This window comes from Catharus ustulatus, chromosome 10 (assembly GCF_009819885.2).
Source record: "Catharus ustulatus isolate bCatUst1 chromosome 10, bCatUst1.pri.v2, whole genome shotgun sequence".
Lineage (NCBI taxonomy): Eukaryota > Metazoa > Chordata > Aves > Passeriformes > Turdidae > Catharus > Catharus ustulatus.
The window spans coordinates 18,945,220-19,016,160 of record NC_046230.1 but is presented as its reverse complement, the minus strand read 5'-3'; the positions used below and the strand labels follow the sequence as shown (position 1 = coordinate 19,016,160).

At 47.0% G+C, this 70,941-nt stretch overlaps 1 protein-coding gene and 1 long non-coding RNA gene across 3 annotated transcripts; one reads left to right on the top strand and one right to left on the bottom strand.

The window, feature by feature from the left end:
- Positions 1–1,890: 1,890 nt before the first annotated feature.
- Positions 1,891–3,439, top strand: SOX2 (SRY-box transcription factor 2). The gene has a single exon (XM_033069057.2). The coding sequence runs from the start codon at positions 2,345–2,347 to the stop codon at positions 3,290–3,292; it is 948 nt and encodes a 315-aa protein (XP_032924948.1). The 5' UTR covers positions 1,891–2,344; the 3' UTR covers positions 3,293–3,439.
- A 13,262-nt stretch (positions 3,440–16,701) lies between these two features.
- On the bottom strand, positions 16,702–23,449 carry LOC117000947. Of its 2 annotated transcripts, none has more exons than XR_004418875.1 (3): positions 23,266–23,449; positions 19,992–20,191; positions 16,702–18,569 (listed from the first exon to the last, which is right to left on the bottom strand). It is a non-coding gene; the product is annotated as an uncharacterized LOC117000947 (long non-coding RNA). The 2 variants fall into 2 exon arrangements; XR_004418876.1 differs by lacking the exon at positions 16,702–18,569 and adding an exon at positions 18,611–19,525.
- Positions 23,450–70,941: the final 47,492 nt, after the last annotated feature.

The window sequence follows — 70,941 nt, the reverse complement described above, 5'->3', positions numbered from 1 at the left end:
CCCATCCTTTCTTCGCACGATAAATGCAATTAGGAAAGGAGCAGGCCCCGAGGGGCTCTCAGTGAGCTCAGGGCAGCCCACGATGCGCTGGTCCTGCGTGGGGCTCTGGGCCGTGCACCCCACGCACCTCCCGCAGCCACAGCCAGAGCAAAAATAACCCCTGCCTGCGCACCGCCAGCCCTCGCTCATCGCTTTAGCACGATCAGCAAGCACCCACACCGCCCACCCATCCTCTTTAAAAAAAAAAAAAAAGAAAATAATTATCCGTAAAATTATTTTTTAATAACTTTGTCAACTGCAGACCAAAGGGAGAACAATAAGAGAGTAAACAGCCGCCGTGCCTTCAGGAGCGTCTGGACAATCTGAATCCGGTTATAGCCCCCATCTCATAATTTGCACCTATTTTTCGACGGTTTAACCTGTCACTTATCTAGGGGTTATATATACATTTTCGATTAAATTCATTGGACCCGATAGGATTTATTTGCATAATCCACGCACTGAAAAAAAAAAAAAAAAAAAAAAAGAAAGAAAGAAAAAGATGCGTCCCTGTTTACCGGCAGATTTTTATTATTATTCTTTATTATTATTATTATTATTATTGCTTTTATTATTATCATTATTCCGCCGGGGTGTCATTCCCGCTCCCTTCCCCCCGGCCCTCGCGCGGCTCCGGCGGCGCCTCCCGCGCGGGGCACGGCCGGGCCGGCAGGGGGCGCCGCAGCGCCGCGGCTGAGGCCGTCGGGGCGCCCCGCGCTGCCCCGGCCCCCGCCCCGCGCCCCGGCCGCGCTCCGGCCGCACCACGGCCCCTGCGGCTCCCCCGCCGCCCCGCACCCCCTCCGGCTCCACGCCGTGAGCGCCATCGCTCCGAAAGGCGGAGCAACCCCGCCGAGGCAGGGGAGGCGCGGAGAGGCGCGGGGGAGCGCGGCCAGGGCGGCGAGAGGCTCCCCCCGCTCCCCGCTCCGCGTCCTCTCTCCCCTCCTTCCTTTGTCGTCAAGTGCGGTTTAGCAACAAAGATCCCAACAAGAGAGTGGAAGTAAACTTAGCCGGGGCTTTGTGCAGCCCGTGTAGTGACAACAAGGGAAACAAAACTACGTATTTGTAGCGCCCGGCCGTGCCCCCACCGCCGCGCTGAGCCCACCCAGCTCCGCCCGCGCCCCGCAATGGGCGCGGGGTGACGGTGCCGCGGGCCCGGCGGACGGAGCGCGGCCCGGAGCCCTGCCCAGCATCTGCAGATGTTTGCGTTCGGCGGGGATGGCATGTGGGGAACCCGTGTTTGCACTGGACATCCCCCTCCTCCGAGAGGGGGGAAGGGCTTGGCGCGTTGTGGCATGGCCGCACGCAGCAGGGCCCGGAGGATGGCCGGGAGATGGCCCAGGGGATGGCCCGGAGGATGGCCGGGAGGATGGCCGGGAGATGGGCACGGCCTCTGCCCGGGCGGTCGCTGCGGACTCCGCTGCTCCCTTCACGGGGGCTGCGTGGCCTGGACGGGGCGAGCGAGGAGCGAGGCACACGCAGAGCCCCGCGCAGCCGGGCGGCCCCTCTGTCCCAAGGGGCGCGGGCACAGGGGTGGGGGAAGCCGCTCCCGCTCGGCTACCCCCATGGCTTCTCCTAGCCCCAGGCCAACACTAACTTAAAGACAAAAAAGAAAAAAAAAAAGGAAAAAAAAAAGAAAAAAACACCACGTAGCAACAATGCTGTTTACCCACTTCCTCCAAAAGGCGTGTGTGACCTGTTGCTGGAAGGGGAGATACAAAGGCTCCCAGTGGCCGCCCGGGCCGCCCCCGGGCCCGCCTCCCCGCCGAGCCGTCCCGGCGCGCCCAGCCCCCGCCCCGTTTCATGCAAAACCAGGGGAAGAGACTTGTCCTCAGTGGCGGAGCCGCCGCGCGCTGATTGGCCGGAGCGAACGCATTTATTGCCTGACAAGCCCCCATCACATGGATGGTTGTCTATTAACTTGTTCAAAAAAGTATCAGGAGTTGTCAAGGCAGAGAGAGAGAGTGTGTGTGTTTGCAAAAGGGGGTAAAGTAGTTTGCTGGCTCTTTAAGACCGAGGTGGAGAGAGAGAGAGAGAGAGAGAGAGAGCGGCAGGCAGAGAAAAGGGAAAAAGGAGGAAGAAGTTTTTTAAAATCAAGACTCCGGCGGTAATAATAGCAGTTATTAGCATTATTAATCCATCAGCGAAGAGGAAGATCCTGATCTTGATCCAAGTGTGGTTTTGGGGAGTCCCCCTCCCCCCTTTCCTACCCCTCCCTAGGAAAAAAAAAAAAAGTCCGGCTTGGGACTCCGCTGCGGCTGCTCCTCGTTTCTCTGCTCAAGGCTGGTTCCAGGCAAAAGTAGTTTGAATGTACAACATGATGGAAACCGAGCTGAAACCTCCCGCCCCCCAGCAAACTTCGGGGGGAGGCACAGGCAACTCCAACTCGGCCGCCAACAACCAGAAGAACAGCCCGGACCGGGTCAAGCGCCCGATGAACGCGTTCATGGTGTGGTCCCGCGGGCAGCGGCGGAAAATGGCCCAGGAGAACCCCAAGATGCACAACTCCGAGATCAGCAAGCGGCTCGGGGCGGAGTGGAAACTTTTATCCGAGGCGGAAAAGAGACCCTTCATTGACGAAGCCAAGCGGCTCAGAGCTCTGCACATGAAGGAGCACCCGGATTATAAATACCGACCCCGGAGGAAAACCAAGACCCTCATGAAGAAGGATAAGTACACGTTGCCGGGGGGCTTACTGGCACCGGGCACCAATACCATGACGACTGGGGTAGGGGTTGGGGCCACCTTGGGAGCTGGGGTGAACCAGAGGATGGACAGTTACGCGCACATGAACGGCTGGACCAACGGAGGCTATGGGATGATGCAAGAGCAGCTCGGCTACCCGCAGCACCCGGGCTTGAACGCGCACAACGCGGCGCAGATGCAGCCCATGCACCGCTACGACGTGAGCGCCCTGCAGTACAACTCCATGACCAGCTCGCAGACTTACATGAACGGATCGCCTACCTACAGCATGTCCTACTCCCAGCAAGGGACCCCGGGCATGGCCCTGGGCTCCATGGGCTCGGTGGTCAAGACGGAATCCAGCTCCAGTCCCCCCGTAGTCACTTCCTCGTCTCATTCAAGGGCTCCTTGCCAAGCTGGGGACCTTCGGGACATGATCAGCATGTATCTACCAGGTGCTGAAGTACCAGAACCAGCTGCCCCAAGCAGACTTCATATGTCCCAACACTACCAGAGTGCACCTGTTCCTGGCACAGCCATTAATGGCACACTCCCTCTATCACATATGTAAGACAAAGGGGCCGGGGGAGGGTGGGAGGGGAGGGAAAGGAAAACTAAACAAAACAAACAACAAAAAAACTTTTATTAGAAATTCTGGACTTTTTTTTTTTTTTTTGGACTATTTTTGTACAGAGAAAACTCCGGGCGGGGGGCGGGGGTGGGGTTTGGGGGGGGAGGGTGTCAGAAATTAAACCGACAAGGAACTTGTATAGATCTCGGAGGGGAAGCAACTACACAAAACTTTTAAAAAGTTCTAGTTAAAACGGTAGGAACTTTGCAGAAAGTTTGCAAAAGTCTTTACCAATAATATTTAGAGCTAGACTCAAAGAGCGAAAAGGAAGATGTTTTAATATTTGCAGGCAACTTTTGTACAGTATTTATCAAAAGACACATGGCAATCAGAATGTCCATTGATAATATAGAGAGAAGAAAAAAACCAAGCTCGCGAATTTGCCAATTATTTTTAAAAAACAGTGTCTTCTTGGACCATTGTGGTTTTGGCAGCTGAATTTATAGCAGCTGCGAGAGGAGAGGAAAATATTTTACGGCATTTGGACATTTAAATTGTTTTAGAAATTGTACAAAAGATAAAAAAATGTAGGATGAGTACTTGCGAACCATGGGCTTGGTTTGCTGGATAAGGGCAAACGTTTAGATTGTACTAAATTTTTTTTAATTTTTTTTTTTTTTTTACTTCTTGTTAAAAAGCAAAAATTGCCATGCAGGTTCACACGCCGTTTGTTAATTTATAATAACTTTTTGTTTCCAGACTTCATCCTGTTCAAAGAAAAGGGAAAAAAAAAAAAAAAAAAAAAAAAGGAAAATTACCAACCTGAAATTACTGTGTTTGAAATATTTTCTTATGGTTTGTAATATTTCTGTAAATTTATTGTGATGATATTTTAAGTTCTTTTTTTTTCTCCTCATTTTCCGTAGTTGTATTTTAAAGATTCGGCTCTGTATTATTTGAAATCAGTCTGCCGACAGTCCATGTATATATTTGAACTAATACCATCCTTATAACAGGTACATATTCAAGTTAAGTTTTTACTCCATTATGCACAGTTTGAGATAAATAAATTTTTGACATATGGACACTGAAGTTCCGCTTGAGTCTTGGATTTATTTTTGTAACGCAAGATGTTTTTTGAATAATTCATGCAGTAGAAGGTATCATCGTAGCCAACCGAATACGATAAATAATGCAGTAATATATAACTATATATATATAAGGCATTAATATTTTTATAGGTATGTGTGTAGAGAGAGAAAGTACGATAGCTTTGATGGAGTAACTGCCTGTGCCTCCTTCGGGGGGACGGGAATGCGGAGTGAGAGGCTGGTTCCAGTTTGCTCCCTTCCCTCCCGAGGACGCGGGGTGCGCCGTGGTCCGGGGGTCTCCGTCGCCGCTGCCTTTGGCCACTTGTTGCCCCCGGAGGGGCCGAGCCGGGGCTGGCGGGGCCGGCGGCAGCGGCGGGCGGGCCGCGGGCACTGCCGAGGCCTCCCGGCTTGCACAGGCGGATCGTGCACTTCTCCCTTCTCCCGCCCGTGCCTCCCTCCGCCGGGCAGGCGGGACGGGAGCCGGCTTCCCACGGCCGGGCTCAGCCCTGGCCGCTCCCTTTGTCCGCCACTTCCCAAACTTTCCTCCCCTGGCTCCTGGGCCGCGCAGGAGGAGGTGAGAGGTGGGGGCGGGGGTAGGATTGGCCGGGCAGAGGTAAGGAACAACAAAAAACCGAACAAACAAACAAAAACAACCAAATTCCAGAGACTTTCACGTTTTATCACAGCTCTTTCTTAAATTGCCAGCGCGGTGTAGCCCCGTTTCGGACACTCTCTGCAGCCGGTCACAGCCCCAAAGAGAAGCGGTGGCGCCCGCCATATAGAAGGAGAGACCCACCGTCCGTGCAGGTAGAGTTTTACTTTGTACAGTCGTGGCCGCAGTTGCCGAGGACGGGGCTCTGCTCCGCTCTGCTCCGCTCCGAGCTGGCGGCCCCAGGCCCCGCGGCCCCGGCCAGGGCTGGGGCGATGGCAGCAGAGCTGGGCAGTCCCTGCGGCAGCGCCAGAGGTTCTGTGGTGCTGCTAACGCGGCTGCGGTTCCCTTAGGAAACGCGCGAGAGGGAGATGTAAATAATAATAATGATTAAAAAGAAAAAGGTACGAAATTTGAAGTACTGTGATTGCAAGCTGGTCGTGTCTTCTGCTAATGGCATGTGGTACGTGGCAAGGACAGCATGTGATGTTTGGCTTAGACAGGGCACAAAGTGGGCACTCCAGCACGGGGCAAGCTTTGCTGAGTTTTTCTCTCCAGTGTTTCTTGTCAGCCACTGGATTTCGCTTTCGGTCGGGGAGGAAGAAGGCCGGGTAAAATGCACACACGCGCGCACACACATACACACACGATTACCTGGCTGGTTGTGGCTTTTATTTGGTATTGCTATTTCCTAGTCTCAGTTCTGGCCTCCATCCTTGAAGCCTGGTGTCCAGATGAAAACTAACATTGCCAGACTAGGAGACGTGGAGATTTGCTCACTGCCTGGTTTTGTAGTTTAGCTGCCTTTGTCCCTTTCATTTCTGCACCGTCGCGATACTTGGGCAGGACAGCAATTTTTACAGACTCTCAGCCTTTTCTGTGTCTTTTACTCTAATGCAACGAGTAAAACATTCTTTTTCAGAGCTGTGAGCGTTTGCAATGCATTTGGGGATTATTCACGTGGTAACGAGCCCACATCCCCGCTCTCGCTCGCCTCGCTGAGAAAAGAGAACCAGGAATAAAAGCCCAATCGATATCACGATTCCATTTTTAAAAGCGAATCTTAGCCAATTAACAGCAATAAAACCTGGCCTCTTTTTGAAGTGCTAACTAAAATATTCGAGGGGGGTATTTGGAAATGTTGGTCCTTTTACAATTCGCATAGAGAAGGCGAGCTAATACCCCTAAACAAAAGGCACTAAGCCACATATTCAGGCTTAGTGAATTCAGCAACTTTTTATATGGGCAATTTGTTTAAGCTTAGATTTCGGAGTACGATTTGGAATATATGTGGTTGAAACCTGATATCCCTTGGACAGATTCCTTACATCCATCCATCCATCCATCCATCCATCCATCCATCCATCCATCCATCCATTTATCCGTTTAGGGAGGATAACCCAAAGCATTTTACATGTACAGCTGAACAGTTTTATTTTTAAAGTGCTACTTGGAGGAACGCCATTGTCCACTGCTCATTTTAAATTCAACACATTCAATAACGCCATTTGCACCTAAGCCATTATCCTGGGCTTTCGTTTATGGCAGCTGAAATGTGTAGCAGAGCTCGTGGGTATGTTTTTATTTTGGTTATTGCAGACCTTTGGGGCTCTCCGTGGTTTCCCTCTCGTGAATTGTTGTGTATTTTATAGCCAGAGTGATACTCGGCCCAAGAGCGTCAGTGTAATATTTCCCTAACCTTCTACAGAGCCGAAGTGAACCCAAGGATAAGATTATACTTTCCCCTGTGATTTTTTATGGCTTTTTAAGTACTGGGGTGTTAAAATATTTTGCGGAACTGGAGAGGTAGATTAGCAGGGTTTCTTGCCAAAGCTGGGAAGCTGGTATTACAGACTGTCCCAGGGGGAAATCGCTCACATTAACCACTAAATGAATATTTGACAAGGGCTCATTCGGGGGTATTATTACTACAAACGGGTCCCTACTGGACTTTCCAAGGGTCAAAGAGCAATGGTTCAATTAATTATTTAGACTGTTAGTAGATTTGGTTGTAATAGCTGTACTTATTTCTGCAACCGACAGCTTCTTGCGGTGGGGGATCTGGGGAGAGGCTCTGCCTCGCAGCCCCTGCTCCAGCCCGCGGCTCTCGCTTGCCGACAGACATTTCTTGGCCGAAAACACGTTTTGATTCCTTGAGATGCCAACTGGTGCCGGGTGGGACATCAGGGATGACGGTGATCCCCACAGCAGAGTGTTTTCTCTCAATATTAATTCCTTCTCGTCCTCAACGGGCAACAGAGCTGGATATCTGCCTCCGAATAGGAGGTAGATAGCCCAGCAATTTAAGTAGTATATAATGTAGGTCCTGCTGAAAGAAAGAGGCCCATTACTGATAGGTGTGATTAGATACACTTCAGTCATTTAAATCCTGATCTAACTCAAATACTAAAATGTAAAACCTGCTTCGGTGGTTGTGCGATTTCCGAGTATATATGCAAAATGCTGGCATTCTGATGGCAGAAGAGCTTCGTCTTTGAGTTTTTCACGCCAGTCAGCCTCGCCTGACACTGTCGTTTCAACATTTTCGTGGTGAGGAGGGGAGAGAGAAGGGAGGATTATTTTGTTTAATTTCAACAACAAACATATCCGTAGTAGTAGATACCAAAAAAAAAAAAAAAAAAAAAGGCAAAACCCCCCAAAATAACATTGGGAGTGTGCGATTAGGTGACAATAATGTATGTTGAATGAATAAGAGATAAGCTGCAAGGGGGGAGAGGGAAGCAGTAATTACAAACCCAATTCATTCAGCTTTTCAGGACTTTTGTTGTGGGAGCTCCATTGACGGGCTTCGAGCTGCCAGTTTTCTCACATTAAAAAGAACTGATCAGCGCCTCAGGGGGACAAGCAACACCGCTTAACTGCATAGTGATGGGGTCCTCATTTAGAGCCATTACAACAAGAAAATTAAACAGAGCCTTTGTGTGCACCAGGTTTACTTTTCAATTGCTGACAGTTTATAGCTAACTGCTCAGAGATTTAAGTTTGATTGCGGTTTGATCGCCTGCTAGTTAGCACCGCCGCTATTTTAGTTTTGGTAATTAAAACCAGTTTTTCTGACGATGGCACGGGGAATTGCGAGAGTTTGGTACTATTTTGCTTTTGAGGAATCAATTCTCTTGGCGAGGACATACAGCGCTACAGTGAGTGTGGGGGCTGGTTCACTTGCGAACTGGGAAAAAAAAAAAGGGAGCCCAGGGTGGAAATTCCCGGAGCTGCGCGTTTGGCTGTGCAGAGCGGGAGGGTGAGCTCCGGCCGGGCCCGGCCAGCCCTGCCCGGGGACCGCGGCCGCTCCAGGGCTCGGCGGAGCCGCAGCCCCGGCAGGTGCGGGCGGGCGGAGCGGCGAGCAGGAACAAAGCGAAAGGCTGAACCTCGCGGGATGCTTTCGGAGCTTTGCTGTGCAGTTCGCAGAGGGTTTGCTGTGGTTGAGCCGTGTGTGAGTGTGACTGCGTGTGACCGTGTGTGGCTGTGTGTGCGTGTGTTTGTGTCCGTGTGCGCCTGTGCGTGCGGGGGGAGGGGGCGCGCCGAAACAAGCTGCAGTTTTTCATCACAATTTAGCAGCGTTTAAGGAGAGCACGGACGGCCCTCCCTGTGCAGTGTGGTGCGGGTTCGGGCCCGACTGTCCCGCAGGAGATGCCTGGGCCGCTGTAGCCCTGTCGGCAGGAGCGGGGGGCAGCCCGTGGGCGGGGGGTCCCCGCTGCGAGCGCCCGCGGGGAACGGAGCGGGGCCGGAGAAGTTTCTGCAGGAGTTTTTCTCTGGCTCATCCGCTGGCCCAGCGTGCTGCCTCGCAGGACTTCTGCCATGTGGGCGAGAGCTTGTACAGCGTGACTTTATGTTTTGGTTTTCTGGTTGATTTTTTTTTTTTTAATTTATCCCTTTTAAATTGAATTCTTTTAGGATTTCTCTGTGTTGTGTTTGTGTTTTGCTCCCGTTCTTACCCGTCCCCTCTACCCCCTGATAAAAGCGCCTCTCCCTCCCTCCCTGTTTCCCTCCGAACGTGTTTGTGACTCAAGTCACCGAGCGTTATTCCAAGGCTGTTGCCTTCTTCAGAGAAACGAGATGGCCGCAGCCCAGCAGAGTCCCCGAGGGGGTAGGGGGACTGTCAGGCCGCTTCTGCGGGGCCCGGCCGAGCTCGATGGGGCCACAGCGGCGATGCCGCCCGTTCCTACAGGCTCTGGGGACAGTGGGACGCCAGGGGAGAGCTGTCAGCCCTGGGGCACGGAGCTGGGCTGTATGCTGTCGCTTCCCCACAGCGTGTCCCTCTGCCCGGAGCCCAGCGGCCGGCACAGCGCTGTTCCTGCCCCCGGCCGGGCTGTGCCCCCGCTCCCGGACAGGCGGCCCCTGTGCCAGGGAACGGGAGGGGAGGCCCGGCCCCCCGCGGGCTCCCCCGCCCCGGGTCCTCGGTGACCCCATCATCTCCGCAGCACTTAGGGCTGATGACGTAATGTGGGCGCTTTTTTTTCTTTCTTTCTTTTTTTTTTCTTTTTTTTTTCTTTTTTTTTTCCCCCAGAAAATCCTGATTAACGGCAGGGGATGGGGATGGGGAGGGGTAGAGGGGGGAATCCCGCCGGGTGCTGAAAAGACACGGGCCTCTGCAGAGGCTTTCCCGCGGGAAGGCTCCGCAGGGGTGTCTTGGCACACCAGCTCACACCCACTCACGCACATTCACAACTCACACGCGTTCCAGGCTGAGGGCTTGATCCTGCAAACCCGCCTCCCATCCTGCGGGAAGCTCCCAGCGCTGGGCCGGCCGGTCCGAGCGAGCCGACCTTACTCGGGCGGGTAGGGACGCCCGGGGCCGGAGCAGGGGCCGGATCCGGCTTAATTAGAATCAAGTCCCGCAGAGCTGTGCTGGGCGGCCGGGCCGGGCTCCAGGAGCGGGGCTGGGGCTCATCCCCACGCTGCCCCCGGGGCTGGGGCTCATCCCCACGCTGCCCCCGGGGCTGGGGCTCATCCCCACGCTGCCCCCGGCTGCCGGGCTCCGGTGCCACGGGAGAAGCTCTCCAACGTGTCCTTCTGGCATCGCTGGGAATGATGGTTCCTTTAAGCTCTTACAAATTGCAGAAGTTGAGGAAGACAGAGAAATAATTAATGTATTAAAACAAGCAGCGAATTCCTCAGGAGGCACCTTATCAACTCCAGCCACACTGGCTTCATCCCTCCTCGTATGCTAATACCCCGTGACGTCATTGGCGCCAGATTGAATGTGAATCAGTTATGAAATTATTAGTTTTAGCTTAAAAAGCAATCTGGCTCTCCCGTGAGTGGGCTTTGCGTTGCTGCGGGTTCTCGCTCCGTGTCCTCCCCATGTTATGCACACACAGTAGTTGCGACTTTCCTGTTGCAATGAATTAATATTTCCAAAGCACACATCCTAACAGGGGGTGATGTAAAGAAACCCATAGATTAATTGGGTCCCGTTTCTGAGTCGGCTGTGTCTTCCTTATCGATACACACTTTACACCCGAAACCAGACAGTCGGATTTCCTCCTACTTTTCAGGTAGGCAAGAGCTCCTTGTGATTTATTTCTGTTAAGATCCCACAGAGGGGGTGTTATTCTTTGCCAGAATCTGCGAAAAAAATTACCCAGGAGTTTGCTTTTGCTTTTGCTCGCGATGGAGGAAAACGGGCCGGAAAATGGGGAAATACAGAAATTGTTTGTTTGGGTGTTTGTTTATTTCAAATAGAAATATTTTTATTTGGAATTTTGAAAACGAGAGCATCCCAGTGGTGGAGGGCCAAGGGATCTGAGCGGGGAACAATGAGAATTAACACCATTTCAATCGCTGAGGCCGCTCTAATTAGATGTCTGGGTCCGGCGACATCAAATACCTGAATCTAAACCCCTCAGCTCGGTTTCTTTCGCTTGCAAATGCTTCTGAAAAACGGTTCTTGAAGGGACCGAGCTACCCCCAAATTCCCCGGAGTGCCTTTCGAGGAGTTTGGCCGATAAGAACTTTCTCCGTGGGTTGGGGGGGCCGGCGCGTCCCGGCCCCGCCGCCCCCGCCCGGCACCCCCTGTCCCACCGCTCCCCCCGCAATTGCTGCAGGACACTTCGGGCTCTTCGGGCGCTTCTTTCTCCCCTCTCCGGAGAACTGCTCTGCTCCCATGAATTATGAATAAACTCTCTCCTGGGGGGCCCCGCCACCGGCCCATCTCCGCTCCCGGGACTGCGGAGCCTCGGCGTGGAACTGCCCCGGCCGTGGCAGGGGAGGTGGCACCAGCCCCAGCTCCAGCTTCCAGCAGCCCCCTGAGCAGGGAAGGAAAGAAGGAAAAGGAAAGAAGGAAAGATAAGGAAAGAGAGAAGGAAAGAGAGAGAGAGAAAAAAAAAGAGAAAAAGAGAGAAAGAGAGAGAGAAAGAGAAAGGAAGAAAGAAAGAAAGAAAGAAAGAAAGAAAGAAAGAAAGAAAGAAAGAAAGAAAGAAAGAAAGAAAGAAAGAAAGAAAGAAAGAAAGAAAGAAAGAAAGAAAGAAAGAAAGAAAGAAAGAAAGAAAGAAAAGAAAGAAAAAAGTTGTAACTGGCTGAGAAATGAGTTTTCTGACTAATGAAATCCAAAATGAGCGGCGAATATAAAGTATTGTAAGATTTCTTCCCTGCCCCCCAGGCACTGATTGGCAATTTTTTTTTTTTTTTTTGTGCGTTGGTTTGAAAAGCAGGAAGAAATGTAATGAATTGAGTGCTGTCAGAGATGTCTTCTCTGTTGATGTGGTGAATGGCAGTAGCTCCCTGATCCAGTGCAGGTGCAGTAGAGCTGGGGAATAAAAGAGGGGGGCTCTCTGTTCAGTGGAAAAAGCACATTCCCTACAATAGACCACACACTGCCAGCCAGCACGGCATCAGCTCACACTCTCAGACTTTTTTTCGCCTCTTTCCACAGTCCTGAGCTCACAAAATGGCTATACATTAGCACTAGTTAGGGTTTGCTTTTAATGAACAGTTGTGACTCCTTTTGACCAACATTTAAATCTGCTGTGCTCTCTCTGAAGACAGGTCTGTTTTGATCACAGGTTTTAAAAAATGGCCCGTTTCCTAACAAGGCGGCTTATTCAGGGCCATCAGTTGCATTTGATTGCAAGAAAAAAAAAATGGCTCTCGATTAATAAAACGCATTTCCCAAGTGCTTCTAACGGGGAAAGTTTTTTACTTTTTTTTTTTTTTTAATATATAATGAAGTGTTGTGGAGAGGAGGAGAGACACTGTTTTTAAATGGATGAGATGGTCTAATCCCATACACGAACGCGTTTTAATCCCGTTTGGAGATAACCTGTCTCCTTTTTGGCTTAATATATTATCCTTATACATGGATAAAAACTTTGCACTCTTATTAATTCGGTCCAGATCGTTTTTTCTTGGCTTATTTCCTTAATATTTTTTAAACTTGTTTTTTTTTTTCCCTGTCGACGATCTGCTCAGAGTAAGCTAGGTTATACTTGGTTACACAAGTTTTATTCGGAATTATTTCCGGAGCGAGGGCTCACTCCTCAGCCAAGAGGACTGATTGATTCTGTCCCTCTCCGCCTCGATTTGATGTGCCTCGTCCTATCGCGGCCAAGCCAATGAGCCGGGATTTTCATGGCATCCTGGAGCAGCCCTTGCTGATTCCTCTCGCACCTAACCTGCAAGAAGTAGATTAAGCTCTTTTGGATATACTTGCTGATGCATTGCGCTGAGGAAAATTGCTCTGCGTTTGCTTATAGAAACCCATGTTACTGTGAATGTTCTTTTTTCCCCCTAATCGTGGTAACAAATAGCATCAGCTCCTGGAACAGTTTGGCAAAGCCATTCTTGCCTGAGTAGCGCTAAACGGGAGAAGCTGACAGCTACCCGGTTATTACCTGAGCTCCGAGTCACCCCCACCCCCGGCCGGTAACAAAACGTGCTGGCAATAAATGACATTAGAGCCAGCAGTCAGGTGCCGGTGGGCGCTTGGAGCGCGTTTCCAGGGGGCAGATCCTGTCATCCCGCGCACAAAGAATGGACCTGGTCTACACAGGAGACAAGAGATCGATGCTCCTATATCATATCACTATATCATATCGATAATCCTGCATGAAAAATAAGTCTCGTTTACACTTTGTTCGGGACGTTTCGAACGCGCCGGAGCATCATCACCTGACAGCGCCTTCTTTACTGCCAACAAGTTGTAGCTCCTGCAGCCCCAGCCTTGGCCCCGTGGCAGCTCCACAACAATCTCAGGAGAGTTTAGCCGGGGGTGCCGGTCCCTGCCGGGCCCTGGGGCGAGGGGTGCCCGGCCCCGCCCGGGGAAGGGGCTGCGCCCCGCCGCCGCTCCCCGCGCCACCGGACAGCCTTTGTGTCCTCCTGCTGCACACACCCATAATTAATCCTCCTTCTTACCGCTTACATCCCGGACCCAAGGGGCAACTCAAACCTATTTAGATCGCCTTGGTTGGTTGCACAAATTTAAGTGGCAAATGAGTTATAAACCTAATAACTGCTTTAATAAAAATAATTATTTGATTATGGCAGAGGAAATTTGCTGGAGTGGTGGGATGCGGCTGGGTTTGCATTTTGGTAGTGGTGAGGTTTCGTCTTTGCTTGGAACTCAAACGCCTTTAGAAAACGTTACTCTGAAAAAAAAAAAAAACCCAAACTCAAAACAAAATGAAAAACAAACAAAAAGCACCCCAAAATTAAAATTCTCTAAGATTTTGCATTAAAAAATCGCCTTGGTTCTCGGAGTACCGTGGAACATTTCCCGTGATATTCGAAAGAATAATTAATTCGTAAACAGAAAAATCAATATGAGATTTGGGTGGCTTTGAATTAATTGAAAACAGTCAACACAGAGGACCATTAATCAAAAACACTGGTACCTCTTTCGCTTTTCCCCCGTTAAGGATAAAGTTTCTGCGCCTCTTTCAAGTGTATTTATGCTTCTGGTTTTACAAGAAAAAGTGAGGATGCAACAAGACCAGTCGCGTTGTCCTCTCTATACTTTTAACGCTAGCATATTGTTTGATTACTAATTCGAGTTAATATGATCTTTATGGCAACATAACAGTGGATAATTGGCCCTTTTTCTGAACAACAATGTAAATCACAATCGCTTTATTATTTAATAACGTCAAACGCTTCGTTGGATTGGCCCCGACAGAGAAGACCTTTTCTTTCTAGGCAGTGTTGTTGAGAAAGAACAATGCAGATCTAATTGTGGAGATTTCAGAAGTTGGCTCCTGTAAATGAACAGCTTAGATATGGAAGTTCCAGCAGATGTCTGCACTTTTCCCTGTGACAAACCTTGTAACCCCCCTTCCTCCCCCTCTGCCCCGTCCTCCCCCCCTCCCCGACTTATTGAAGATTTTTTGTTCTCACATCCTAGCAACAACCTAAATCTTCCAGTCGCGAATACACCCCTTTCCCCTCGTTGCTATCCAGCTCTCAGATGGCCGCCTTAAGCGTACACACCAAATTAGCGCCTGGCCCAAGGAGCGCTCGCCCCTCGCTCGCCCCGGGCCCCCCCATCAGCTGCGGGCTGGGGGTGTCGGGGGCAGCCGGGGGGCTTGGGGCTCTGGGCACTGAGCTTTGCCACCTTCTCGCCAGCCAGCCCTATAAACGTGCCGGGGTTTGTTTTGCAGCAGTTTAGAGGAGACTGTGAGATGTGCCCGACGTTACGTGCCCGGAGAAGCGGCAGGGCCCGGCAGTGCCGGAGGGGTGCCCCACCATGTGCCACCCTCTGCCCTGGGCTGCTCCTGCCTCGGCTCCCTTTGTCCAGTCCCACTGGCCCAAACCCTGCCTCTCCATCCCGACAGCAGCGAGCTTTTCCCGGCTGCGGGGCCGGGGCTCCGAGGCACAACTTGAGCGACTTCTGTTGCGGGGGCGCATCCGCGCTCCGGCCGGTCCCGCAGCTGCCCCGCGGCTTTTCCCGTGCGCTGGAGGGTCCCGCTCGCTCCCCCCTCACCGCCTCCCCTCCGAGTTTGTTTTAGCAAACTTTTGCGGTGGGCGCTGGCCGCGCTGCTGGGCCCCCGCCCCGTCCCTGCTCCCCCCGGCCCCAACAATGAACGAGAAATCCCCGTCAGCGGCGTGGGGGGAGCAGGGCCGTGGGTGCCAGCCCTCCGCGCAGCCCAGCGAGGCAGCTACACTGAATTCGGGGTATTGTCCCTTACTTTAGTGCTGCGTTTTTAATTAGTTGATTTTTGACAAACCAACTAAATCCTCTTGCGCCGCCAGCGCGGCGAAGCCCCTTTCTGTTCCCTGCCGGTGCTGTCCCCCAGCTGCCCGCGGCAGGAGCCACCAGGTCACAGCGGTGCGGGTCCCCGGGGGTGCCCGGGGGTCCCGCCTGCTCCGCTGGGCCCTCAGCGGGGCACCGGGCACCGGGGACACCGCAGCCTCACACCTGCCGCTGCTGGGGTGGTCGTTCGTTTGCAAGAACCCACTCGAGGGAAGTACTGAAAACACAGACCTGATCACTAAAATTACCCGAAAAAGAAATCCAGGTTGAGTGACTCGCCCTGTCTGCAGCCGTGGGAAGCGGCTGATGAATCCCTGTTGACCTTTGAGGTTTTTCGCCTCGAGTGGGTAGAAAAATCTTGACTTTTTTTCCGCCCCCCCCCAGCTTTCCAGGCTTGTTTGTTTGTCTTACAACTTTACTTTTCCCCGCTGACATCACCTGGCGGGGGGAGCACGGAGCCCACTGGATGCTGCCCGTGGGAGTGCGGGAGCAGAGGGGGGAGCGGGGGTCACCAGGGCTCTCCCGACCCGCAGCCGCAGCCCCGCGGAGTGCCAAGGGTTAACCGTGCCCGCTCCGGGCTCTGCGCGGCCAGGGATGAATCTGCGCCACTTTCCCCGAATGCCTTCAAGGGAGAGCGAGTCCCGCAGCCCCGGGACCCAGCGGGCCGGGCCGGGCCGGGCCGGGGGCGGCCCAGGCGGCCGCCACTCCCCCGCAATGAGCTCATTTCCATGTCTGCGCCTCCCGCAACTGTGAGAAAATCCGCCGGGACATCCCGCGTGCCGATGCTGCCTGGGCTGCCCCGGTCGCCTTGGTGACAGAGCCTGGGGGGAACTACATAAATAAAATAAACCGAAACTTTTTGCGGAGCCGGCACATGGCAGGGAGAGCGGGGTAACCCCGTGCCCACGCGTGTCGTTCGTGGGGCTGCCCCAACAGCCGCCCGGAGCCGTGCGCGGGGTGGGGGCAGGGAGGGGCTGCTGCAAAAGTGCCCGGGGACTGTCCGGGAGGGGGAAGGGAGCGCTGAACAGCCCCACACTTATCAATAACAAGATGTATAAATATCAAAGTGAAGGAGCCCGAGTAAGTCTTTCTAGAAGCGCGGAGGAAGCTTAAGCAGCTTTCTTTAATGGTGATTTGTAGCTCTGTAAGGGGCACGGATAGCAAATACCCTGCAGGTGCATGTTGTAACACTGCCATCCGGACTTTAATGTAGATTACTCTCCAACTCGTTTGATCGGTCCTTTGAAACCCTTTACAATTGCCTGTGACGAACCGCCAGTCTCAGTTTTTTTTTTTTTTTTTTTCTTTGAATAATGCCTTAAGGGTAAGTCCTCGGGGCTTTTAAAGATCTCCACCACATTAAAAAAAAAAAAAAAAAAAAAAAAAAAAAAAAAAAAGCGTTAGGTTTTTTTTTACTTTAGAGCATGGGTCCATGTCTCTCAACTTGGGGCTATTAACAGGCATCTTTAAATCATTAATCATCTAATAACCATCAACTTTGGAAGAGAGATACGGGGACCTTCTAAAGACCTCCAAACATTTCTATAGCATTTGGGAACATAGTGGTTAAAGTTTAGGAGGCACACAGCCCATCCCTCCTGCCCTCCTGCTGAAGCCCCAGCTGGAGCTGGTGGGTCTCCGGTGTTTATGGACTTTGAGCTGGCTAAATCTGTGCTGAAGGCCTTTCCTCTGGACATGGAGAACCTCCCGGAGGGGGTTTGGAGAGCAAATCAGGAGGGTGATGCAGGGGAGAAGCCCGGCCGGGGGGCCTCCCTGTTCCCCGCCCACGAAAGTCCCGGCCCTGCTCTGGGACCCTCTCCCCTGCTGTTTTGGTGCCTTCTAGCAAAGAGTGAACGGTTTTTGAGGAGGTTAAAGAAAAAAAAAAAAAAAAAGACTCGAGGACACAATAAATCCCTCAGATGTTTCCACTCTCCCAGCAAATAGCGTTTAACCTTTAATATTTATTCGTTACTATTAATTCAAAAAAATAATTACTGAACTTTTGGCCCTCCAACTTCCACAAGCGGCGCTTTGTTTCTCTAAAATAAACTTGGGAGAAGCGATCCCTCCGTATCAAACCAGGGATTTGAATTAAAGGCCCATTTGGGACACTTGAGACTACAAAGGGTTACACATAAATAAATGCCACATTTGCCTATTGCAAAAGTTTTCTCTGTCCTTTCTCAGTCACAACAGGGGAGGAAAAAGCCGTCGTTTATTATCTAGTGCTGGGCAGGAGCAGCCCCTCCAGAATGTGCTCTTAGATTTGGCCGGCAGAAGAGGGACTCTTTATTTCCCCCCCACCTCAACAGCAGCTCCTTTTGTTCTCTAGATCTCTTTCCCAATTTCAAGCTTCACTTGCAGATCCTAAGTTTGTTTGTTAATGACGCTATTACCATCTGGCTCGTCCTACTTTCCAAAAGATATAAATCTTCCCAGTTTCATTGCCTACATTATCATCTAAGTGCCACCATAGCTGGAAGAAAAATATGCTTTCAAGCTTGCAAATTCTCTTGCACGGAGCAAGTTCCCCGGGCGCGGGGCTGCCGCCCGCCCCGCCGGGCTGCGGCCGCTTGGGAGGGATGCGGCCAAATGGATTTCACCTTGCAGCGATGTTGGGAGAGGCAGAGAAGGCAGCATTTAAGTTTTCCACCAGAAACTTAAGTGAATCACCCCTCCGCCCCCCCGCCCCCCATCCCTCTTGGCCCCTTTTGTGGCTGTTTAATGCATCTGGCTACTTTGAACCGTTATCTTCCGCGGGGACAGGGACGCCCGCCCGCCCGGCGGGGCGAGGCCGGGATGGGTTCTGCTCCTGGCAGCTCCTGTTTGCCCTCACTCAGCGTGAACCCCCGTCTCTGCCGCATAAGTACATATTCCATACGTGTGAATAAACCTTTCCCACAGGCGTTGTACAGTACAGGGAAGAAAAGTTTGGGCTCCTCTTAGTGCAAAGTGGCTGCAGATTTGTGTGCGTTTAAGCATAAAGGGACGGGGGGAGGGCGAGAAGGGATGGGGGAGGGAGTTGGGTCGGTTTGTGTATGGGCTCCACAATGACTCTATTTATTCGCTGCAACCAGCCTGGGCAGATTGAATAGGCGAGAGAGAGACACTCAGCCTTCCCAACGCGTGGGCTTTGTGGGATCCAGTCCCCACTAGCAGATTTCGACTGCTAATTTCCCATTCTCAGGGGTCTCCTGCGAGGAGACACGGCCGTGCCCATCAACTACGGCTCCCCCAAACACTGGCCGTGCTTCTGGTCCTTAACCTCTCTGCGTACAAGTTTAGCCTCAGGAGAAGTTTAATAATTTTGCTGGATCTCCGGCAATGTTTCTGTGGATAAAAGAAAAAAAAAGAAGCTAAATATTTTATTTGACTGTATGTATGTGCGCACACACACACATATTGTCAAGCGAGGGAAAAGATACTCCTTTAATATTGGAAAGAAACCCAGGGATTTTTTTTTCCCCCGAGTGATCTGATTGTTATAAATAATTACGGATGAAAAGAAAACTCACTTATTATGCACTTCTAATACTGTGACTGCACAAGAGAGAAAGGGGGCCAAACCAGTGATTAATTAATATCGCACTGGCGTAGCTATTTTCTCGCGAAAGGCCTTTCCCCCCTCGCTGCTGCTGAGTTATCATTCCAGCTCGAGTCATGTGTAGCCAGGAAGGGATCTTGTTTATAAATTTATATGACGACCTTTTCTTTGTGTGTGCTCTAAAGTTGATATGGACAAATTGCAGAGGTATACAATTTAAGTAGATGCACTTTTAATCACCGATCATTAAAATGGTTATGTTAAATATACTCAATTACATGCATGACTTCACCCTAACAGTACTTTCTATTCTCCCAGCTGCTCACGTATTCCTTAACTATAGTCAGCAGAAGAAACTCGATTATGCTGAATCCATACATTTCTATGGATTTCATCAGCCTAATTAATGCTTCAGTGTGGTCCATGTGTCTGAATGGTCCCTTTGCTATTACTTGGGTAAGGAGGCAGTGCTGGAATGCAGAGGGTCTTTCTTTCAAAGATACCCATGGGGGTCACTCTAGGACTCTAATGGCAAAGGTAGCAAGTGTTAAATAGCAGAAACATGCAGAGAAAGGGAAGGCAGCGATGTAAAAGGGACATTGATACTGTAGGTATGCCCAACAGGTCAGTGATGATAATTAAAACGCTTAAAGAAGAAAAGGTAAATGGAAAGCTTCCACAATTCGCAGCATGCCTGGTTAAAAGCAAACGAACCAGCGCAAAGAAACGCACCTCGCTGATCCTGAAAAAAAAAAAAAAAAAAAAAAAAGTTGACAGCAGATTTTTAGACTAAATAACTACTAGGGCAGCCTCTTCTGTGAGCACCGCGTTTGAATGCCCCGTCCCTTCTCTAATTTTCTCGTCGAAATGCAACGTGTCAGGGAGAGGATGCCCGGCCGGGCAGAGCGGGCGCTCCCACGCTGCCGGTCCTGGCACCACCGGGGCTTCCTGCAGTCCTGCAGATGCACCGGGCGCTGCGGGAAGGAGCTCTCCCCCTCCTCTCCGCTGCTTTCTTCCGAAACGAAGAAGCGATTAAAATGTAGGGGATGTTGCTGCCTTAGGGGAAACAGCCAATGGCTGCTTTTATAACACATCTTCCCATCTTAGCATTTAGCGGGATATAAAAGGCACGCGTCCTGCTATTCCAGCAACATTTTAATCGACGAGAAATGCATCGAGATTTTTTTTTTCTTTTTGTTTGCTCCCACCTGTTGTAGTAGAAGACCATCTGATCACACCTTTCTGTGGCTGCTGGGAGAAGTGAGAGAAAATCAGAACTCTTTCTTGTCACCCACTGCTCTGCCAAAAAGGTGGTGTTGGAGCCCGCATCTCTTCCCTGTTTCTCCACCAAACAATCGTCAGCTCAATTGTCCTAACTTCGAGTTGGTGCCTTGCTTCAGCCTTCATCCTTCAAGTGGAGAGAGAAAGCAGGGAAGATTTCAGATCTATAACCAAATTATAACCTAGGAACTTTATGCTTGTCATGCTAATTTAATGACTTTTATAGTAAGTGTAGACTTTCTGTCTTTTGAAATTAGCTCTTCAAAACGCTTTGTGTAATGACAGGCACTAGACATAAGAGACAAATGCACAAGCAATAGTAGGATAATAATCTGGCAAACACTGCACCATTTAATATTAAAATGGAGAACAAAGTGCGTTAAATTTCAGCGTAGAGGTGCATCCATGTCTGATGCCATTGATGCACACCTGGGCTCCAGAGCGACCCGAGGAGAAGGGGATGTCCTCCCACAGCCGCTGTGCCTGGGTTCTCCTGGAAAATTAGCCAAGTACCAGATGTGCAGTATAAAATAGTCCTGCACCTAATGCCGGGTTCCTTTGCTTTCTGGCGGTGTTCACACGTGCCTGTGTGCTGTGAACACCCTGATTTCGACAGGCTGGTTCTGCTGGGCCCGGCCTCCCGCTCGGTTCCCAGCGGGGGCGTGTGGGAGGGTGAAGGCGCTGCGCTCGCACTGCAGGGCTCTGAACGCACACATCCCCTCCCTCCTTCGGAGCGTTCTGTGCTCACGTGCTATGAGGGGTCCAGAAATCTGCCCAAGAGATGGTCTTGATAACAAAGGGAGGAGTAAACCCAAAGCTATAGGTGTATTACAATCTGGGCGACTCACTCATTGCCTATAATTGTAAATAAGGTAAGTTCACACGACGATCGGGTGACGAGGAAACAAGAACCCCATTTTAATCAGGTGGTTATCTCTCCTTGGTGGAGATCAGAGCTCCATTGCTCCTGGCCTTCTCATTGTGCCCCCCTGCTGGAAATGACAGCTCCTTCAGAAATAACCAACTTGGTCTCTGGATGGGATTTCATCTCTTTTGCACTACATGTGTACCAATTGTCATTTTACAGCTACAGCGAAACCCCTAAATTATATAAGTGTATCAACTCGGCCTCATGAAATCCCCCCTTTTGGATAGCTTCAAGGTTGGAGGGTATATTACTGTAAACCAGAGAAGACTTAAATTATATCTGAATAGGGATTGAAATGTAGTGGCACTTAGGCACACTTCTTGTCTCAACTACAGAGGGTTCATTTTTCTCCTTTAGAGTCTTATAATATTACAAATGCAAAGTTTCCTTATGTGAAATCCAACTATCTGAAATCCTGTTTCTTGACTGAGCCTCCGGGGCCCTTTTTGGTGAGTACGAAATCACGAAGATACGATCAAACACCATAGTCTGAGCAAAGCAGAGTTTATCGTTCATCTGTGAGAGCTTCCTAATTTGAAACTAAAGCCTTCCCCTTCCAGAAAGCATCTCAACATGCTGTGTGAGTTGTTTTCCTGCGCATGTGTGCGCGTAAATCGGGGTGTGCAGTAGGCACAGGGGCCCGAGGGCAGTATTTACCCTGCGGCTTAGAGCACACCCTGCCCACGGGTTGGTGTTTCCACCCAAGCCGATATGACAATAACCATTTCAGTGGGAACCCTGTGCCCACGGGAGCTGCCTGATGCCGCCTAGGGCACGGCCGGCCCGGGGGCTCTGCCCGGAGCCCTTCCCATCCCTCGTTCCCCCTTGGGGCACCCCGAAAAGGCTGCGCTGAGCCCCCTTTGGGCAGCGCTGCCAGCTCCGGGACGGGGGCACGGCGTGTGCGGGGATCGCCCCGCAGAGCCCCGCGCCAAGCCCCCCAAAGCTGCGTTTGTCGGGAGGGGGCCGCCTTCCCCCTTCTGCAGCCCTCGCAAGAGGGTCAGTGGTTTAACCAGGCGTCACCAGGACTTCGTTTTATCCCCGGTCCACTGAAGCGTGTGGCTTTTAGTGACTGATGGCCGCTGTAGCTGTACGCGGCACAGTTGCTCTCACGGTGCGTGCTCCAGATGGGCACGTCCCGCAGGCTCGGGGCGGGGGGGCACGGCCGCTTTGGAAAGGCCACCGAGACACTGAGATTTGTTCTGGGTCAACCCTCCCCTAACGCCAAAGTTGGGAAACAACTTTCGCAGCGTGTGTCGGGAAGGGAGGGAGCGGCAGTGGAGCGGCAGCGGGTGCCGCGGTGCGGGGCGCCGGCTCTTGGGGCTGCCGGGGCCGGGGGCCACCGTGGCTGGGGACTGTCCCCCCACCCGCCCCGGAGCATCGCCCCCATCCCTCTTCCTCCCCGAGCCCCGGACGCGCAGACAGCACGTTTCCAAACTTTGAAATGCCAAATCACGTTACTGCTGTGGCAGGAGGCTGCTTTCGTATCTGTGACAGCTGAGTTTTCCCCATCGATTATGTGACACTGCAGTTCATTTACACAGCTCAAAAGCTTAAAGACACTGAAGGAGCCCCCGGTTTAACCCGAAATCCTAACAGAAAGTGAATCAACTTTCTGGCTAGTGTTTAAACTGATAGATCAAAACTTAATTTGGAGAGACAGAAAGGGAGAGAAACGACAGCACGGATTTATCTTGCTGGGCGTCCTTCGCTGAAACTTTAGAAACTGCGGCGTGGAAAATCCAGGGCCGAGATGCTAATGAGAAGGAGCGTGTTGGGTGTTCAGGGATGTTACAGATTTCAGAACGCAGATTACAGCGCCTGTTTTTTTGTGCGGGCGCGTGAAATAGATGCGTGGCCCGAGGCTGCCGGGTGGCACCGGGCTCCGGGGCGCTCCTGCCCGCGGGGTCGGGCAGAAATTCCCGGCCGGGCTGGAGCCTCCAGGGCTCGCCCATCCGGAGCGTCCCGGCCCCGACAGCGGGCAGGGAGGGCTTGGGGAAGAGGGGGTGCTGGGAGGGTGGCATTTTCCTCTCTCCCGTGGGGACGGGATCGTCCCCCTTATGCTGCCGGCTTCTTCCCTGGGCTTCTTTTAGTGGGGGCTTGCCAGGAGCCAGCCCAGCGCCCGGTCCCTGCCGCTCCCTCCCTCGTCTTCGCCGAGGTTTCATTACTTGCTGTTAGTGCCTGGAAACAATAAAGGATGTGGGACTGGGCTTTTATTGATTATTTGTCACCCTGTATTTGTCAGTTTCAATAACTTTTCCTGAAGTTTTACTTACGGGCACTTGAGCTTTCGGATTAGGCCAGCTCTGCGGATTGCAGTGAGGGGTAATTATCCGCTGGCCTGCTTCCCTGCAGCCGGAGAGAAAAGAGCATTAACGTATAGAATGGGCAGGATCCGGCCTGAGCCCCCCCTAGAGCGCTGCCCGGGAGAGAGAGGCGGGAGCATCCAGGAGCAGCCGCGGCCCCGCCAGCTGCCCCCGGCCCCCCCGCCGCCCCCAGCCCCGGGATGCAGCGACCCCGCGCTCTGCCTCCCGGGGGCCCGGCCCGGGGGGCTCCCCCAGCCCGCCCGAGCCCCCCCTTCCCTCGGTTTACAGACGAGAGATCAGCCCTCAAGAGACGGTCTCGCTCCCGGGAGGGGGGACCCACGGCGCTGGGGCCCGAACCGGGGCTCTCGGCTGCGGCCAAATCCCCGGGATTCAATTAAAAAGCTGGCTCGCGCCGCTGGCGGGGAGGCGAAGCCGGGGGATTTGTATTATGAAGATCGACTCTTCAAAACTGCCCGCCTGGCAGCCCGGCCGCGCTCCCGCCGGCCGAGGGGACCCGGCTGTCCCGGCCGGAGCCCCGGGAGCGCCGCGGAGCCGCACCGGGGGCTGCGGGGACCTGCGGAAAGCGGGCGGGGCAGCGGCCCCCGCCTCTCTCCAGAGAGGGGGTCAAACCTTCCTCGAGAGAAAAGACGACTTCCTGGCCATCTTCCTCCTCTAATAAGTTTTCTATGTCTCCCAAGCTCTGCCCGCTGCTCCAAACGCGCTCCAGCCATACACATTGTAAGCACGCTGAAGGCGAGCATCATCGTTCCGCGGGCTGGCAGGGTGCCTATCGTGGCGAGGATAGCGTTTGATGTGCTGTATCTCATGCCACTGCAAGCTAAGAGACAAGCGAACACAGAGTGCCCAGTTACACGGGATTTAATTACAGCGGAATGCATTCTCCATGCTGATTAGGAGCAAAATCAATCGGGGGCTTATTTGCCACAATGAACCAATAAAAACCCAATTTATTAAAGCAATAATCTCGGCCCCAAATGGTCTAAATATTATTGTTTCGATGGCATTGAGGGAATTTGGAGTGAAAATGTTACACAGAGAAGATCAGGGAGTCCTGCTCCATGAATTCAGTAGAGTTTCTAACCCCATTCCAGGAGCTCAGAGATCTTGGAAGAAGGGGGCCAAGTTCCTCTATTCAAGGTCCAGGTGTCTGGGTCACTGTAGTACCTACAAGGCAAGATGTTCTGTGGTCTGCAGCTGTCTGTGCTGAGACAAACATGGTAAACAGCTTCCCACCAGGTCTTAAGGATTTCCTGCTTTCCAGTGATTTATATGTGAAATTCCTGGAGGAGGGTAGGCCACACAAACATCCCCAAGTTACAGGCTGACATAAAAGCCTTGTGATATTGAAAAACAGCACACAATGTGCCAAAAAATTCTCTGGTAGGGATGAGGGAGTAAGGGATTCCCTCAGGAGGGTGCTGAGCACTAGGCTGGGGCACATGGGGAGATTGGGGCACCGTGGTGCCCTTTGTTCCCCTGTCCCACATGAAATCATTCCATGGCACCCCACAGGGACAGGGACACCCCGGGCACTCGGTGGGAGCTGGAGAGGCAGCGCTGGTGGGCCAGGTCACCCTGGGAACTGCAGAGTCCACCAGAGCTTAAAGCCTGTGACTCAGGAGATGCTGATTTTGCTTTACAGCTTTCTGTAACTCCAGTCATCTCTGTCCCAAACCGGAGAGGACCTCATTTCCTGCTCAGTGCTGTGCCAACCACAAGGTCTTTTCATAAGGCTGCCAGGGGTGCCTGGCTGCGGGAAGGACAGTCAGTGTTTGTCACCAGGGAATGAGCTGGCATCATAGCTCTGATCTGAGTCAACAACCTGGCTAGCCCTGAGCATGACTTCATAAATCATGGTAGCTAATTGAAAGGCACATGCTTATATATGCAGTGTTGTTCAAAAAGAAAGTAAAAAAAAATAGAATTTAACAAACACATTTTTCTTCCTACTAACCTATTGATCAGTCACCTGATTGTTTCAATTTGCATTATTGCATGCAGAGAAAAAAAGAGAAAGTATAAAAACATCTTGTATAGCCATAACAAAAACACAAATGAAAAAATTCATCTCCTAGTAAGAGGCTTAGCCTTTTTCTAACACATCCTTAATAATAGGGAAACAATCTTTAAGTGTTTTTAATTTAAATTGTTTTCATGTTTAATTCACTGTTGATAAATAATATTATAAAGTGTCTATATATCTATTTAGCATTGAGGCATATGATATTTCAAAGCAATTGAACCAGTTTTGAAAGGAAAAAGTCCTGTACTGTGCCTGCATTCACTATTTTTTTTAATGTTAGTTAACACACGTATGCTGGACTGCCTTTTTCTCATCCTTCCAGCAGAAATGAAAAGTGAGTCTGGAACAAAAGATCAGTTATGTGCTTTTTGCTTCCTACACCCAAACATCCTGCTTTATTTTTGTATCCATAGGGTCTGTGTGATCTCCTCCCATGAGAGGCAACTCAGCAGCTCGGTCCCCACTGCCATCTCAGCACTGCCAGTGGAGAAGCCCAGGAGGAGCAGAGCAGTGGCTGAGCAGGAATTTGAATATCCATATTTAACTCTTCAAACAACAGAAGATACTCAGAACCACGTGTGAGACAAAATGCCATTAAAGTTTCAATCATTAAACCTCTGTTTAGCTGTACTCCAGAAATGAGCAGTTCATAACAAGCAGGGAATACTGATTGACAGTTTGCCATCAGGAGCCCTTAAGTAGGATTTTTCCAGCTATAATGCAGTGTACTCTTCAGTGGTCCCTTTTGCAAGATGCTATTTCAAGTAGAGGAGCATGAGTAAAATTTACATAAAAGCTCTGTATGTAATATATGATTGCTCTGAAATTAAGAAGCACCAGTTTCCCCTTATTGTTTCAGAAATGAAGAGTGCACTTTGTTTTCTTGTTTACTTAGCGCACTCTGTGATCCCTTGATGTGTTTCAAGTGTTTTCTGTCAGCATCACGAGACCTTGCTTACCTGCTGAATTTTATGTGTGAAGTGATTAGTGTTCAAAGTGCCTGAAAAAGCCAGCACTAACAATGTCTGACAACTTTTGGGGGTTTTTTTCTGCTTTTTCCTCTTAAATAATATTTCATGGTACATTAAATAGGTTATGCAGTCTCTTCTGAGAGACCAAAGCAATGTATTGCTGCATACTTAATGTTTCACCAAGCAGATAGTTTTTAAAAGGAAAAAAACCTGAAAACAGCATAGAGTCCTTTCCCTGAGCTTTGTCTCAGCTTCTTCTCAATTCAATAAGAAATGGTAGTAATTTGGAGCAAGATACAGAAAGAAAAATAAATATTATTTCAAAATGAACCTCTTAGTGTGCCACTTGTGATCACCAGCAGATATTAGAAATGCTTCTCGTTAAATCCACTGAGCGGTGTTTCTTCACAAGTTGAGATGCTTTCAGCCAAACTGTTTTCTCTGCATTCACATCATATGTACCAGTTAGAGCCAGAACAGCCCAAGAGAGAAACAAACAATTAAAACTTTTATGAATTTAATTCTAGATAGACATCCCTATGAGGTAGGTTTTAACGTTTTTTTTTCCTTCTTAATTTTTTGTCTTTTTTTTTTTTTTTTTCTTTTTTTTTTTTCCCTTCAGTAAGAAGGATAAGCTTGGAGTGCCCAGTCACCGTGGTAACTGCCAGAAAAATTCTCCTGAAGTTTGAAGAGGTCAGCTAACGGGGTCAACAACTCTGGCCTCTCTCTGAGCTGGGCCTGGCAGGCTCCATCCTGCGGTTGGGGTGTTAACGCAGGCTGAGCCCTGGGAGGTGGACCATTCCAGCTCTGATATAAATTTTTTGAGTCAGTTCACGGCCTGGACTCTCCAGGTGGCCTCCAAAATCGATTGTGACCTTGTGACCCTGTCTAACGGAGGCATAGCATCCAACCTAAGTAAGGATTTAGCCAGGAACGACAGCTTTCCACTGAGTGTTATTGGGGACAGTACAAACAGTTTGGGAAGCAAGGAGGTAGGTATGAGGAGCAGGGTCATTAAAAGCATATTAAAAAACAATCTTAAAAATCCTTTTTAGTTGAAAGTTTTTATTTAAAGTAATCATTCCTTAAATAAACCTTTCTGCCAACTATTTTTTCCTTCCATAATACCAATGTATCAAGTACTTCAGCGCATTAATATACAAAAAATTGGCACTTTGCATATTCCAAACCAAACTAATATTTTATCTACCTCTGGATTTTGAACTTGTAAATGAAGCTGACTGACATGTGTTAAGCTAGATGTCTGTGATGTGTTTTTTCCCTTAATATCATACAAACTAGGAGGCTGCTTATTAAAGTGGGCTATTTATTTTAGGTAGCAATTTCCCTAATACGTGCATTCTTTTCAGATTCAAAAGTCTCCTAATCCCTGTAATCTATTTTTAAACTAGAAATTAGGTAACATTCAGAATAGTGTGAAATGAAAATGTGAGAGTTTCAGAGTTTTCCTATACTGGTTTGCAGTAAATAGAAAAGCTACAAAACTGAGTTTATGTTTTTATAGGAAAAAAAATGATCATGCTAAGATTGTATTCATAGAGAACATGATATTTTTTGCCTTTAGGATTTTAAGCAGCAAACTATGTCGGGGAGGGAAGGGCTGTTCAGAGTTCTGATTTTGTTATTGAATCTAGAAACTTGCCCTTCTGAGCAAGTGGATTTGCTCTTGTGTTTTACTCCTGCTGCTGCAAAACCTCGTGCACTGCTCACATGAGCAATTGGTAGCTGTCAGATGAGTAAGTGGAGCTACACTGAGGAGCAAAGTCCAGTTTCTGAGCTGGAAAGTGCTATCAACCTCTAAGTGACTTTAAAACTTCTCTGAAGGAAGAAAATTGCTTTAATATTTGTTCCCAGTCTTAGAAAAATTGTGCAGTAAGAACCTTGCCCAAACATTTCTTGTGCTTAGCAGGGCCTGGTTCTGACATTTTTCTTCCCAGCCCCTTCCCAGTTAAGCAGTTCCCCCAAGGCTGGAGGTTCTACACATAGACAGGGCCATAAAATACAGCTCAGGAAGAGCATTTGTGAGTGCTAAAGAGTGCTGAGAAGTCCCACAGGTTGCAACAGCAAGAATATCTAACTTTTACTTCCAGTAACACCTTACATTGTAGAAAGCCCCCCAAAATCCATGGATATCTACTGGCCAAGGTCCTGCCTCTTATAGGGTGATCATAATCTGCCCCAGTGGGAGCAGGTCTGAAGACCAGGAGTAGGAAATTGAGCTGTATTTTGCCATTAAATAATTCAAAGCCCGCACCTGCACATTCAGATATCCACAGTAACAATCCACTATTTAGTTCTGCCCTGAATACTAATAATAGTTTGGTTTTGGTGGTCATTTTTAACAGAGCTCTGCTGAAAATAATTTATTCCCATTAGGAAGCATGTTGATTCAGGGCTTCTGTGCTTGATTTTGGGAGGATGAAACTCACAGCCCTTGGTGAGAATCAGAATATTTACTTGTTTTTCAGAAAAAAAAATTAAAACCAGGACTGTAAATAGCTGGATGGCGATTCTTCAATACTTTCAAAAGCATCTGTGTAATTTTTAAAATTAAAAACAAAACAACCATACTTATATCTGCTTTGTATTGTCATCACTCAGGGACCAAGTTCTACCTAATAAACAGGGGATCACTTCTGGAAACAGATAGAACTATTCCACTGGAACTTTTGGATGAGAATTGCCCCACATTTGCCCTAAAGCCTCCAGCTTGGGATAAGGAACTGTTGACAGAGGCAACAACAAGGAGATCTCAAGAGCTTAACTTGCTGCAAATTCTTTAGCATTGACTTCTGTAGATCTTATTGAATTTGTAATCAGCCACAAATTTACAAATGTCACTTGGAACAGGTCCTGGTCTTGCATATTTTGTACCTCTTCATGTTGTTCTGTTCATCCACATCCAAGGACTTGGAGTGCCGAGAGGTGCCTGTGTTAGTAACAGCTGCAGTGGACAATTCTTCTTCTTCCCCTTTAGTGCAGTGAAGTGCTCATATGGCTTCATTTGACTTCTTGGAAAAGTCTCTGAAGTACAGGCTCTGAGTTTCACCAGAAGGATGTATGTGGATGGCCTTAGTGCTGTGTCAGAGTTAAACCAGCAGAATCACCAAAGTCTGGGGTGGTTCCCAGCCCCTGTCCTATGGACCACTGAGGCCTTTCAGAGTTCCCCATGGCTGGTCTGTGGAATGGTATGAAATAGTAACACTCATAGTCTTCAATTAAAATTTTTATTGGAAGAGTTTGCGGCAGTCTGCAAGAAAATCTGAGGTGTGAGGGTTATCTGCTACCTGAAAGCTCAGAGGATGTTTGCTGTACAGGAATATGTCTCAGGTCATGGACCATGAGGTGTTGGAAAGTATTTTGTTAATGTTTTCAAATGAAACACATGGCCAGTTAAATGAATACATTTTATTACTCACGCAAGCAAACAAAACAACAAAACAAACCCACTTCAAAATAAAACAAATAAAACAGAAGTGATAAATGGACACTGAAGCCTCAGCCTAGTTCATGTTTGCTTGTGTCCAAAGCCCACATTCCCAGTGCTCTGCAGGGACAGAGAAGCTCAGCTTTAGAGAGCAGCACGTTGCCATGGCCTGGATCAGGGCTGGCAAAGGTCTCTGGGGTTTGGAGGAAGCAGGGAGGGCAAATGAGCACTGGGACTGAGAGGTGTGCTGGCAAAAGGTCCTAAACAAGTGCTGCGCTTCCGTCTGCTTTTACTTCTTCCTCTCTGCCTGAGAGTGTGTGGCTGGTGTCCAGAGGAAAAGTCAAACTAATTCTGATGCTTTTTCCTATTCTGAGTGGACTAATTCAGAGCAAGCACTTATGGCAGCCTTTGTGGAAGGGTTACAATATAGGTTGATACTTTAGGAACTATAGGAAGTTCTTAATCCTTCCCTGCCTATGGGGTTGTCATTTATAGACCCACTATTGTCTCATCTTTCATAAGAATGTTTCCTTACATCAAGGTTCCAAAAGCAACCAGACTTTGCCATTGTTCCCAGCTATTTCTGTTTGTGGTTTAATGCACATCTAGTATTCTGTTTATGTTTCATTGCTCTCCTACGCAGCAGACTGTACCTACACCCCAGCCTAGGTGACATCACCCTCAAAGCATTCATTTCTGTGTTTCTTTTTTTTTTCTCCTGATTCGTCTGTGCATCTTGATTTTGCATTAGCCTAGTTTATTATAGGTAACATGATAAAGCACATAGAACTTTATATTTGGTTGTTTCATCTTCATTTCTTGTTTGATAAACTTGCTTATAAAAAAAGCTTTTAGGTGTTTTTTTATAACAACAAAACCTCTTTTAAGAAGGATGAATTCAGCCATGAGCATAAAAAATTGAAGCATAGATCATTTTGAATGTATAAAATTCAGCTTGATGTTAATGGTGGTTTAATTACTGGATTTTTTTTTTCTTATGGCTATTCATAAAGACATCCATTGTTTTCTGCTTTGATTTATGTCCAGATTAGCCCCCTTCAGAACCTCATTTCTGGCAATCTCAGTAACACGTGAGGGCCTGGCAGCTTGTGCAGACATTGCCATCTTCCCTCTCTGCTCCTTGTTCTGAGCTGTTCCACCAGCTCCACAGCCTGACATTCCTCAGAAGCCCTTAATGATGCCTTTCCTCCATCATCTGCTCCATGGCCCTTCCAGAACCAGGCGCTTTTGTCAAAGTTTTCAAACCAATTTAGAAATAGATACTGAAATAAAGGCAGGTGATGTGGTGGTGGGGTGACATTGTGTCACTGCCTTCCTGTCCTGCATGGGAAGATTACAGACCTCCTCCAGAGCTCAGCTCTATGGCTGTACAATGAGAATGATAAATACAACATCTTTGCAAAGTGCTTATATGACTGAAAAAATTGATGCAAATTAAAAGCTACCTAGGTTTTGTCAAACCTAACCTACCCAGCACTTCACCTTCTCAGCTGCTCAAGATTTGCCAATAAACCTTTTAGAGTCGCTGCTTTTGCAAAATGTGACATATGGGCTTTCAAACTACCCTTGTGTCATAACATACATAGCAGCACTAATATAGCCTTTTCCCACATGAATCCTCACTTTGCTGAAAAAGAAAAATGCCAACGCTGATGCTGCAGGGTGAGGAGTGCCCGGCAGCCTTTGTGTGCTCAAGGCACAGCTTTATCCCGGCCATCAGTGGGACAGAGCACGGGGAACTGTGTGATCTATTCCTTCCCGAGCCCCAGCGATGCCTTGCTTTGCAGTTCCTCTCGCTGGTGAGTCGCTCTTGTAATTTCCAGTTATGTAACCCATCTCATTTTGTGAATATGTGAATTTAACAGCTGTCAGTGTCAGCACCGCCTGGGAGGGGTGTGTGTCTTTTTCTTTTTTTTTTTTTTTTTTTTTTTTTTTTTTTTGGCAAGCTGGCATTACTCATCAGTCTCATGGTAGTTTTGTTTGAAAAATGCTTGTGTTAGAAAAAGTGGATTTATCAGCTCAGCACTGTATGGTGCTAGCATGCAGCTCAACAAAAGACAAGTGCTCATTTCAGTAACGCTTGCAGCATTTCATGGGGCCCCCAAATAGGCTGAACAAGGCTTCTCTGGCAACTAACCCCAAGTACAGTGGGAAACTATTAAAGTGGCAGTGTCACTGCTTGGAAAAGGGATTTGGTTTTCTTCCATCATTTATTGCTGCTTTTTTTTTTTTTAAATTAAAGACTGTGAACTGCATTAAGAATTTCCCTGAATATTGGAGAAAAAAAGAGACCTTACTGAAAATCTGTGCTCCTAGAAGTGATTTTTTTTTTCTCTGATGGTTTCTTGGAAGGTAGATCAAACTATCAGTCTGCTCTTCTCAAAAGTGGATCTGTTTTATGGGGAAAAATAAGATACTTGCAGCTTTTTCAAGTAATACTACAAAGTCAGTGATGCTGCAGCCTTTCAGAGAGAGCTCATTCTCTGTTCAAATCAGTTTATTTTCAGAATGATTTGCTGCACTTACACTTTCTTTTGTAGCTGCTCTTCCAGAATGCAAATACAACCTGGAGAGTTTTCTGTATTTAATTGAATGTGTCAGGTGGTTGAAATCATGTTTTAAAACCGGTATTACATACTGCAAATGTGTCAAACTCTTTGTTTAGATTTATTTAAAACAAATGTATTTTTTCTGTATTTATTTATTTATTCTCTCTGTTTACACTTCACACAGATGGTTAAGATAAACCAGTGGGTTTAATTTTTGCTGAAAAATTGCCTTTTACATTTTTAGGTTCTCGTATCCTGGCAAGATACTGCAAACCCCATGTGACAAAGATCAGAGGGAAATACTTATTTGAAGAAACCTCTGTCTTTAGCTGTGCTGTAAGTTTTATAAAAGGTTCAATTTCATAAAATGCAAATTCTAGAACTAATTGTTCCTCTGCAAGCCTTAATGGTCTCTGAGCTGCATAGTTAATCTACTACCTGCCTCTACTCCAACAGAACTTAGAGCTGGGTAAAACACGCCTTCACACATCAGTAACATCTATTTTAACTTTTCTTTTGACAAGTTCCACTGATTGCTCACCATAACTTGCATCCAGACAAATGGATTTGGATGTGCACACTCTTAAAGCTGCACAACAGACAAGCACATCCCCCATGGGGGCACCCACCCACAAAAATGTTTTGTGGGTTCACCTCCCATGCGTGGCTGTTCTCCAGATGCTGCCGTGGCTGGGGGGAGGAATGGGTGGATGCAATTCCTGAGTCATCTTCTCTTCCCCTTGGAGAGAGGTGGCTACAGGGAGCTGTCTGCTCTCTGCAGGGACAGAGGGCTGTGGTTCTCAGCTCCTCAGAGCTGTAGAGGATAGAAACGAGCATGCACTGCAGCACTGTAGTGCCTGCACACACACACCCACCATGCACCCCTGCACTGCAGTGTCCTGCAGCCACCTCTGGATACCAGGAGCTCACTGTGGTGAACTCTCTGGCTTTCCAGCACAGCTGAACACAACACTGAGGTCGCTGGTCAGACACTCATAGTCAGTTTGGTACTCACAAAACCGGGGACTGGCTGCAGGTTTCTGTAGTGTGAACAAATCAGAAACCCTGGGTCTTTAGTCAGACCATGCACAGGTCAGGGACTGAAATATTTGTCCCTCACCTACCGCAGCAAAGTTGTGGTTGTTGACTTGAGTGACAGGGGAGTAGAGGATGCCTCAGCCCAAAGTCCCTTAAGCCTTGGCTTGATGGGTGAGATCTCGAACACAGCCAGAGCCCATGACATTAAAGGCTTTATAAAAGCAACAGTGCCAGTTTAAAATCAACCTCCCACATTACCAGCACCCCCAGCAGGTGTAACATGATCCAGGTAGCCCAAGCCAGCGAGTAAACAAACTCTGCTTTCTGAATGCTTCTAACAGGGAATTACAGTGGCTATTTGCACTGAGTGAGCTGCACAAATGAACAGGCTTCTATGATTCTAATTCTGTGAAAATGAATGGGCTTCTATGATTCCAATTCTTATTCCACACATTTTTTTCCCTCTACGCCCAAAATGAAGCAGGGAAAAAGTTGTAGGGAAAAATTCTCCTGATAAGCCTGAAAAGTTTAGTGGGATTTGGCCTGATCTAGCTGCTTGAACTTCAGTGGGGTCTGTTGCTGGGTTTCCTTAAACTAGAGAAAACAATCCTGCTGCTTCCAAACAGCCAAGTCAGTCAGAGGAATTTAATATTGTCCCTACAGAAGCTGCTTTGCTGCTCTTCTGTTGGGTTCCCAGTTCCATTTCCAGTAAGCAGTATTAACTTAGGAGCTTTTTACTTGGCTACAACATTCCCCATTTTTTTTCTCCTTCAGCTCCAGCTCTTAAACCTTCATAGAACATTGCTGTGTAGACCAGCTGAACAGAGGCTGAACACACCATCTTGGATCCTCTTGGTGTTACTGCCTGGCTCCCGAACTGGAGAAGTGCATAAAAGCAAAGAAGGTGGATCTGTCCAAGTAGAGCCTGGACCCTGACAAGTCCCGTGGGCTTGGCAGACTCTAAGGCTCACTGTGGAGTGCTTGGAATGTGCAGACTGAGGGTTCACCACGCTGAGGACCCAGCAACCCAGCCCTGCTCCAGCATTTCTGCCTCCCAGTCTGGGTCCCATCCTGCCCCAGAGCCTCTCCCCCTCCCCTGCCCACGCTCCACTTATTCACGAGTTATGATAACACATAAGCAGCTTAGAGAATTCTTATCGGAATAAGTTGAACACAATGCAACATTTAACTCTTAATGACAGCCACCTCTGACTGTGAGTGACATGTTATAAATTATGTTTGAACTGGATTTTTTTTTTTTTTTCTTCAGAGGCAGATATTCCCTCTGCCACCCAGTCAGCCCTGTAACGTTGCACTTGTGGCCTTAATCCCACTTGGATGTGTGCCCTGCTGCCTCCACTTTCCGTCACTTGGGTACTTTAGTATTCTTGAACAAGTGAACAATCTTTGTTTCTGTACCTTATTAGGCCAAAGACCATAGCAGCGAGTGATGGCATCAGCAGGCCCTGCAGGCAGGATTCTCTGCAGACACAGCCAACCTTCAACAAACCCCTTTTTATCCTCCTGTTTCTAGGAAGAATTATGATGGTGGTGCCCTGCTGTTGATCAGTCAAATCTGTGGTAGGCCTAGAGATAAGTCCTGTAAGTGTGGTGTACTGTAAAACAGCGGCTCCCATTCATTAGTAGCTTGTGTGTAATAAACCACCCAAAGGAGGGGGGTGGGGAGGGAGAGGGACGAGCAGCTGCAGTGTGCAGGAACAAACAACACAACTCATTCTTGGGAGCCAAAACTTTCTAATTTGCTGCTGGGCTGCTGGGAGCACTCAAATTCTTTCTGATAATATGCTTGTGCCCTCAGTGTCTCTCCTGGCGTTCTGCAAGTTGTGCTCTCTGGAGGTCCCTGAGTCTGGGATAGTTTCACTTTGAACCCAAAACACAGAGGGGAGCTGAGTGGGGAGGAGGGGAACACACAGCAGTGCTCAGTGTTTGCAGACTCCAGCATAAGAAGGCCATGGACTCCCAATCATTCTGCTGGGAATGGCTGGTGCATGGATCTGCTTGTGCAGTGAGTAAACAAAGCATCACATGGGCTGCAGAGCAAGCAGCAGGCAGGGAGCAAACCCAGGGCTCTCTGGGCATGCAGCAGGCAGGGAGCAAACCCAGGGCTCTCTGGGCATGCAGGAGGCAGGGAGCAAACCCAGGGCTATCTGGGCATGCAACAGGCAGGGAGCAAACCCAGGGCTCTCTGGGCATCCATCTGAGTGTCTCAGATGTGTTACTGACTTAGAGCCTGCTGGAATATTTAGGAGCCTCAATCTCCCAAGAGGTGAAAACCTCAAACAAACCTCAAATGAGTAATAGCTGAGAAATTATTTAGCTTATTTTGTTCTAGGTTTTTTCACAAGTTCTACTGAATCTTTATGGCTTGCAGGCAGGTGAATTTAAACGGAGTCTGCTAAATATAATGTAAAATGTTGCATGTGTTGAGACATCAGTAGTTCCTAATATTTGCATAGCTGTGAATACATTGGTGCTTTTGGATCTCAGCCTTGGACCTTCCAGTTGCCTGTGGAACGTTTCAGACCAGGATGTGAAATTATTGAGTGTTGTGCAACTGCTCTCATAGACCAGGCCTTTGTCCTGATGTTTGTATTATCACAGAAAAATGAAATTATTTCCAGATAGCTGCTGCTCTGGGGGAGTGCTGTACCCTCGCAGAAGATGACAGTGACTCTTTTTCCAGGGAGGTACCAGGCTGTGATGGTGCTTGGACTGTCTCCTAACATTTCTATAGACAAGGGCTACTTTAATGGCAAATTCAGGCTTGGGCCAAAATGCTAGCACTCTTTATGTAGACAAGGCAAAATCGCAGATTTGGGGTTTTCCACCCTCCTGGAAGAGATCCATCTCCCTCCTCTGTGGGAGGAGCTGTGCTGTGAGTTTTAAGCTCTGAAATGAGAGGGGCTTCTGCCAGGCTGCTGCTTGGTAAAGTTACCCCGTGGGCTGAGATAAAACACCCTGAAGAGAATCCACAAAACAGTGTTAACTAAACCTGGGCACAAAATATATATATATATTTTTATATCTTCTGAAAGTTCAGGTAGTACAGCTTAGGTAGTTCAGATTGTGGCATTCTGGCATTTTGAACAAAGTCAAAATAACTTGACATTTTGGTTTTCCTTCCCCAGATCTAGGTATGTAGATAAGTTGCTAGCTTTATAACCAAAATTGGCTGCTCACTGCCCATTTCCAGCATAGAGCCTGACTTCTTTATGCTGTTTCCAGGATTTTCAACTAGAATTGCAACAAGGAGCATTTTATGGGAATCTCTCCATGACTTTTCAAAGAAAATTGCAAAGGTAACACCTCTGGCAATTGCCGCACTGTGTAAGTAGAGAGAGAACCATCAATTGGAAAACTCCAGCACTGGTCAGGCTGCCCTGCTCCTTTGGCAGCACACAGCAGGTACCCACCTGTGGTCCTGTTGTCAGCAGGTTTGAAGTTACAGATGACACCAGCAAACTGAGTGAATGTTCTGGGCAGCTATGAAATCAGGGGGTGGAGGGTTTTTTTCCGGAGGGTTTGAGCCCCATCTCCAGCACGAGCAAAGCCATGTAATCCTTTCTTTTGCAATTAGAGCTGAAAAACAGCCCCGGGCCAGAGCACTTGCACAAGGAGCAATTAGACAAGCTAGACTGGGAAAAGCTAAAAATAGTAAATAATCTGCCTCCACAAAAATACCTTGAATCATTAGAAAAGGACATTTTATGAATTTCCTGGGAATAATATGTTCACAGTGTTCTGCCTGAAGGGGCTGTATTCCAACTGCTGTTTGGCAGGGGTAAACATGAGTAACATGATTCTCTTACACTTGAGACATTGAAAAAATCTGAGTAAGTCCTGACATTTTCATACCTAGCCAAATGAAATTGGGGTAAAGAGTGGATTCATATTGAACTGTGAAAAAAATATGCCCTACTCCTATTTTAAGATAAAAAGTCTAATAATTTGGGGGTAAAAATGACTTATTTTTGGTTATTTAATGGCTCAGCCCAGTCTTCTTTAAGAAAGAATGCATGAATCAACGATATTCATCCATTAGCTGAATCCAAACTATTACAAAAATTCTCCTTTTAGAAAGTATATTATTTGAAAAAAAAAAAAAAAAAGAAGACAACTGCTGACTTGTTTTGTGGCACTCCTGAGTTGGATGAAATGTATAAACAAAAAAACCCTAACCACAGCTGAATTTTTAGTCCTTTGCAGGGACTACATATGATGTTATTTAATTAAGAATGCCTCAAAAAGGATGATTTGACTATTTCTGGTTAAGCTTCTGATGCAGGCTTTAAAAATGGAACAAAACTCAGACCTGAGGTTTGCAGGCAACAAAACAGAATTAGCTGTTTGCTAATACATGTGAGAAAGGAGTTGCAGGTTGCTACAGCATTTTGGGGTTTTTTTTTGCTGGTAACTTGTGTAATACTGTTTGAAAAACGTTATGAACATTAAAGCACATTCTGTTCTGTCTTCTTTATTTACAGGAGGAAAAAAGAGGAAAAGAGGAAAAAAGTGAAACAGCAAATTGTGAGCATCTGGGTGTACATCCCTGTGTGTCCTCGTACCACTGCTAGCACACTTTCTCTCAGGAGGAGTTCCAGTGATGGGTGACAACATCACTTTCAGTTCCTGTCCCTCTGTTTGTGGGGCCTCCTGTTTATTCCCAGAGCTGCTCCCATCCCAGCACAATGTTCTGCAGCACTGCCAGCACCCCAGCAGCCACATGACAGGGATGTGCTATTGGAATTCCAGGAGCTCTTTCCCCACTGCTGATGGAATTTTGGTGGGGGGGGGCTGTGGGTCTTGGGGTGCAGAACAGCTGTGGGGGGCAGTGCTGGTCCTGGGGCTCCTGCAGGAGCTGGGCACCCAAAGGGTTTCTGCAGGAATTAATCTGTGTCTGTGCATCCAAACAGGGAGTGTTTGCTCACCCAGCTGCTGCCATGGGGTCACTGGGGCTGGGGAGGGCAGCTCTGGGTGCTGGAATTGCCCAGGTCCATCCCATCCCATCCCATCCCATCCCATCCCATCCCATCCCATCCCATCCCATCCCATCCCATCCCATCCCATCCCATCCCATCCCATCCCATCCCATCCCATCCCATCCCATCCCATCCCATCCCATCCCATCCCATCCCATCCCATCCCATCCCATCCCTTCAGCCCTGCTGGAATTGCCCAGGTCCAGCCCTGTGCATCCCCCAGCCTGTGTGAAACTGCACAAAGTTTCTCCTAAATGTGAATTTAAAACTCCTTCAAACTGACGGCCTCCTTTTAAATAAAAAAAATTATCTTCAGCAAAAGGCATGTTTGCCTCTACAAATAAATGGAATTATGGTTCTAAGATCTGACTTAATCCTGAAGTTCTTATGCTGCACGGTAAGTAGAAGAGAAAGAGGATTGCTTGGAGGAGCAGGGGTTAGCAGGATCAGGCTCCATCTTACGTCTTCTTGCTCATTCTGGAATTTAATATACCTTTCTCAGAATTACCACTTTGTTTATAACAACGGTAATATAACTTCATGTCTATTACCTAAGTGAAAATAATAAGGGATGGTACAGAGCTTGCCCATCCAGCTTTCCTGCTGGAAAAATTTGAGGATTCCTGAACAAACAAAAAATGCTCTTCCTCCAAATGTATTCTCGTGCTAAAGCCATGTCCTTTTGAAATTAATTTCAGGACTTTTCTCAAATGTGTTTAACTCTTTGTTCTTTTTTGGCACTGTTTTCTTTCTGAAAATATATTTAAAAATCTGGATTGAGGTTTCAAAGGGTCTGAGGGAAGATAAGATGTTTACAGAGTAATAATGCCATTTGTATTTGTTGTATTTCTGAAAATGGATTTTCTAATCAGACAACATTAAAATACTTCTGTATTAGTTTTTGTGTGGTTTCATGATGTCTGTATATTTCCAGCTCAGATTTTGGTACCCATGTAGCCAGGCTAATTGGGAAGGCAGGATCATAAATTTTGTTATTACTCCATCCAAGTCAATCTGTTCCATAAGCCCACCTCTGCTCTCAGTACTCTCTGAATTTGGTGATTTGGTTTTATTTTTCTTTCTGCTGAAGCCCTGAAGTACCTGTATTCCAGCTGGGAGATTTCATATCCAGGACAGTTAAAGCCAAAAGAAGCCTGGGCAAGAAGAGAGATTTGTTTAGTAGATGTGTTCAAATGAGTCTCTGCCAAATACTGAAACGAAGGCTGAATGAAATTTCTGGTAGCAATGTTTCCTGTGCGAACTGCAGAAAAATGTCTACACAGAACTGAACCTGCAACTCCCTGTGCCCTCGTCCCTCCCAGCACCTTCCTGTGGTTCCCTCTGTCCCACAGAACAGGGAATGGCTTTCTGCCAGCTCAGCAGGACCTGGCTGGGGCTGCCACCTGCTGCAGGAGACCCCGGAACAGCCAGGGCTGCTGGGCTGACCCAGCTGCTGAGACCCCTCATTGCCATGGAGATTGGGTGGGCAGCAGCCACATCCTGCCTGATCCTTCCTGCCCGGGGTGGGCTTGGGTACACATCGCTTGTTTGAAACAAATTTATTGGCTGTGGTGCCTGGGTTTTGTGCACCAGGACGAATTGAGCCAGAAATTCAGGGGATTTCCAAGCTGAATCTCCACCCCGCTGCAGGGTCTGCTTCTTGCTGTAACTCTGAAGTGAAAGAAACTGTCTGTTGTCGTAAAATAAAGCAGTGTTTTAATGTTTTGCCACTGAAAATTTTCAAAAGCAACGTTTAGATTAAAAAATAAAGAAGCTTTTTTCCCCCCTCATGAACATGCAGCATGAAACATTTTAGCCAGTTCCAGGTTGAACCCAGCTCACTTTATCTATTTAGATTCAAATTTAAACTAGTTTCTATTCAAAGTTTTTAAAGGGACACACACAACGTCATTCTTCAGCGTGACATTTGAGTCTCACCCCCTGCCAGGAGGGATACCTTAACCTCCCTGTAACTGAAAAGACCAGAGACAGAAAAATAGCTTGGTTTTTTTGTACATCCCTTCACATGGCCACTTGCTACTACTTGGAGTAAAGTGAGTTCATTGTAACTTCTCTCTTTTGTGTTTTACCTTCAGTTTGCATGGGGCTTTCTGTAGCTGCACAGACATGGACATAGGAAAAATGAAAAAGCAATTTCTGTCTGCCCTCAGGAAAATCACTACGTGGAGTATAAGGGCTGCATGGACTAGACACAGAGAGACTAAGTGAAAAAAAGCTTTTTTTGTAGGCGATTTTGGGGACTGTCAGTTTGTTAATGTCTCCCCAAAAAGAAATATTAAAAAGTGAAGCTAAAACATCCCAATGTGTCAGTGGAACTGTACTACAGACTGGTTTTGCAGAAAATGCTCTAAATATAGCTCTGAAATTGATATGGATAAATCTGAAGATATTTTTCACGTAAGTTTTTGAAAGCAGAAATCAAGGAAGGTTTTTTATTTGTTTATTTGTTTTGTGACAGGGAAACAGACCACAGGTATGCAAAACAAATATGTTACTAAATTGCTGCCTACATATCTCCCTATCTTTCTCAAGCCATTCCAGCCAAAAGCTTTTGTAAGCATGTGGGGGCAGCACTGACCTTTTAATTCTGTTTATATGATGACGAGAAAAAAGAAATCCCTGGTCGAGGAGGGCCTGAACTCACAGAAGTTGCCTCAAGACGTTTTAACCAACTCCAGCTCAGAGCGTTTCGCAGGCAGCAGCTCTGGCATGGCAAAACGGGGCTGTCACTGGCCCAGGGGGGACACAGGGACACTGACACTTGTCCCAGGAGTTTTAGGAGATGGACAGTGCTCAGGTCCTGTGCTGTGAGCAGGACCTCGGGGCTCACACCTGGCTCAAAACTTGTCAGACTTTGGTTTGTGGCAGCGCTGGAACCCAGCACCGGGGCTGGTGGTGAGGCTGTGGTTCCTGGGGTGCTCTCAGCGGGCTGAGCTCTTTGGGGGGTGCTCACTGGATCCAGAGCAACCTGTGGGGCTGCCCCGGGCTCGGGGCAGTGGCTCTAGGCTGGAAGCACCGAGGTTTGCAGGATGGGTGTTTTGGAAGCACCCTGTGCTGCACCAGCCATGTCTGGCTGTGCCATGCTCGGTGCCCGGTGCCCGGAGGTGAATCCCGGTGCCCCCCGGCAGGGATGCCCGGTACCCCCCGGCAGGGATGCCCGGTGCCCGGAGGTGAATCCCGGTGCCCCCCGGCAGGGATGCCCGGTGCCCGGGGCTCAGCACCAGCTCCGTGGCCTGGCTGATCTCCAGCTGCCCTCGGGCTGGGGCAGCCGCTCCTGCAGCCCCTCATCCCCGGCTGCTGCTGGAGCTCACTGCAGATGGTTCTGCTCCCCAAAGCAGATTGTGTGGGAGCATTTCCCCCAGGAGACATCTGCATCTGTGCTGCAAACCCAGGTCCGGGGAGGGTGAGGATGCAGAGTTGATAACCAGCAGCAAAGAAAAAGTGGCAGTGAAATGAGGGATTGCAAGGCAGTCCATGGGCAGGCAGGAGTGGGGCCGTGTTGGTCTCTGTCCTACGGGTCTAACAGCAGCTTTCAACACACACGTGCTTTTTCTTCTTTATCTTTTTTTTTTTGTTTTGTTTTTTAGTTTAATTTTTTTTTGCACATTTTTTTCTTTAGGCACTTATTTCTGTGGACAAAGATAGGGAGACAAAACCCCTCGTCAGAGCTGTGATCCTGTGTAGTGCTGAGCCACTGCGCAGAGCCAGCCAGTGCCCACTGTTGCCATCGGTGCCGGGGGAATTAAGGGCATTTCACAGCTTTCAGGCACAGGAACAAATTGTAAACTAGTGTTGCATCCATGTGTGAACACACACACACACTCACACACACACACACACACAATGCCGCCAGCAGCTGATGCTTCACACTAATCACTCTTATAAATGCCTATAATTAGACTTATAAATACTTCTAACTTTCCAACAGGGAACGAAATGCCCAAGGGGCTTCATGCAAACTGGAAAAAAAAAAAAAAGAGTAAAAGCTGTTTTTAAAGGTGGCAAATCCTACAGCACCAGCACTCCAGACCCCGAAATCGCCGAGCCCCCAGGCTGGAGGAGGGAGCGGAGCGGGGAGGGGCTGAGCCCCAGCCTGTGTAGCCGGAGGGGGAACATCGGGACCCTGCGGAGAGGGGACACACAAACCCTCCCGGCGAAGAGAAACGGGCCCGGACAAAAGCCCCGTTACATGGCTGCAAATCACCCCGCTGCTGTTATTTTATTTACCGCTGCCCCCGGGAGCATTGTTTGCTTTTGCAGAATTTGAAGTTTCGCCCCCCGCCTCCCTTTTTCCGTCCCTTTCGCTCCCTGGTCCCGCAGTGCCCGTACAGACCGAGCCCCTGCGCTCCCGGCCGGGGCTGGGCTCAGCTCCCACCAGTCCTGTTCCATGGAAAAACCAGCCCTTTCCCAGGAAACAGCCCATGAAAGGCTCATTTTGATGTCGGGGCGAGGAGCACAGCCCAGCCAAGCCACCCTGTGTGTTTGCTGCTGTCGGGCACAGGCTCTCGCTGCCCCATGGCGTTCCCCGCTGCGACAGGAAAAACTTCCAGTGGTTATCAGAAAACTTTTTTCATTTATCTTTTCTTTCAAAGGATCTCTGTATTTTTTTTTTTTTGAGGGTTCAAGACAGAGGAATAAAGGCCCCTGGAGCACCACATTTGTTTCTTGGATATTTGTTTGGAAGATAAATTTCCCTTTCAGTGACTCTGCAGGCCCAGGGAGCCCCACTCACCCTCCCCATCCTATCCAGGCAGGTGAAGTTTGGCACTTTGGGATTTTAACAACCACGGGGGATGCGAGTCCCCGGTAAAAACAACCTGTAGATTTTTATGCTTTGCGAAGGTATTAATATGCACAGGGATTTGCTGGTGGTTCCCTCACCTTCATCTTTAGGGTCTGTGAGACTTTTTGCATGTCAGGGGAAGGAAGGGAGGGTGGAAGGAAGGCGCTGCAGATTTTATTTGCGGTGATGTCTTTGCCCTGGGGGGCACAGGGGAGCCCCAGCGAGGTCCCGCTGCCCCAGTCCCCTCCCAGCCGGGACAGGTATTTACAGAGGACTGTCCCCAGCTCTGACAGGTATTTACAGGGGGCTCGAACAGGTAATTAGCGCCCAGTCCTGGCTGCGGGAATCCCTCCAGCTCATCCCGCCCAGCGCGGGCAGTGACGGGAGCGCTGATTTTCGACGGCTGATTGAGCCTGAACAAAGGCCCCAAACAGCCCCGAGTGCCCGACCCGGGGATGGTAACTTTAGAGCCAATGGGCTCCTTTCCCATCAGTTTAAAGCAGTGTTATTTTTTTCCAAGCTGATAACATTTTAAACATATCGCAAGAATTTTCCTGGGAAGCAGGGAAACCCTTGAATTTGCTATAAAAGAAACTTCTGTGAATAAGGAAACCCGTTCTGTGAATTCACCTGTTGCCAGCCAAGGAGAAATGTTTGGTGTTTTATTTCAATCAAGAATTTGCTGTGTATCTGGTGCTTTATCTAACCTCACTCTTTGAGGGATTTGATGTTATGCTTGGCAGAGCTCTCAGGTTCAAGCTGCTTTATTATGCCGTGCTCTACAAGTTTTAACATTTTAGACTGATGGTATTGAGGGAATAAAATACAGTCTAAAATCCTCACAGAATGGGTAAGGTGCATTTCATGTGGCCCAAATGAATCTTGAATTTTTAAATCAGGAGTTTATATAAGCACTCAATGCCATTGTAAAAATGAAACCCCACCACTTTTGTTCTATAAGCAAAGCCTTAGAAGGGAGCACATCTATAGTTATCAGGAGATAATTTCTGGCCATAACCAGCAACTACATCACCTGCATGTCTTTCTCTACAGGTGGAGAAACCCAACAAACCCTGTGTTAGCAGTCTCCAGCTGAGGAAATTTGCCACGGTGCTGTTAGTATAAAACTTTTCTATATGCTCAGTGTTGGTTTAAACTCAGTCAAATCTGTGCAGTTCTCCTGAAGTTTGAGCAATCCAGCTACTTCAGGTGAAACACAAGAGAGGACAACATCTGGCACAGCCATTTTTATCAAGCCTTGTCTCCCAGCCTTTATTTCTGAACTTTATACAGAGATGTGCTGGAGCAGAAGAATTTGGTGGGGAGTCTCAGCTCCTCAGAATCTGTTTAATGCCATTATCTGCATGGATCAGCATCTGCAGTCCTGACCACTTGTTCAGCCACTGCATTTGAGGAGGTCACTCCCAGGTGGGGTGAGGTGGGTGTTCAAACACATGCCCATGCTGTGGCCATTTCTTCATTGGTTTTTCACAAATATGAGGTGTTGAACTGCACTGTTTGAGGTGACTCTTTGTCTCAGGTGGTGGCAGCTCCCAAGGAAGGTGCAACATCAGCTGGCTCTGGGCAAAACCTCTGGCCTTATCCCAGCTGGAGCCACTCCTGCTGTCTGTCACAGCACTGGGGCTGCCCATACACAAAACAAATCAGGAGTAGTGTGATCCACTGGCCAGTGATGGGCATGGCCCAGTCAGAACCTCTGATTCTGGGTGATTGCATCTTGAGCACAAGGGGCAGGATTTTACTCTTAGAGTGTTAAATGCTTGGGCCTGATTGTTGAGTGCATCAACTGAGGCTGCAAATAGGAACCCTTTCTGCAGTGAATACCCTAATCTAATGCAATAGATCCCCCCTATGACTGTTATTTAGAATATTCATAACACCTGCTTGCTTGCAGTTACTCTGTCTGGGTCTGGTGGGAGCTCAACACTTGCTGTGTCTTCTCTAGGTAAGGGCTTTTGCTTTTATTGTTATTTGTTTGGTTTTTCTTGTATTTGGTAAGGTATGGTGTCGTTTGTCCAGAGAACAGGAAAAAAGTTCTCTGCTCTAGGAGAACGATGGGTAATTTCTCTTTATTGAAAGTGATTTGTTTTGTTTAATGTTGTTGTAAAGGTGTGGTGGGGATAACTTCTAAATGTGCCAAAATCATCCTGTTTTTTCTTGATGCCATTGAGTTTAATGCAAAAGTTTATGCTGAAGCTGAAAAGAATTAATGCATATGTTTTGAATGGCTGAAAATTTAATTACGTACTTCAGAAAATGCGTCTGTTTCATCTGGGGTAGTGTAATACTCTGTCAAAATTGTAAGTGGAATAAAACAGAATGTGTTGCTTTGATACTAAATATCTTCTTGAGTCCCACACTGCTTCTTGCTGAGTATTAAAAGGGTGAATAGTTTTAGGAGTCTCAGGAATATTCTGACAAATAATGTGAGCAGTAAATTAATTTTGTTGAAATAAGAACTACATAAGGAGTCTGGTCTCTCTGCAGAAGGTGATGAAGCCTTTTAATGCAAAGTGATGTAAAGGTGTGTGGTAAGAGAAGGTTATATTGCCCATCAAAAATCCTGGGTCTGGGTTATACACAGAAAATGCCCGTAGGTTAATTAACCTTGTCTTTTTTTGTGTATTGGTTTGTGCAGCTAGGAAATGTTTTTTAGCTTTGTCCTTCTGCCTGGGTTGAAGATGTGCCCTTTATTGCTTTTTAACTGCAGGAGTGGGATCTTGAAAGCTCCTCCTAAACACCTGTAAGGTTTTCCCTGGCCCTGGGGTTCCACAGCAGAAAGGAGCTGGGGGTACAGGGCTCAGCCTGGCCCCACCCTGGGCACCCAGCCCTGGGTGTCCCTGGGCCGTGTCCTTTCCCAGCAGGGGCTGGAGCACAGCTCAGTGCAGGGCTTTGCTGGAGACATGGGGAATGTGGGATGATCAGACAGCCTGGTTTCTGCCTCCCAGGGGGGTTTCTGTGGCAAGGTGGATGGAAGTGGCTTCTTCTTGTGGCTGTCCTAAGCAGGTTCTTGTCTCACTGGTGGGGTGGGGGTCAGGCAGCCTCACCCCCGTGAGGCCCCTCTACACCCTCCTGCTGCATCTAAAAACTCTTTGCAGAAGAGGATGGAGGAGAATGATGCAGACCAGAGGTCACAGAGCCACAACCTGTGTCTTGGGTTTCTTGTGTTTCCTGGTGGTATCTGAGTGAATATTTAAGTTATCTGTTGTCTTTGAGCCAGGTACAGGGAGGGCAATTGCCACAGAAATCTTTTAGTGTCTTAGAGCTGTGTTTGGGGATACTCAAAGTGTGCCTTTAATCAAATCACCTTCTGGTTTATTCATACTACCCTCACTCCTTCCTCTGGTCAGAATCATATCAAATGTAATTGTCCTCTTCTTTCCTGTGATAAGGAAGAAACTAAAGAAAGAGCCAGGTACTGTGTACAAATGGATTTTGGATCTTCATATGTGTGGGACTTAATATATTTTGTGATGACTTTAATTATCACTAACGTGATGCTGTAACAAAATGTAGTTATAACTGTGCTAAGAGTTCAGGAAATAGAAAAAGTATTCGACTTAGAGGAAGGTTTTAAATATCTTGCTGAAAGCTCCTGGACCTGGGCTCCCGGATCTTTCTCTGCAGAGCACACTTTAGCTTTGGACATACCTTTAAAGACTTTAAACAGCTTGAGACTTGTAGTTTGCTGCAGGAGCTTAGAGAAAATTCCTGTTTCTGGGTTTTAAACCCTGAGCTGGAGCACAAGAGCACTGCTCAGGAAGGTAAGGAAAGGTGTAACAAGGTCATTTTGAACCACATACATTCAGGTTGTACTTTGAAAGTCAATTCTAAATTTAATTGAAAGCTGAGGGCAAGGGAGGAAGGGTAGCACTGATGTGCTGGATTATTTTGAAGCATGTGAGGAGCTGTGCTGTTGAATGCTCAATGGGCTGTAATCTCAATAAAATGGCACTGGGAAAGCTGACAGGGAGAGGAGCTGGGTGAGCTGAAGGAGGAGTTTTGGGGTGTGCCTGGTGATGTCCATCTGTGCAGGCGTTCTGGGGTCTGGTGTTTTCTCAAGCTGATGGCAGCACCTGACTCCGTGAATGATGGTGATGAGGCTGCCTGTTCGACCAAAACCTCCAAAATAATTTTGTGGGGTATTTATTGTGCTGGCAAAGTGATGAATGAACTGAACCAACCAGATGTGGCTGTTGGAAGATGAAACTGGAAAAGGGAATAATTTCACTGAATTTCTATGCAGCTTTGTAAAACTTCTCTCATCTATGTCTGAGATGCTCAAGAGATACACTGGGCACAAGGAGGTGACAAGGCTTCACCCTTGTCAGGGCTGGAGATGCTGAGGAGTAGGGGAGTGCAGTGCTGTGTCTCACATCATCCACAGGCCAGGGGCAGCCTGGAAAAGTCCTCCTGCTCAGGCTTTTTATGGCAATAATAGCTGACACTGATGTGACAGAAGAGCATCTACTAAGGGAATTATGGCTCTTGGTGGTATCAGCAAGTATTCCCTCTGCTTGCTGTTTTGTACCAGAATTATGATCTCTTTGCTGAGTTTACCACCCTTTCCAAAGGAACTGCTCAGGCAATGCTTGTGTTCATTCCAGCCAGGTGCACCCAGACTGATCTCCCAGAGCCTGGAGCTCCAGTCCATGCTGTGCTCAAGGTGGAGGGGTAACCAGCATGAGCTTTTCCTCTTCTCTGGGGCTGTGCCTTTTCCCCTTAGTCTCACTCTTTGAATGAGGGAAGTAATGTTACCCATGGTGGCTTTACTGGCTGACAAAAACTCGCATCGTGTTGCTGTAGAAAAAGATGAATATTGTGGTCTTTTCTGCATGAGTTTGTGGTGGCCTCATCTGCCTCTCTGGACTAATCCATGGGTGACCAGTGGACCACAATATAAAGCCTTGCTCTACTGGAATATGAAACAGAAGTTCCTTAGAAGTCTGATGGATAAGAACCAAAACCCTGAAGAGAAATATGTCTTATAGTATGTGATAGTTGATAGCTGATATTTACAGCTGTCAGCTGTTACATTTATTAAGTAGCTTGAGGGTCTAGGAAGTAATGCACTTAGGAGTGGGGTGATATAAATTATTTTTTACTCTGATTTAACTAGCAGGTTTCCTATCCTGTTATTTAAAAATGAGAAATAAAGTGTAATTCTTATAGGATGTTTTCTAAGTCATAAGGTAAATATTTTTAATCTGTTCATCACAGACATGCAGTTACTATCCATTTGAGTGCAGGCTTTGCTTTTATTATTTCAGAAATGTTCTGAACAGCCACCAGCACCCATCCCAAAAGTAGAGTGCAGTTGCCTCATTCTAGGTTAAATTTTCTGAAAGCTGGTTTCCTAGCCAATCTCATTATTTATGAAAGATAATTAGTCCTTCCATTACACATGCATGCAATGCATCATACCTGCATTACATATTAATTCCTCAGTCTATTTAAGAGGAGATCTGTATGAGCTGTTAGTCATGTGTTGGCCACTTGCACCATGTCTAGACCCAAATCAGAGGGATTTAGCTGAAATGCATCAGGCTTTTAAAGGACAGGTTTTTACACCAGAAATGAAATTGCACTGAGCATAAAGATTTTGTGCTGGATGTTCCCAAACCTCGATAAAAAGGCATAGGAGTATGATCCCTCTTGTTATGATTCCTGCAGCATTTGGAGTCTTCTTGTAAATCTTTAGCTTCTATATTTTTTCTTTTGGAGTTTAACTGCAGTTCTTCTATTAACATTCTTAGTGTGGGTTTTTTTTCCCTTTAATTTTTCTTACCTGTGTTGCTTCCCCACTATATGTGTAAAACAAAGCCTTACTGTTCTAACTCAGCAATATAGAAAATTGCACTAGGTAGGTATTTAAGGCTGCCCTTTTGGGGCAGCTTTTGGTGTTATCACTCTCAGAAATGAAAAATGCAGTTGAAATAAGTATTCTGACTGGCCTGTTATTGATCCAGCTGCTCTAATAACTTTGCCCTGGGCAGGTCATGATATGTGTTTTTGTATGGTTTTCTTCTAGCAGTGATCTGACTTCAACTGTTTTCCACACCCTCCAAATTATTTACAGATAGAATATCTCAGGATAATGTCATGGGGCTTGTTCCTGTTGCACTACAGTCACTGGAAGCCAAAAGTGTGGCTACAGTTATCCCACAGCCAGAAAGGCCCCCAAATGTGAAGAGAACCACATTCATCTTTGTGAAATTCATCTTGCTGTTATCAGTCTCGAAAAATCAAACCAATCCAATTCTGCACTGCCTGAACATATTCCTGTGAGCTTCTGATTAATGAAGTATATTGTTATCCTGGAAACAGAGGGGAATGTTTCTGTTCTTACTGAAGTATTTAAATGCAGGTATGAATGTTTTGGAAAAATTGAAAACGGCTTATACTATGATTTTTTTCCCATAAATCATAAAGCATTATAACAAGATTAGCCTTTTACTACCTCTCTCCCAATTTCTCCCTAAGGCAGGTTTTATTGTCACTTTTGGGCAGAGCTGTCATGTAAAATCCTCTGCTCTTCATCTTGCTAATGTATATGTTTAATCATCCGTATTTGAAGTTTGGAGTATGAATTAAGGGAATATTTAACTCTGTTGAATAAGTGAAGTTACCCAGTGGTACCACTGATATAACATTTCCTTTCTGTTGATCCTTTTTTCTTCTTGTGATCCAATACTGCTTAAATCAGAATGAATTAATTTGTTTAATACCTTAATTAATGTTTTTCAGTGACTAAATAAGCAATTCTTCAGGCTCCTGGTGACCTAACCAGGAAAAAGGGTTTTCTTTATCTTGAGGAGAACACCTATGAGATTCTATATTCTATCAATTGAAGGAAATAGGCAAGTATGTTTATTTGAAACATGTCTTTGGTAAATAAGTTTTGGCAGTGTTCTTGGAAATAATTAAATATATGCTTAAAGCTATAGTGCTACTTGAGCTAGAGCATAGCTGGACTGTGCAGAGGATCAAGGGGGCTGGGAACCAAAATTCCCAAGGGCATGGCATGTTTTGGTGGGGGAGGCTAAAAGAGGGTGGGAACCAGGTTCCATTGTTTCCTAAAACACCTGAAACCCAAAAATGAGTCAGCCCCAGATTTGTGTTCATTTCTACAGTTCAGAAGAATTTAGAGGAACTGATCCAGGTTGGATCTGGCTGATGATTTGGCCCTTGCCAGCTAGCACAGGTGAAAAATATTGTCTGAAGGAAAACTATTTTTGTGTCCTGTGGATGTTCCAACCTGACAGAAGGTGACCCTTGTGCTTTGTGGTTGTGAGGAGCAGGGAAGGTGCCTCTGCCCACAGAGAGCTGAGCCAGAGGAGAACCTGCATCTGGGCTCAGTGCCTTTAAGCTTTACAATCACCTACAGGCAAATTTGAATGTTTTGAACTTCAGATGAATAAATGAGGTTTTCAGGAGTCATCGCTTTTATGATGCGCAGTGGGGGAAATCCTGAAGAGATTTCTTTTGGTACCCACCATGCCACCTCTGCTTATCTCCTGTGGTGAAATGGTCCAACAAGAAGGAAGTAAAAACTTGAATCAAAGCTGTGATAGGGACCAACAGCTATTCCATGCACACTCTCCTCATCCAGCAAAGGATCAAGGATTGTTTCTCCATTTGAAAAACATCAGCCTGACTAATTACATTCATTCTACAGGTAATATTTCTGTGTTTGCCAATTAATAAAGCATTACCAATTAAGGTAATACCAGACATCTAGAGTTGCCTACCTCTGGTTTGTAAGGCATCTCTATCCCTTCATTACATATGGATTTTTTTTTTTTGGTAGTAAGTGCTGTGATCTTTTGGCTTTTTTGTCTCTGATACTGCCAAGCTAATTAATATTTGCGGTGTTCTTTAACTATCAAATGGGGTTGCAATCATAAGCACATTCTTAAACCTCTTAGTGCTGAAAGGAAGACCTAAATAACTTTTAAATCTGTGAGACAATGTCAAGAAATGCACTTGCTTAAATTTAATCCATCACTTTGTGCCAGCAACACATATAGCTGAAAGGTCAGAGAATCATTGAGAGGGAGAAAAACAATTAATTTGGTATCAAAAAGGTAATAGGATAAGGCCTTGCCAACCCTCTGCTATTGTTCTTCTGCATTAACTTCTGCAGGTCAGATGCCACTGCTCGTTGACCTCAGGCTAAACAGGGTCAGCCCAGGCTGATTACAAAAGAGATGTGTTTGCACTTATCCAAGTGTTTCTTAAAAAACCTGAACCCACATCTGTGTTGTTCCTGGGGAGGAACACACAGCAAGTAAACATTTTTCAACGCAAATATCATTTAGAGAATCTTGTGCATGAAGAGTAGTGTCCCAGCATGGCATGGCTCCTGTGTGAGTCCTTCCAGCATGGGACAGGCTGTGGCCCCAGGCCTGGCTGCAGTGTGTGCCAGGGAGCTGGTGAGGCACTGGGAAAACCTGCCATCAAAGGAAGCTGTGGAAAAGGGTTGTGTTTTCTTTCTCAGCTCTGCTGCCCACATCGTTTCAGCAGAATGTCTGTTCCAAGAGGAGCTGCTGATGTTAATAAACAGAAAGTGCCAGTGAGTTTAGATAACTCTGTCTTGAAGGGAGGAGAAAAAGGTCCCAAAGTATTTATGCCTAAAAATGTGTTTTTATGCAAGTATTCAGTAAACCTCATCAGTGTAGTGGGTGAGATTTAGGCTTCATCACAACTTTTAAGTTCACCTATGTTCTTGGACCTGCTCTGTGCCTCTTGTGGGGGCAGTGCTGCTCAAGTCATCCCACTTCTTTTGGGTACTTTATCTAAAAGGGGGAATTATTTTTACAGTGCTGGATTGGCTGTGTCAGTGCTGTGTTGACCACAGGTTGGCTTTTGAGTGCAGCTCTGTGCAGTGAAGGCCCAGGTGAGGATACTGCCAGTCTGTCTCTCCTTTCAGCCAATTCTGATGCTTTTGGTTGACTTCAGCCAAAACCAAGCACATGGTAGAGAGCTGTAAGCTTCTACAAGATTTATGGCTGCAAACTGGGAGTAGGGCAGAGAGACTCTGGAAGTTTCCTAATCTGAGATGGTAAAAGCCATGGAATATTGCTTCACTTTTATGGTGAAGTGACTTGGGGGGTGGTGGTGCAGGGAGAAATTGTGTCTGACACATCCTGATTAAATGCAAGTGCCTTGTTTCTGTACCTTATGGCAGACTGCCCCATCCAAGCCAACCAGCTTGTAGCTCTGCAGTTCAGACAATTTTAATAATTACAAAGCAGTAAATATTCCAGCTGACAGATGTGAACTGGAGTATTGCTGTGTTGTAAAAACATTTGAGTCTCTAGCTCTGGGCTAGAGACAGTTAGGTAATTGAAAAAAAACCCCTCCCTCTTACATATGCTATCTACCTGCTAAAATTTTAATGGGGTTGCTCCCCTAAATATGCTTATCTAATCTCTGGATGAGACCTTTTGGAAACAGTTGCATCTGTATTACCTTTATTGCTGGGCTCGATTCTGTGCAGTGCTGGCCCTTCCCCACTTCTGGGGAGCAGGGTTATAGGTCTGATTTTGGGCACCAGTGTTTCTAATAGAGATACTGAAGACTCCTAATTCTACAACTTTTTCTAGGAAAGTGAAAAAAGACTCTGATTACTGCTAATAAATATAAAATATTTAGTAAAGATTGGGTGCACTGAAAGGAGCAATCAAATTCATTTAAACAGGAACCATTTGTCTCTTTAAAAATATTTAACTGCGAGAATGCTCTTTTGCTGGAGACCATGCTGGCAAAAAGCATTAATTGTGAAGGTTTCTCATTTATTCCAGAGGGTTGCTGAGCTTTATTTTGTGTTGACCAAGAGCCCTCTGTGCTGCTCCCACATTTAAAGCCTTCCCTCACGCAGAGCTTCCACATTTGAACATTGACTGGTGAAGAAGATAACGTTGTAATTGTCCCAGGGCTGTGCCAGTGGGGGCTGTCCCACTGTGCTGGGGCACCCAAGTGTGGCTATTTCCTCATCAGGAAAGAGCACAGCACATGTGTGTGCATGGGCTCTGCTCAGATGGCTCAGGGAAAAAAGGCAAAGGGAGGGAAATTAAAGTGCTGAATGAAGAATATGTTAGATAAGTGGAAAAGTAAAGGAGGATTTTGCCAAGCTGAGACTGTCCTGTGGTGTCTGTCACTTAGAAACCCAATTGCACGGTCAACTGCAATAGCATGAAAGCCCATCAGCCCAGTAATCTCCAGCTTGTAATTGATTCTGTTTCTACAAATGTTAGCTAAAGCAAAAATCTGCATTAAGGTAAGTGCTAAACATCCATCAGCCTGACTGATTAGCCAAAGCAGGAATTGCTGGAGAAATGCATGTTATTTGCCATCAGATTAAGTGAAGTTTTGCTTCCACAGTTGGAGAGCTGATAATTTGCTTGTGATGGGATCAGTTCAGTTTTCAGCTCCACTTGCTGTACAAACCTCAATATATAAGGGCACATCTTGAGGCAGGCAAAAAAAAGTATTTTCTGATCAAATGGATATAAAAACATGCTGAAGAAAAGTTTGAATTATAAAGAGTGAACAACTGAATTCACCAATGAACAGGCCAAACTCTATGTAAAAGGGCTAAAATTGATTTATTAATGGATTATCTAAATCTTCTTTGATATTAGTTCTTTTGTCCTAGATCTGTTTTTCTCTCTTGAAGCTTGATCACCTGATATTAGTTTCCATGAATTCAATAAGGTAACCATGCTTTTGTGAACTGAGCAGCTACGTTCCATAGCTAAGAATGCATCCAGGGTCTATATGCCTTTACAATATAATAATTTTATGGACTTAGCAGGGGGATAATACTGAGTCTGAGAAACTCTAATTTTTTTTAAGCATTCTGTAATGATTATGTGTGTCCTTATGAAAATTATTGCTGGTCGGGGCAAAATCCGTCATTTGCTGATGCTGAGCAATTACATGGCAGATGGTATTAGTTTCCTTTCTAGCTTATGTACAGTAGTTTCACGAATACAAGCCGCACGGATTATAAGCCGCACTTCCGGTGCCTCGACAATGTTGCTGTCTTTGTCAATAGATTAGCCGCACCCCGAATATTAGCCGCACTTTCGTTCGTCGCGAGAATCCCTGCGCAGCTTTCACAAATTGGCCAATTAGTAACAGGATCGCGGCATAGCGGGCTTTACTGGCTCGGGGCGGGGCCAGGAAGGCTCGGCCCGCTCATGGTTGCCGACGGGGCCGGGTAGCCCAGCTCAGCGCCACGGCTCGGCGGGGCTGGCCGGGTGGTGCTGCCGCCGCCGCCGGGCTCGCTGGCCCCCCTCTCCCGTCAGCACCGCCCCGCTGCCACGTTCCCTAGCCCTGCCGGCGGCCTGCCGCCGCCCCTCTCGCTGGCCGCCGCCGCGTTCCCTAGCCCTGTCGGCGGCCGGTCGCCGCCGCGTTCCCTAGCCCTGTCGGCGGCCTGCCGCCGCCCGGCTCGCTGGCCGCCGCCGCGTTCCCTAGCCCTGTCGGCGGCCTGCCGCCGCCCGGCTCGCTGGCCGCCGCCGCGTTCCCTAGCCCTGTCGGCGGCCTGCCGCCGCCCGGCTCGCTGGCCGCCGCCGCGTTCCCTAGCCCTGTCGGCGGCCTGCCGTCGCCCCTCTCGCTGGCCGCCGCCGCGTTCCCTAGCCCTGTCGGCGGCCGGTCGCCGCCGCGTTCCCTAGCCCTGTCGGCGGCCCGTCGCCGCCGCGTTCCCTAGCCCTGTCGGCGGCCTGCCGCCGCCCCTCTCGCTGGCCGCCGCCGCGTTCCCTAGCCCTGTCGGCGGCCGGTCGCCGCCGCGTTCCCTAGCCCTGTCGGCGGCCGGTCGCCGCCGCGTTCCCTAGCCCTGTCGGCGGCCTGCCGCCGCCCGGCTCGCTGGCCGCCGCCGCGTTCCCTAGCCCTGTCGGCGGCCTGCCGCCGCCCGGCTCGCTGGCCGCCGCCGCGTTCCCTAGCCCTGTCGGCGGCCTGCCGTCGCCCCTCTCGCTGGCCGCCGCCGCGTTCCCTAGCCCTGTCGGCGGCCGGTCGCCGCCGCGTTCCCTAGCCCTGTCGGCGGCCGGTCGCCGCCGCGTTCCCTAGCCCTGTCGGCGGCCTGCCGCCGCCCCTCTCGCTGGCCGCCGCCGCGTTCCCTAGCCCTGTCGGCGGCCGGTCGCCGCCGCGTTCCCTAGCCCTGTCGGCGGCCTGCCGCCGCCCGGCTCGCTGGCCGCCGCCGCGTTCCCTAGCCCTGCCGGCGGCCGGCCGCCGCCGCGTTCCCTAGCCCTGTCGGCGGCCTGCCGCCGCCCCTCTCGCTGGCCGCCGCCGCGTTCCCTAGCCCTGTCGGCGGCCTGCCGCCGCCCGGCTCGCTGGCCGCCGCCGCGTTCCCTAGCCCTGCCGGCGGCCGGCCGCCGCCGCGTTCCCTAGCCCTGTCGGCGGCCGGCCGCCGCCGCGTTCCCTAGCCCTGCCGGCGGCCTGCCGCCGCCGCCGCTGGCAGGCATGCCGGCCGCCTCGCTGCTGCGTTCACGTACTCGCCCTGCCGGCGGGCCAGCCGCTGCCGCCCCTGCCAGGCTCGCTGGCTGCCCCCTCCCGTCTGCACCGCCGCCGCGTTTCCTCGCCCTGGCCGGCACTGCAGGCCCCCGCACCGCCGGGCTCCCCCACGCTGCTGGCCCCGATTCTGCTGGCCTTCCCCCGCTGCCAGGCAGCCCCACCCGCCGGCCTTCCTGCTTCTGCCATGCTCCCCTGCACTGCTAGCCCCAGTTCTCCCAGGCTCCCCCGCCCCGCTGGCCCGGGCTCTGCCGCCCCCCCTGCCCCGCCCTGCTGGCTCAGGCTCAGCCGCCCGCCCCCCACACTGCTGGCCCCGCCTCTGCCAGGCTTTCCCACCTCTGCCGGGGCCGGCCGGGCTCCAGCTTGGCTTGGGGCTGCCGCGGGCTCTCACTTCCGTGTTGGCAGCTTTTAGAATTTTGTTAATAGATTAGCCGCCCCGGAATATTAGCCGCACTTCCGGGTTTCCACCAAAATTTTGGTCAAATTGGTGCGGCTTGTATTCGTGAAATTACTGTAACTCCAGCAGACATTGTGAATTATGAGTTTTATAATATTCTGTTCCTACTTTAATTGAACATTTTGGTACTTAAACTCAAAATTCACTTATAAAAATGTTCTCTACTAATCATAGTACTCTAAAGCTTAGCAAAAATTAATGCAAAAGCGTTATAAAGAGATTAAAACTTGCTTTCCTTTGTATTCAAGCAAGTAATTGTGAATAATTTTTTCTCTGCTTGCTCATCTCCGAGGTAAGCATCTTGCACATACCTCACCAAGAAATCCCAGGCAGAGCAAGTCTGTAGTTCAGCAGGAGCCCTTCCCTAGGAAAAGTGCTCTGGGGTTGTTAACGGCTGCTGGGGGCCAGGACTCTGCTTGTGCCACCATCAGTGGCTGTTGCTGGGTGTGCCAGGCTGGCAGGTGGGATGGAAACAGAGCACACTTCACAGTTACCTAAATCAGTGGTTTGATGCTCCTTCCCCAAAATACCCAGTGCTTAATCACCTTGGAAAGCCCTTTTGTTTCCAAGTTCTCCGAAAACATCCTTCCCCTATCTGCTGGTGGTTGGCCAGGTGATCCTTGAGAGCTGTGTTATTTATCAGCAGAATGGGGGAACTGGCCTGCCATGGTGATGCTGAGATCCTAATTAATGTCTAAAGATATTTATTGATTAGCCAGATATTGCCCCAGAAGCATCGTGACTTGGCAGGCTCAGGGTCCAGGGAAATCAATGAAGCAAAAAGAGCAGAAGGGATCTTGAACAGATCTGCCAGTCTTGGTGGGACTCCTGTGGGAACCTCAGCTCTGTCAAAACCCATATTTCAGGTTTGAGTTCTTAGCTGAGCAGGTGCTGTTGTTCATTTTCCTTTTGCATCCTTTCTATCTGCTGGGCCGTTCCTTTTATTGGAACTGTCTGTTCCCCAGAAACCTGTAAGGCTGCTGTTTCCAAACAACTTTGCCAAAATTAGCTGAAAATGCTCCTCAGGCTTGTAAAGAGCAGATGACAACAGGAATGCCCTGACTGGGCTCCTCCTGCTTGCTTGTGATCTCTTGCACAACTGGCAGTGCTCTTTCAGCTCAGACTTGCCAACCAATTCTCTCCACCAGGGTTTTCCCTTCCTTTATCTGTAATTTGCATCTCATGTGTGGCTGGGCAAGCCAAGTGGGAGCAGGGAAGTGCAGTGGCAGGAATTGTGCTTGTGGTGCTTCTGTCTGCACCAGAAGTGGAAAAAGCTGTGTCATCAATAGGGTAACGCTTTGGTGAGAATTACAGCTGATTTTCCTGGCTCAAAAAGGTTGATGAGACTTTGTGTAAGTACCTAAACATTTGGATACATGTGAAATAAATAAAGCCACCAAACCACGTGCAGTTTATTTGAGGTTACAATAGCTTAATTTCTTAAGCATCCTTATTAAAAAATGAGGAACAATTCAGCCTTTAATACAATGTGGAGCTGTGATTCATAGTTGGTGGTAGGAGAAAGCAGTGAACTAATTGCTTGGGTCTGGTCAGCAGAGAGTGAAGCAGCTCCCTTGTCTGTGATACCATGCCTCTTCCCCTTCTGATTATTCTCCAGCAAACATCCTACTGCCCCATTCATAAAGTCCAGTAATGACACAAGAAATGTCAGGAGTATCTGCTGAAGGAGTGGGAGGCTGACAGAGCAGCACATTGTGAGCCTGCAGAGCAGCTCTGCGTTTCCTCTGGGGTTGTTTTCAGTTCTTTTGTCAGCTGATTACATGGTCTTTTATAATTTCTAATCTACAGAATAGACCTATTTGCTTGTGGATTATGTGAAAGTCACAGGCTTATGTGAAAGAAAAACAAAACAATCTGAAAGTGGGTTCCCTTGGCAAAAGTTAAGCTTCATTTGGGTGGTTTTTTATCTAAAGGGGAGTTTAAGGGTGTGCAGAAAAACCCCAAACTTCTGTCAGTCTTTGAAATTTCAACTTTGTGATGTTAATTCACCAATGCCCTCATGGACAAGCCTTAAATTACATGTCTCTATCAGCAAAATGTATTTTGTGCTTGAAGTTGTACAAGGGGAAATGTGCTTAAAGTTATGTTGGTTTTTATTTGTTTTGATGAATAAGAATAGTGTTAAATAGTGCTAAAGTGCTCATAGAGGCAAATCATGGTGCAAGGCTGTTACATTTACTGTCTCCTTTATTTGTTAATGAGAATAGCACATACATATCTGGATTTTTTTTGTTTTTAATGTCAGTCTCTGGGTGGGCACTGAGTCTTCGCAGAAAGAAGAAGCTATGAGATTGGGATATAAACAATGTGAACTGTGAGATGTCTTTATATTGGTCCCCAAAATTGTCCAGACAGATTTACAGTCTCAAGAGACAAGTCTTGGTAGAATGTGTATAAATACAGAAGGGGATGTGGTGAAATTAGATGAAAATGATAAGAAGCAACAGAGCTTCTTGTGGGTCTCAGGGTTGAAAGAAGTGCCTTGAGATGGGACCTGGAGGAGACAAGTGAGGTTCTTGGCAAGGGTAAGAGCTGAACTAGCGTGAGGGAGCTGAAATTCCAGCATGGATGGAGGAGGGCAGGGTTTGCTCAGCTGTATGTAAAACCTCCCTGAGCTGCTGCACGGCTGCAGATGTGTGAGGTGTGTGCAGATGGCTGCTGTGATACACTCAGGATTTATCAATATGAACTTTGGAAGCTGGCTTCAATCCCTCTCCTTAGCACCTGCAGCAGGCCCCCTGCTATCTGCTGTGCAAAGTGGGCAGATGTATATCCAAGAGGCACACTTTATTTTTCTTGGGTCAACATTTCACATGGAGCTGCAGCAGGGTAGTTTTGTTTGGTTTTCATTGAGCCCCTTATTATTAGCACACTTCTGTTGGGGGGTGAATAGTAATGCCAGAATAATGGGATCTGCAGTGGAGGGCTGGGACCACTGGGTCTGGCCTCCCAATAAACCCTTCTTGTGCTCCTGCAAGGGCAATGTCATAAACCCACCCAGAAAAAAGCAAGTGAGTGCCAGTGTAAAAACAAGTGGTCTCAGGGATAGAATTTGGATATGTAGAGTGAATAGACCCCAACCACAAATATTCTGATTGTTTTTCTATGAAAGCTTTAAAAGTTAGAGAGGAAGTCTTGTTGGCTATGATAACTCTAATGTGTCTCAAAAGACATCTGTGCTTGTTGGATTGATGTATTTGGAGGCATTAAAGGAACTTCTGTGTGGTGAAACTTAATTTGAGAAAAAGATTCTCATTTCATGTTTATAATTTTATGACTTGGACAGCAGTTAAGTTTGCAAGGTTTGTGCTCCTTGTTACAAAAGAAGTATTGTCCACTTAATATCCACTTTGTCTGTAGATTATCCAGAATAAATTATTTTGTGTCACTAAAATATGACTTTGATGGTTCTCTGAACAGTTCTGACTCTGGAAATAGGGGATCTGCCCAAGCTATCTAGATGCCTGTCCTACTTGTGCATTAATCCAGCATTCCAACAAGAACATGATTCAACATAAAGAAATATTCACCTTGTATAAACATTGTACTAAACCTCTTCCATGACTGCACTTGGGGAAAAATAAAAGGATCTGCTTGCTTGGGGATACACATAACTTCTTTCACCCAGTTAGAATGGGGTATTTGACTTCTGAAGGCACAAAAAAAAAAAAAATCTGTCATGTATGTTCTGCTTGCACTTCATTTTAAATACTTCTGAGTTTACCACTTATGTTTAATAGCAGGTTCTTGTCTCCAAGATTACTAAGTGGTTTACAGACTGTTTATGTAGGGATTACTGTATTTATTTCTGAGTTGATTCTAAGAATTTGACAACTGTGTTCCACAGTAATGCATAACTGTTTTTGATAAAAATTAAGCTGCATTATGAGGATCTAGTTCATAAATCCAGGCTTGCTCACGTTGTTTACATGAAGTCACATATTTGGGTAGGAGCTTAGGCTTGAGCCTGGTGCAGAGAAGTCTATGCACATTTTGTCCCAATAATCAAATTAAACTGTGGGATTTTTGTTTTTAATATCCCCCTGCTCCTCACTCTTTCCCTTCTCCCCCCGCAGTGGGGCTGGACAAGGTGTACCCGTGTAAGACCAGAGGCACCCTGGTCTCTGACCGACACTTTGGACCCGATTCCTCCCTTAGTGCTCTGGGGATCCCGAGTCTGACTGGCAAACAGACCTGTGTCTGGGAAATGCACTGTCCAGAAGACTCAGTTTTTGTCAGTCTTGGGTGTAGCCAGTTCTGTAATTGTATATCTGCAAGATAAGAAAACCGCATTTCATTCCTCGCTTAGAGATCGATCTAAGTAACAATGCACCACTGCAACCAACCCTGGAAATTTGGAAGCAAGTTGGAAAGCTGGAGAGACTTCAGATCTTTTTGTGCCTGTGACCTTACTGGCTTTGCTTCTGGCTGCTGTCTCATATGGTGCGACTTGCATCTTAATTTTTATACAGAGTAAACTAAAACCAGAAGAGCAAGAGTTAAGGATTTACCTTGTTGGTCCTCAAGATGCTCATATTGTCGTGTCTTGTCACTTTATACTGAATAATTGTGCTGAGGAAGATCACTGGTCAGAACTTTAATGGCAAGTTAATTTGATATAAAAATATTTTAGAGTTTCAAAATACCAGCATATTTATACATATATATTCTTAAATATATATATTAGTGTTCCCTTAGTGTTCTTTTTCTTCCCCTTAGTCTTTGTCACCACACCAGTTTGTTTTTTCTGCTCAGGGTTGGTTGCTTTGCCAGGCTGTCCCTGTACAGCCCTTGTTTTCTGTCCTGCCAGTCAGCTCTGTCCCCTCACAGGTCACATCTGCAGGAGCCTGTTTTGTTCCTACAGAAAACCTCCCCTCATCAGAGGGAGGACAAGTTTGCCCTGCTTAGCAGAAGCTGCTCTGCCCCTGCTTTCGTTTGGACTTGTCCTCTAAATCCGAGAGACATCAAAGCTTTTCCCCATGTGATGGAGGCTCCCTGGCCTGCTCTGAAACGAAACAATGGCTCCCCTATATTCTGGGATCTGTGCTCCAAATGCCTCTGTCTGCCTGGCTAATGGGGCTCGGCCGTTTCTGCCATAAAGGACTGGTTGTCTTTTGCATAACGGGCTGGGATGGATGTTCTGGGAGGGCACACCCTGACGTACAGGGTAAGGCAAGAGGGGGCTCATTGCAGCTGTGAATGTTTTGTGTAGCAGATTAAAATCACACACAGTATTTGAAGAAAAAGAAGAAGAAATGGGAATGAGCTGTATAGTGACAGTAATGGTTACAGGCAGAGTTTTCTACAGCGCCCAGGGGTGATGCATGAGTGTGAGTGTACAGCATTTCCTGAGCCAGTTTTAGTTAGAACAGGTAGCAAAAGCACTGAAGAACAGATTTCTTTCTAAAGTGGGTTGACCACCTAAATTAAATCAGTGGTTCCAGGTGGCCTTGAAATTCATGGATTCTAAAACAGAGAACGAGCAGGAATGCTGCAGCTTCACTGCTCTCTGAACTTGGAATATATAGAGGGAGCTTGTTTGCAGACATTCTGCTGGCACCGTTCTCTGCTCCATTTTTAGAAATCAATAGCAAGTCCTATTTTTAAAAAGGAAAACCTACTTTTGAAAACCTAATTTTGTATCTCTGGAGCCTGATAGATTGTGCTGCTGGAAAGTTCTGTTGGAAGCACACCCATCTGATCACTGCTCAGTGTCACCTATTGCTGTTGTCTGACTTCCACCACTTGAGCACGAGCGTGATCTTCAGAAATGTGGGAATCACTTGAATGGGAAATGCAAAACTAACCTGATGACAAAGATGGTTTTTTGGATTTTTTTATTAATACTTTTGGAAGTTTTGTTAGGACACCTGGAGTTTTGCAGATAAGGGGCTTGTGGGGTATTTTGTGTGCAAAGATCAATTTTACAGAGCCAATTAATATTACTTTGCACATGTTCCAACTTAAAATGAAAATGATGTCTGACACTGAATAAAGTTAAATCTGAGATGAGAAAATAAGATGATAAAATTGGGAAGGACAGTATATCTTTTGCAGTCCGAGAAAGGACTTTAATAATGTGTCTCATGCATATTCCATCAAAAAGGGATGCTTACAGCTGAGACTCATGCCTGGATGCAGGCAGATTTGCATCGAGGTCTTGTGTTAAATCACTAAATATCCTCTTTTGTGCTTAGCTTTTGTTGCCTTTTTTTGTTGTATCTGTACCTGAGGATTTCTATTGAACTGCAAAGTCATTGTTTCCTAGCTTGGATTCCTTCCCGCGAACAGAGATGCGCTGACTGGCGAGTGCTCGTGGAGCCACGGCTGTGTCAGCTGGGGCACAATAGCTCACATCATCACGTACGTTCAGAGCCAGAACATTCCTGCTTGGCTGACTCTGCCTTTGACAACCTTTGTTCTTTTTGTGTGTGCAGTGTAGTGTCACAGGTAAATAAGGAAAAATTGCTTTTTAATAATAACTGTATGAATTGGAATGAAATATTGTCCAAACTCTGTTTCAGTCACCCTGAAAAGACAATCCCTCCTGTCAGGATAGTGGCAACACACTCAGCTCGTGAAACACAAGATGCAAGGGTTGCGTCACGAAAATGTTCCTCATCATCTAAATACCCCCAGGGCAAGCTAGAGATACACTGCTGCTTTCAGGAGCTCCTCAGCTTTCTGCTGGTGTCCTTTGGGCTGTTATATCCTGGAAAAATATTTGTTTCCTATCATTCAATGTCTTTATTTTCAGATCACTTTCTGATGACTGCTTGTTTGCTGAATCCAGGTCTACCTATGATCATATTACTACCACAGGATGGAGATAAATTATTTCTGTCATCTCTTTATATCTTGCATGGGGAGCACTACCTGAAGTTATTCTGAGTTGTCATAATTCACAAGAGGAATGTGTGTTAGCTTTGGGATGTTCTGCCTGAGCACACATGGGAATGTAAATGGCCTGGGTGAAAATGTTTTCTGCAGCAGAGCAATCCTGTAATACCTTTAACTGCTTTGATTGCTGCTTTTTGGATACAGATGGCAGCTATTCTGGAAAATTTAATTTGAAAGGCAAAAATCAGTTAAGGCCCTTCCCACGTTAAAAACTGTTTCTAAGATATTTCTGAGGTATTTTGTAATGCTTCCATGTTTTACCTGTAGGCTTTAAATCAAATCTGTGTTGGGTGATGCAGCCTTGGTGCAGAGCAGCTCTGGCTTTTTGTTTGCTTGTCACTGCTAGTCAGAGAGGAAGAAGAATAATTTACTGATGTGGTACAGGAGGGGTTGATTGTTGCTGTAGGGAACTGCTCCATTCTTACCTCTCAGTATAAATGCTCTGAACATCTCCCTAGCCCTGCCTTGGTCCAGTAAGCAATATTAAAAGCCTTGTGCTATATGGCAAGTCACCAGCGCTGATTTGCCTTTATAGTCTAGAGGACACCAGAGGCAACAGCATTATGGACTTTTCCCATCTGAACATTGTCATCTATGGCTGATGTCCAAAGGGTCAAACCAAGCTATCAATTTTAGGCTTCTTCATCTAATCACTTATCTTGAAATATTTTGTGACTACAAAGAGGTAGAGGAATCCAATTGTCCACAAACAGACCAGACAATGTCAAGAACTAGGATTTGGGGTGGCATGCTGCTGGAGTGTAAAACAGATGTTCTTCTCTACCCATGTTGCTTGTTAACCACTTTGCAGAACACTGGCTTGGAGTTTGTCAGCTCAGTGTTGTTCTCACCTCCCTGAGCCCGTGCACTGCTGTGCTTGGCTCAGGAACAGGATATGCTGTACAAACCCTTCAGTTTAGCCACCCAAAAATCAGGCATCCAGTTTCAGGGAGCTGGGTGTGCTCCCCTGGCAGCTGGTGGTCAGGACTGACCTTGTCTAGAGAGCCTGCAGCAGCCAAAGGGAGGTGAGGCCCCCCTGATCCTTCCTCTCTCCAAGGGGTTTTTCTCCTCATTACTGCCCCAGCTTGCTGCTTTGGAGCTAGGAAGTGGCTGAAGCCATATTTATGAACTAAGTGCAGGAAAAAGCCACACTGAGCAGGGGAGAGAGCACATCCAGGGGATTGGTTGTTTAGTTTTGTGAAAGTGGTTCTAGGACAAAATTTTCAGCTTTAGACAAAAACAATTTCTGATCTGAGCTTTTATCATCTGCTAGTGAAAGCTTTTGTAGTCCTAAAGAGTGGCTCCACAACAGCTTCAGCTTCGTGAGATTGTTTCTCTTTTACTGTCCTTTCTCCATCCTTCTACCCCGTTGTTCTGGCATAAATACTTGTCTTTGAACCAACTTGCCATAGCCCCCGAGCTCATCTGAAAACCAGCCCAGCCCAGGAAGGTGGAGGGAGGGCTGTGTGACAGCTTTGGGAATGTGGGGCTTGAGAATGGAATCCTTGTCTCCCTGAATTCACAGGTGAAAAAAGCCCTGAGGGGGGACTGCTGGGATCTGCAAGGGTTTAGTTGCCAGTACAACTGCTCCTGTTGCAAGAAGCAAGTTTGCATCCTGCCTGCCTGGACAAAGGAGCCCTTCAGGTGATGTTAACAGGTGTCACCAACAACCTGCACAGTGGCCATCAGCCACCTTGGTGTCTTCTGTTGCTCAGTCTCTGACATCAAAGTGAAGGCACAATAAAAATGCCCACTGTTTTCTGAGGCAGGGAAACCAAAAGTCTCCACAGGTGATGTTCGCTCCCCTTTGACTAACCAGTAGCTTGTGTTTCTAGGCATGTTTTTCTTCCACTACTTGATGATGATTCTAGCACAGTGTTGGGGGGGTGCCTCCTGGTCAATGGAGAGGGCAAGGAGGGATGGAGGTGTGATGCTTTATTTGCACTGGTCACTCACTGGCCTTGGGGATGCCAGACTGCAGGCTTCCTTAAATGCAAGCTGTTTGCTGAATTCTGGTGTAACTTTTTGTAGTCTGGTCTAGCCAAGAGGTGTTTTGTCCCAAGGAGGAGGGAAAAATGCATCTGCCAAGTCTGCAGGAACTGTTATGGAGGCCTCGACTTGAGATCTGCCTCTACCTGTCACAGGGTAAACAAAGCGCCCTGGGAGGACTCGGGGTTAGCTGAACACCTTGGTCACACACTAAGCAAACTATCCCCCAGGTGTGCTTGCAGAACAGACTCTCCATCAGCGTCCTGTCATGCACAAAATGTTTATCCAATTTGTCAAGATAATCTTTCTTCAAATAAGCTCAGGTCCTAGGCCTCCGAATAGCCCAATTTCAAGCAGTATAAAGTAACTCTTTTTTTTTTTCTTTTTTTTTTCCTTTGCTTGCACTGCCCCCCTCCTTTTAATCACTGTGTCAACTTTTCCTTGACTTTAAGCAAACTGAAAGTAATTATATCATTCTCAAGTGAGGTATTTTTTGACTGAGTTAGATGATTTGTAAGTTACTTCAAAATGCTCCCTAGTTGGGGTATCCCTTTCCAAACACATTCTCAGATGCCTCGTGAGCTCTTCAGTGACCCAACAATATGTTTATACTGGCACATGTAATTGATAACTAATGATAACTAATTCAGGCTATTTGTAAAGAAATATAATTTGGCTTTCCCTCCCCTCTCCCTTTAATGGTGGCTTCACCTATGGTTCTGAATTTCCCTTAGGAGATTAAAAGAGCCTGTACATTGTCATTTTCTGCTTGAAGATGTCAATACATTTTAAATCTGTGGATTAATAATAGATCAGGTGTTGCTGCCTAAGACAATTCTAACTCTTGATAGACAACAGAGTTTCTTAGTTTTGCTGAATACCAAATATTACTTCTGTGATCGTTCAGACCTGTCAGATGGGAAGTAATTTGTGCATTTTTTTTCCCCCCAGCTTCCACAAAAAACTCGGTGTATATCCAAAAATAGAAATGTAAATAATTTTTCTTTTTTCCTCCTCCCCAATATGTTTCATTCATTGATTTCCTTCTCCCCTCCTCAGCCCAGGTGAGACAGCAGAACCCATCATTTTCTTTTTGCTCAAATTAAGATGGAAGTGAACTTTATTTCTTTACAGTTCTCTGCAGGTAGGATCCTTAATATCCTTGCTGTTTAATTTTTAAACTTAGTGAGTTTTGAGTTTTGCATTAAGAGGGCTGTGTTTAAAACCTGGCTTTTAAAGGGTGTTAAGCGGCACCAATCATTATGATAATGATGCTTATTGTTTTGGGGAGAAATGCTGTGTTTAAGCGGACTGGTGATATCCTATTTGTTTGGGAAGGGGAAATGGTACAATTTACCTTTAAGGCAGGCTGTGAATTGCAAGAGGAAAAAAACCAACTTAGTTCTTCATAACAGACATACCCCTTTGTTCCCTTTTCATGGATTCCTGCTGCAGTTAATTGGTCAAACTTTGACAAGCAGTAGAGCTCCTACATACCCTGACAGAGCCAAGGGGAGAGGATGGGTAAACAGATTTGCAGTTTTGATAATGTTCTCTTTATCCCCATCAGTCAGTCCTAGATGTTCATAAAAATAATTATTTTGACTACATTATGGCAAAAGATAGGATTAAAAAATGTCTAGAGCTGCTATAAATATAAATATTGTTATATTTACAGAAGGGTTGTGATAGCCAATAAATAAACTTTATTAATAAAGATTGCCATTATGCAGCTGAGGACCTTGCAGTGCTTAACAATTCATTAAAGCCTCACAACCCTTACCCTCCTGCATTATCAATAAATGTTATTATTATATACCTAAAGTAGGTAAATGGAGACCCTGTGCACTTGAGTGAATCTTTTTTCCTCAAGGCCACATAATGACTTGGTGATAGAATTCAGCAATCTTTACATTACCACCTGAGACTACTCCTTAGAAAATTCATTTTTGGCAAAGAGAGGGGAAAAAAATGGGTATTCATGCTGGTGTCATTACAGTTCTTCTGTCTGAGGATGCATTGTCTTTGGTTCCTGTAGAGTACATTTTGGATGTGCTGCTCAGGGCTTTTTTTGAATGGTAAATTCATCTTTTCTTGCATTGCCAGTCAACTAATTGCTGTCTGTGCAGCCTCAGAACTGTTCTAAGTTTGTTCTGCATAATTTTATTTCTGCTCATGCTCTCTTGTGCTTTTGTTTGTGTAAGTTGGTTTGCACATTATACAGCACTTGTCAGGCTCGCAGGGAAATAACTGGAGAATTGTGCTGCATAATATTTTGAGTGAGAGGAAGTCAGTCTTCATCTGGCTGATTTGCTAGTCCCAGGAAGCACTTTGCTTGTTGCCAGAGTGAAATCCAGCCTGTAAAAGGGTGTGGGCAGGCGCGGGCTCCACAGCCTGAGCGGAACTGAAAGAGCAGCATGTCAGAACTAAATTTGGATTTTGCAGAGGTAAGTTGCATATTGCCTGAGTCATCAAAGGCAGCAGGAACCTATTGCTTTTGGGTAGTGCAGAGGCAGCATCCTCCTTCCCAGGTACCTCTAAAGCTCTCTATAAAAGGCTTCCTTTCTGGGTGGCAGCATGGCAAGGTTCATGTTACTCTCTGACAGACTCCTTTGTTGGCCTCATGCAAAGAATCTGTTCCACTGCCCTGTGAAAATAATGATCAAGTCTTCCCAGAAATCATTAGCCAGGAACTATTTCTGGCAAAAGAGAAGTGTTGCCTGAGTGTATGCTTAGGCAAAAATTGTCAAATACACATGGCAAACCCCAAATATTTATGATTTATGAGCCAGATCTTTCAAAACAATGGAAATAGATTAAAAATGTTACTTTGCTCACATCAGTGAGGATTGAAAATATATGCCTTGTAAATAAAACAGATTCTTAAATAATGCAAATATTCTAGAAACTGGTCTGCTTATGAAAATTTTGTGAGGTTTTTATCAGATTATCACAAATACTATAGTAAAATTCTAAGCTTTGGTAACAATCATGTTGCTTTGTGGCTGCTTAAAAAAACCCCAACTTCCAGGTCAATCAAGTCTTTTACATTTGTGGCATTTTTCAAAAGCAAAAATCTACTCCTGTGTGTTCTTTTGCAATATACCAAATTGTGCTGTTTTCTCCTAAGAAATCGCTTTCCCCCCAACAATACTTCCAGGTTACTTTTATTGGAAATGTATCCTTTCAATTTTCTGTAGTTTTAGAATAATAAGGACACTTTAATTTCCTGAATTTTTCTTGCTAGCCTGGATAGAATGTGCTGCTATTGACCTCTTCCAATTAAGGCTTTGCAGTATGAACATCAGAATTTTATAGTCATGGCAAAAACAAAGCTCAATTCTGCCATGTGCAAACAAGCCATACAGTTGCCAGTTGTGCTAAAGAAAAATCTGTGATCTGTTGGCTCAAACAGAGTTTAAACACTATAAATTAGTCTTGCTCTAATGGTGTATGGTCAAGTTGCTAGCAGTGCTCGTTGGACAGCTCTGGACAAAAAAAATCACAGTACAGACACGGAGCTTTGACTCTGACCCACATTTTGTGTGAAATTAAACCAAAGAAGCTGTGGTTTCTATGAATCATTGACAGGAGAGCGTTCAGACTTTCCACTTGTACCTTCATTTTCCAGAGCAGTTGGGCTTCTGTCATTTAAGTCTGAACTCTGCTGAAGTGGGAGATAGTTGTATGCTGTTAGAATACAAGATCATGCCCAAACTTTTCCATCTTGCCTTCTCCTTCAGTTAGAAGTGATTCTCTCACTAGTATCCAGTCATGTTGAGGAAAATCAATATTTCAGATTTTTTTTCCCTTTTACTGAATGTGTCTCACACGAGGAACGCAACCAGACAGCAGAGGTTCTCTGGGAAAAGATCAACCTAATTTCACAGACTCAAGAAGTTCAAGTAATTCCAACAGCATGCAAATGTTTGTGCTTAACCAGGAATTGTCTCTGAACCTTTGTGTTCACTGCTGCTTCTTGATTGAGCGTTCATGTTGTTGTATGGTAGAAGCAAAGGTTGCAAGATAATTCCTTACCACTCTGGCAAGCTGCGATCTGGGGTGTAGAGGGAATCATCTCCCTTATTTTGTCAGTGCTACTCCTTTGAACTCCTGGCTAAAAAAATATAGTAGAGACCTGTCTCAAAAGTTCAGGAAGTCTTGAGCAAACCTACAGAGTCTTTTTGCCATTCAATTGCTCCATCCTGCACCAGGCTCCTCCTCACTGGTGCATTCTGAAATGAAAATGCCAGTGCTGCTCTAATTCTGCTGCTCCAATGTGCCTCTCCCTGGCCCTTGCACTGAATGCTGATTATTCCTCAGTGGTGGTGCCTTGTGCTGTGAGGAGTCCTGGAGAAGCAATGGTCACAAAGCTTGAAGGAAAACGTGGCTCAGTCTAATCCTAGAGATAATTAGATGCTGGATAGGAGATACTATGTTGGGGAAGATGAAAATGTAGTAGCTCAGTTTGGCTTCAAACCCAGATGTTCAACAGCTTTGATATGGGTGCTTCCCCCTTGTAAAATAGCACTTTCTGATACTTCTGATACTTCTAAATTATTTAGCTGGCTGTTGGTGCTGGGAGCCTGTTACAAGGAGCAAGGCACAAGGGCATTGCTCTTCAGCTGGACTCTACAAAAGAGGCTGCATTAAAAATGACTGGGGTAGAATAAGGGAGAACTGCATGGAAGTTTAAGTGAAAGTGTTCCTAGAAGTCTTTCTCATTAATTGTCTCAAGGGCTGCAACTGCTTGAAAGATGTGTCCCAAGGGCAAACTTACTCTCTGAGAAGACAACAGACATCAGATCTTGGCAGGCTAATGTGCAAACTCTTTAGTATCTGCATTAACTCTCTAGGTTAAGATTGATTTTCTCCTCTTAATTGTTAATGCTATCTTTGGAAGAAGCTGACATAGAAATTGAAGTTACTCAGGGAGTTTGGCTGTGAAGTTCAGGTGCACAGGGTGAAATGTTAGAACTGATTGCATAAAGCTGAAGCATAATCCCTCTGGGTGAGAGAGCTGTGGCTGTTATGTTCCCCAGCCAGTGCAAACACACAAACTATGAAAGGTAACTTTTTGATCATGTGCTGTTTTTGTTAATTGCCCATTGGCTTAATGTTTTTCCAGGAACTCTTTGGTTTTTTTTGGTTTTTTTTTTCATGAATTGTTGGACAGGATCTGTGCTCCAGAGGCAGCGAGAGGCTGGGCTTTAAGTCGAAACACTCAGATTTGATTTCCCTGCCCCGTATTGTTAGAGATTTGAGGAGCTATCCAGCTTTCTTGGAGATGTTCAAAGCTCAATATTCTCTGTCCTGTGATGAGGTTCTTAGTGGTCTGTGGTGTTTCTGAGGTGGGGTTTTTTTTGAAGGGGGGAGAGTGTGGCTTTTTTTGAGCCTCTGTTGTGTAAGTCCCCCACAATTATCGCAGATATCAGTGGGTGCCCATAATCGTTATAGGTGGTTATTACCTCTTGAGAAGTGGTCCTCAAATGACCTAAGAAAAGTAATTTGGAATAATAACTGTTTCCATTAAACTTCTGTCGGTGAGTCTTGCCAAAGCAGAAGCAGATCTCTGGTTTGGCATCACTTGGTACAGTTCTGCCACAGAGGAAGCTGTAATGTGGCCTCAACAAGAAAAGAAACCATGCAGTTTTAAACAGATTAGATAATTGAGATTAGCCCTCTGTGATCTTGCTGTGTTTTCATTTATTTCAAAACAGTCTAACACAGAGCATGTTGAGCAATCAGTTGAAAATCATGTGCAAACACTGCCTAAGTACCGATAAGGATCGTGGAGGTAAACAATGAATTCCTACTAATGGCTAAGTCACCAAGGTAAGATCAAGTCTAAATACACACCCTTAGTTAAA

Coding starts and splice junctions, on each gene's coding strand:
- SOX2 (XM_033069057.2), top strand. CDS start 2,345: ATGTACAACATGATGGAAACCGAGCTGAAACCTCCCGCCCCCCAGCAA.